The sequence below is a fragment of the Zerene cesonia genome, chromosome 11, assembly GCF_012273895.1.
Source record: "Zerene cesonia ecotype Mississippi chromosome 11, Zerene_cesonia_1.1, whole genome shotgun sequence".
Classification (NCBI taxonomy): domain Eukaryota; kingdom Metazoa; phylum Arthropoda; class Insecta; order Lepidoptera; family Pieridae; genus Zerene; species Zerene cesonia.
The window spans coordinates 10,173,915-10,246,003 of NC_052112.1; the positions used below are offsets into that span (position 1 = coordinate 10,173,915).

At 34.2% G+C, this 72,089-nt stretch overlaps 1 protein-coding gene across 2 annotated transcripts; it reads right to left on the reverse strand.

Annotated features, from left to right (window-relative positions):
• Positions 1 to 23,420: 23,420 nt before the first annotated feature.
• LOC119830466 lies at positions 23,421 to 49,049 on the reverse strand. 2 transcript variants are annotated; one of them, XM_038353496.1, is made up of 12 exons: positions 48,500 to 49,049; positions 45,833 to 46,024; positions 41,108 to 41,254; positions 38,532 to 38,720; positions 37,471 to 37,621; positions 36,961 to 37,092; positions 34,797 to 34,964; positions 33,149 to 33,338; positions 28,435 to 28,586; positions 27,412 to 27,527; positions 26,336 to 26,491; positions 23,421 to 25,992 (listed from the first exon to the last, which is right to left on the reverse strand). In XM_038353496.1, exons 1-12 carry the CDS (start codon positions 48,771 to 48,773, stop codon positions 23,666 to 23,668), a joined length of 4,194 nt encoding a protein of 1,397 aa, XP_038209424.1. In that variant the 5' UTR covers positions 48,774 to 49,049; the 3' UTR covers positions 23,421 to 23,665. The 2 variants fall into 2 exon arrangements, with proteins under 2 accessions (XP_038209424.1, XP_038209426.1); XM_038353498.1 differs by having other exon boundaries at positions 45,833 to 46,020; positions 48,500 to 48,631.
• Between the last annotated feature and the right edge of the window lie 23,040 nt (positions 49,050 to 72,089).

A 72,089-nucleotide genomic window follows, 5' to 3' on the forward strand; every position in this document is an offset into this window, starting at 1 on the left:
GCATCCTATAACAATGTACGGTGATATGTATTCTAACTTTAAAGTATAATAAATGCGTATTTACATTAAAATCCAACCACATCTGTTCTCTACTCGGACCTCGGCGCTTCTCTGCGGGTTTAAATTGTAGTCCAAAAGGGTTAGTTTGGCAGAATATGTCACCTGACGTATAAACCTTCCAGTTCTTGTACTGGCTACTGTCCTTATTTCCTTCGTAGATCCGAAGAATGGATATGTAGGTACGTGTGAAAGAATTAAATAAAAATGTTGATAGATATCTGACGCTCAATAATTGCATATACTGCTTGTGTTTACAGCTATTGTCTATATAATAAAATGTATCTTTTATATGCCGAGATCGGCGTCCCTTATTGCCTTTTGGTTGATTCGAGAGTCCTATCACATATCCACTGCTTAGATACAACAAATAACGTTTTGCCTCAAACAGAAAGCATATTTTTCATTGATAATCTTTACAGATTAAAATTTTATTAATAACCAAACGGATCACACCTCTGGGGGGCCATTACTTAAGCTTCGGTCACACTTCTAACTTTGACCTGGTGATAAACGAAGTGAAACACGGTCGACACGAGGTACACATTTATTACAATAAAGGTTGGACCCACACAATTACATCAAGATATTTTTAATGTATTTAAATTTATTTCCTAATGGGTGTCTTCCATAGAGGAATTATTCTTGTGTAATAATCAGTTGTGGCTTAGTATTAAGGACCCTGGACTTTAAAGTTGGGGGTGCGAGGCCAGACGAACAAGAAATTTAACTAAATCATCGCTGCTCGTATTGGTGAGGAAATTGTATGGACACATGTATGTAAATAAGGTTTAAAAACTATTTGTATACGTGTTTCTACATATTTGTTCACTCAATGTATAAGAAATACACATAAAGTAATAATCAATACATACGCTTTTATATCATAAACGTTAAGTAAATTTTTATTTTACGTTTTTATCTGCTGTCTACCTTTCTGAATGTTAAAGTTGTTTAAAATATAAATTTCAGGAACATTCGAAAATTATTTCTATGAAACCGTAAATCGGGGAACTATCATCTGAGTATTCGAAATAGAAAACCTATAATAGGTTTATTTATGTTTGGTTACACTCGCCTACTTACTATTTAATTTATTTAAATGACATTTTCATTGCGAATAAGTTTGAAGAATAGGTCTGATTGTGCTTGAAATGAAACGATATTTTCCATTACAAATTCGAATTTGTTTATTTGAATCAAAATATATCTATCTAAATATAATGGATTTACTGTAATCTGGTTATGAATCGACCTATCAAATAAATTTGAATGATAAATTAAATGTTACGTTATATCTAAATGTGTTTAGATATAATGTAACATGAGTCTAATAAGATTTAAGTTGTTAAATAAGTATTGTTTGGAATATTTGGAAAAAATTTAATTCAATTGCTTACCTACTTCAGATTATTCCGTACTTTTTTACGATACTACTACGATCGCTGTAACAACACGTTATACTTCGGAAAAATTAATATTATTAATGAATTTTATGAAGCTGTATAGAAGAGTTGGAGCACGGGAGATCCATTGCTATCCTATCAGATCCTTTTACCCCCAATTCAGTTTAATGATTAATTTATCGTAAGATTCATCTAATATTTAAAACACGTGGGAGAAATTCATAAAGTACTGGTAAACTAAAAAAACTATTTATTTAAAAGTATATCAAAACCTGCGTTGCATTCTTTATATACATACTATATACACAAACATAGTTCTCTGTTCATTATATTTCTAAGATACTTCGTCGTACAATTTTCTATTCACTGCATACGCTATACAATAGCGGTCACTCAACATTTCAAAAAGTACGTCATTATACACACCCATTGTGGTCCGAGAGGTAGCTAGCAAGAGTAATAGGTACACTTATACAAAATACATACTTTGAAAATATTGTCATACGAGTTTTTGAAACTTAATTTTTATTTTATCGAAGAAGAACGATCTAAGGGAAAATAGATCAATCGGTATAAGCATTAACATTGTTTTATGCCTTAATCGGGCGACTGGGCTGGTAGTTAGCCTGATGTTGAGAGATCACCACCGCCCATGAACATTCGCAAAGGTGGTGTCTCAGCGAATGCGCTACTAAAAGGGAAAGGGTATAGAAAAGGTTGACTTCTGTAAATAAGGAATGGATTGAGAAGGGTGAGGAAAAGGAAACAGGCCTATTGAACGTGAAAATTATGCTAATGTAGTGTGTAGTACGTGTGTTTCTTATGTATTTCTGCATTGGACTCGATTAAAGGGGTGGGGTGTCCCTTAGGCACATGAAAGAGTTGAAGAATTTCGATCGCTGAGACGGGTGGCCGAGAGGATAGGCATTGCTATGGTTTGGCAAAATAACACGGGTTCGAATACCGCCTCATTGTCGTTTTTTTTTCAGTTCTTTAAAAATTTCTCATTTATCAAGAATTTCTAGGCTATAAAACTAAAAATAAACAGTTAAGACTAATTTTGAGGCATAAATCTAAATGAAATATCTTTTTCAGATTCATCGGATGAAGACCTGGACTGAGGCAACATATCTTCACTCTCATACATACGGATTATATAAATCACCGTTGCGTGTTTCTTTCGAGTCCATTAATCACTTCAAGATACAGATCATGAAGAAGACAAGCTTTTTGTCGCGAATATAATACTCAGAGACACCGAAATAGTTACGTAACCTCTGTGGATTATCGTGCGAAATTGTGCACCTAAATTTGCTTCAGAGAAACTTTGTTTTTATCTGGTATTCTTGCAAAAACACCCAATTTAAAAGCAAGCCACTCACACGCGTAATTACAAAGCTCTTACTACGTGTAGTATATATTATATGATGTTAGAAGTGTGGAAAAGTCAGAAAACACAAAGAGACCGCATGCACTCAAGCTAAAGTCATAGTGATTTCTCGAAATTTTCAACTCCGCGAGCACAGTCGCGAAAAAAAACAGAACAGGTGCACTTAACGCAACAATGGCGCCGGTTTAAATGACTCGTTGAAATATTTTATTCGGATCGAATAGTAGAGGAATTTTCATGCTGAAAGCCTTTTAGATTTATTGGGAAAATATTTTATCTTGTGGCTTAGTACCTGCGTTTTATTCGCGAGTTCGCTTTAGGCAGAATAATGGAGATGTTTTTCATATGCGTGCATAAATCATTATAATGTTTTATCGTCAAATAATTATGTTATTTTTGTTTTTTAAAATGAAAACGTAGTATTAAAATAATTGAAAATATTTTAGTCAATAATAACGGCTTTACGTTTAATACGCTAGATCACGTCTGTAAACGAAATTTATGAATTGTAATCCATAATATACGGGTGTTCCAGATGTAGTGTCTATGCTTAAATGTCTGACAGGTTTTTGATCCGTTGAGTACGTAAAAAAGCTCATAAAATGCCCAACACATTTTTTATATTATAGATGAATTCTTTAGCCATCAATGTCTCACAGACACCAACGATTAAAAATTATGAATATTTTGGCTCTCGAATTTATTTTCATTGCGCGTTGGTTGGAGGACAACTGGTTGTCTCCAACTAACGCGCAATAATATCATCATTTAGAGTAATTTCAAAGTAAAACAACAAAACAATAAATTAAAAAGATAACCATGTAACCACATAACAGAGGACTCTCAGAACAGATTGCATACCTATGACAAAATTATATAAAACTCGTGCGCAGAAACATTCACAATTTTGCTGGAATAAGTTCTGCTTTAAGACGTTGTTGCAGACCCGATAGGTTACATAGCAAGGTTGAACAGAATATAGGATATTAGAAACTAAAATGTTTGAAGCAATCTAACAAGCATCTTCGTTGTCACGCACTACACAGGATATCCCCACTAAAACTGTAAGTCCTGGAGCTACTCTGAACAACAATAGTATACACAGGGGTTTATACATAGTGTACAATAATTTTTCATAATCTGCCCGTCGCCTTAATGAAGAATGAGTATTAAGCGACAGAGATTCCCGAGTCCTGATTTCCCGGGGGCGCCGCTTGAAAAATTGAAACCGACGTCGGGTTATGAAGCCTTTTTGCGTTTACCGTTAGCCGGGAATGAGATAATCTTTGTAGGAGATAACAAAATGTGACAGTGAGAGCAATGTAGGACACTTAGATCATATGCTATAGAGTGCTGTAACGGTTAATTTCATTGCATTAGCAGTTCAATGATCGATGTAATAAAGCACAAGTAGGTACTTTAATTTCAAAAATTAATATAATTTTTATATCGATAGTTACAGTTAAGTAACAACTTTTAACATAAATTATTCAGAACCATACATTTAAAGGAACTTCACGAGAGCGACCAACTTTAAAATAAATGTTATTGATAAACTGCTCCTTATTTATGGTGATTTAAAATTATTGATAGTTGGGTCGAACATTGAATGAAATACGTACGAATAGGCACAATCCATGCGAATGCGCCCCGTTTCGAAGCAAGGTGATCTTTTATAGGATTCAACGTCTAAACAAGTTTGGACAGGAAAAAGTGACAGCTGTATGACAATAACTCGTCTAAAAATATTAAAACAGAAGTTTCATCTATCAACATGATATTGTAATAAAAATAAAATAATCACACTAATATTACAAATGTGAAAGTTTGTTTGTATGGATGTTTACATGTGAATGACACTGAAACTTCTGAACGGATTTTGATGTAATTTTGTACACAGACAGGGCATGAGCTGACTTGGGTGATAGGATACTTTTTATCCCGATAAAATGATTGGGATAAAACGGGAATCTTAAAATCCGAGCGGAGCCGGGACGAGCGTCTAGTATCGCATATTGTAATCGCAGTCCGACTATTGTTTCATACAACAGTTCTCTCGATAGAAACAAGATTGAATCATTGTAAACTTACAATAAGCACTTCATCCTTCATCTTTCTTCACAGTATAATAGCAATTTCAATTGACGTTGATTGCATCGCAGTTACCTGTTATTGTTACAAGCTCTTGATATACAAATAACATTGATATATTGGAAAATATACCTTGTAGTAAATAAAGGCTTCTTAAATAGTATATGAATAACGTTTGAAACTGAAAAAGGTTACAAGATAAATTAACGATTGAATTACTACCAATCCTACTAATCTTATAAACGCGAAAGTTTGTATGGATGAATGAACGGATGTATGGAGGCTTGTTACTCATTCACACGAAAAGAGCTTGTCGTATCTGGATATAATTTCGTACAGAGATTGATTATAGTCGGGATTAGCACATAGACTGTTCACCCTGGTGTCACGCGAGTAACATCGCGGATTATAGCTTTTTTAATAAAAATAAAGCTGTTAGAACTAGACTTAATCAAAACAGGACCACACAATAGGATAACACTGACTTTTAAATAAAAAAATATATTAAAATCGACTAAGCCAGCCGAACAATCTGAGGTAGCAACACCAAAATATAGAGTTCAATTGATAACCTATTTTTTTTTGAAGTGGGTCGATAAAACCCTTCGGAAATGAACTAAACATCACAAACATTGCAAAGGTATTACTATCAAACTGGCATTGAATAGATAAAATTCGACCACCAAAATTTAATATAGGATCCATCGCGTCTTTGCGTTCACGTATTTGCTCCGAAACTGTCAAAAAAACTACGCATCCGGTTGGGTGAAGTAATAAGATCTATTTGTTATCCTGGGTATCTTTGATAGGACGGCTGGGACATACCGGTTGTTAATGCAGCGAGCTTCATCATCTTTGGATTGAGTATTTAATGTGTTTAACACGTGGTGTCTGTTTAGCGCTTCAATAGATACGCATTGACGAGTTGATTTTTCAATCGACTTCGAAAAGGGGATGTGGTCAAGTCGACTGCATTTTTAGGGTTCGTTATCTCATACTTTTACCAAAGCAAAGAATAATTAGAATGGATTTGATAGCCTCCTCTTTTCTAAGCAGAGTGAAAAAGGAAATTACTCCTTATTGCTGCTTTAGTCAAAGAATTTCCAGAAATAAAATAAAAATAATAAAAAAAATTAAAAACCCCCGACACAAGAACTTAATTTCAATTTAAAGAGTAAAAAGCAATTAAATAAATAAATCTTAAAGTACCTTAGAATGTATTAACAATTCTTAAAAAAATACGCCGCGTTGGGGGACCGATCCTAATTATTTCTAACTTATCTACAATTTTTTTCATAATTGTCACATGCCTACCTATTTAGTTTACCCAAGACTTATATCTCTTTATGAATGACACTTTATTGTACACACCAAAAGGAAATATTACAAAGTACAGAATAAAAACACAAATTGCACAATAGGCGACCTTATGCCTCTTTATGCGTGAAGGTTTAGAAAAAAATCAAACTAAAACCAAAATTTGACGTTCGAGGCTACGTAACTCCGTATGTTCCCACCCAAACAAACAGTATAGAGTGTGCTAGATAAATTTCGTACCAAATTCATGTTCACTTTCATAGAACCCAAATATATCAGACAATGGATTCTCAAGCGGTACATTATTGGAGCCACGTGTAATTTTTTACGGTTCGTTATGGTTTAAGGGCACGGTATGATATTTATTTTTTGCTAAATTATTCTTTAAGCAACATTGTAATATGATAATGATTTTTGTAGTATCAATAGATTTTTTGGAAATGGCGTTTCTATTTCTATATATTCTGTATTATTCTCATGTTATTGAGTATACATATCTAAATCCATTTGCATATTTCGCTTCGCTTAACTACTAACTAAGAAACTACGTTCAACACAGTCAACTTGTAAAATATTTGACCTAAACTATTTCCCTGTCCTACCATCGAAAATGCCAATATGCAACCTTCTTAAATAATATTTTAAGAAGGTGGGACTAGGACTATTACTGGACATGACTATGGACTTAGCCACACACCTCTATTAAATTTTATTATTATGCCTTTAACAGGCTGATAGTGCAATATTATTACCATATGCGTACGGAGACAAACTTTCATGTAGTCAAATTTAAGGATCGATAATGTGATTTGCTAAATAAATCTCATTAGATGTTAGAGAAATTCAAATTAACATTTAACACGTAACTATGTCTGTATGTCTCTTCCTCATGCCTAAATAACTAAACCGATTTAGTTGTAATTTGGTATAATTATAGTTTGTGACTCAAGAATGCATTCTTGAGTCATCTTAAGATAGTTTTATCCTGGAAATTACACGGGAACGGGAACTATGCGGACAAAACCCGGACTATCCGCGTATAAACTACGTTTCGTTATTGCCTTATTTTTACTTACCCACCAGTCTTATGTTTATTTTCCTGTATTGTTAGGGTTGTCTGGTAGAGATCGCTACTTTGCCATAACCGCCTTTAGCTAATTATTTAATTTTTTTTCGCCTGTATTTTATTTGTTTTTGTATACAAAAAACAATTTTCATTCATTTCATTCATTCAGACTATCTTTTTCCTTGACTACATGGACAAACCTATGGGTGGAAAGCTAGTTAGGAATAATACGTAATTTTTTTGCTATGTCAGCATAAATGAAAATCATTTATTTCAGCAATATATAACCAAATCACCAAACCCAAGTTAATGGACATCCTGTATAATCAGGTTATATAATTAAGTGGCGTGTATGACCCTTGTCACTTTGGTGGTCCTTCGTGTTCTGTGGCACTTGATAGATCGATGGGTTTAACGTCAAAACGTCAATGCTAATTGTGTTAAAATGGGACTGAAATATTGGCTAGAAGTTTGGCGTACGTGGGTATCTTGCCAGGCACTATGTTATAGTCCCTACCATGAGATTTCTAACAAGCTGGCTGATGAACATAACTATTTAATGTATAGCGACACGTTTTGAATCGCGCAAGTGAAATGTTTTCGCCACAGAGAAGATTCCATCCCAAACAATCAACAATCCTAAACCAATCTACATGACTGAAGTACTATCATCCATGAAAGTTTTACTAACGTTAAAAAAAGCATATATTTCGACTTGTTCTGTTTAACATTGAGGAGAAATTATAACAAGGACAACTGTATTATAATTATTTGATTTGTTTGTAAAATATTGAGATTTTAGCGAAGTAATCAATAACTATTAGGAAGACTTCGAAAATTCCTTCACAAGCAGATACGTATATCATTCCGGATCACAGACCGCATCTAGTACTCGCAACTAGTTTTCATTCCAATAACCTAGAACTGTTCACACAAACAAATGATGAAACCCATCACCTAGTACTAACCTTAAATCTGAGCGCATGCTTGATCCCACACCCAAATGGGGAAGACATGTCGATTAAATCCGACGTATAATCAAATGTTCCAGCCCAATTGCGTTGCTTTCGACATTGGTGAAACATAACTGTGGCTTAAAGCGTTTTGGATGCATCAATTTGAATATTTAGGAGTAAACGCAGCATATGCGATTGTGTTTCAGAAGACGTTCTGACTATTATTGAAATGAAATAGGGAATTTGCTTTTAATTAGAATAGACGCGATGAATTTGAGTTCTGTTGGTTGGAAAGAAATGGCATGATGGGCAGCTATCTGGTTCCACTTTAATATAAGACCACTCAGGAAATAAAACATTTTAAATCTATCTGTGAATTACCCACATCGTCATTGCTTAAAACGGTGAAGGAAAATATCGTGAGGAAACCGGGAGGTCTAGAATCAAAAGGTGGACGACATGTGACATCTGTCAACCCGTACTTGGCCAACGTGGTGGATAATGGCCTGAACCCTCAAAGGAAGCCTATATCCTAGCAGTGGGAACAAATATAAACTGAAGTTGGTGTAGATAAATAATAAAATATGTATCTTATTGTCTGTAAGTATAAAGAGAAAAAATAACATTTGTAATTGGCACTGAAATAAATAGCATAACCTGTTACAACAACCGGAAGGAGAATAAAACTCGGGAAAAGTTTGCGACAAATGAAACAAACTTTACAATTATTACAATAGCAAATAAATTGTATCCCTTGAAAGATCTTTTCGAGAATGCTGACTTTTCAAAATACATTTTCTTCAAAGATTTGGCGCAACGTTCATTTTAATGCATACCGTTTGTAACAATGATAGCTAGTTAAATTTAATGACATAGGGTATAAAAGTTACTGATTGTCCATCTGATTCTTTATGACTGAAATTTGTAAAGTAATAGAGGGATAAGCTTAACGAAACATATTCAGAAGTCATGTTTGTATTTAAAGAATAATTATCGAACGTTCGACTCAATCAAAATATCGTTTTCTGGAACTGAATTAACTGGTATGCTATTTAGAGAAAGGAACACAAATATGAAATTAATTCCGTATGTCTGTGTCTTCTTCACGTCTAAAACACTGAACCGATTTGGATGAAATTTAGTATGGTTAAACCCGAATGGGAACGGAAACTATCTTTTTCTTTGACTACGCCCGAAACTCTCAAATACCAGGACTGTAAAAACAAACCAAATAATAGTGTTTTCTTGTGTTTGGTTTTACGAGAGTATTATACATTTAGAATTTAAAGACTTTTAAACGGATTTTAAACGCGATTTATTCATCATATTATTAACCCGGCGTTTCAAACACCTTACAAAACGTCGAAACGTCGGATTAGTACTACATATCTTATACCTTTAAACGAGCAATTATTGTATATATATATATATATATATATATATATATATAAATATATATATATAATTGGAATCTCGGAATCGGCTCCAACGATTTTCATGAAATTTAGTATACAGGGGGTTTCGGGGGCGATAAATCGATCTAGCTAGGAATTTTTTTTAGAAAATGTCATATTCGTGTTTTATTTGTGTTTTTTTTCCTGACATCTATTGGTGAATAATAATACTATTTTGCTTCGTAGATAGCTGGACAACTGAAATAACACATAGGCACTTTTTATACCGATATTCCTACGGGATACGGTTACGCAGCACGCTTACGCGGTTTCAACCGCGGGTCACAGCTAGTATTGAATAAATCGCGTTTAAAAGTCTTTAATTTCTAAAAAAACCCAAGGCCTTTCCCAATGATATATATTTTCAGACAATTTCCCAAAGGGTTGGCATTACTATTGAAAATCTATACAATTTCGTACATCAACAGTTTTATATCAAATTGAAATAAAATAACAACCGTCAACATTCTGTCTGATTCGTTACGATCGCAAGTGAAAGCTGCTATTGGTGAAATAGCAAAAAAAATAAATAATATTCAAAGCTGCGAATAAAATTGCCGCGTCGAAACGTCGGGATTTTCTGAACGAAATTACCAAACTTTTTTTCCCAATACAGCTCAGTAACTTTCGATGAATTTAGTTGCGAGTGTTATTTTTTACGTTTCCGTTAATTGAAATGCAAATGGTTTTTTGCATATGACATATGAACAGACTTTTTGTTTTGTGTGAGTGCAGCACGATTCGGCACGAATTGGGCCAGTTCGCACTGGGGAAGTCCACTCTCCTCCTCGCACCATACTCCCATAGAACGGCGTGAAATAGGATCATGCTTCCTGCATCAGCCCTTAAAAGTGGATAGCGCATTTGCAGAGGCACTACCTCTGCGAATGTTCATGGGTGGTGGTGATCGCATCAGGCGAACCCCCAGCTCAGTTGCCTGCTATGACATAAAAAAAAGAAATACTTCATTCAAAAGCGAGGCAGCCCTTAAAAGAGCGAGCGTGAAATAGCATTCTGCTGTGTTTCGTTCGGTTAGTGGGGGAGCCGGAGGCCCATATCCTTTTCCTTACCCTTCCCGGTCCTTTCCTTTATTCATATCGCCAATCCTTTCTTAAACCTTCCCAAAAAGTCGGCAATCTATTTGTAGATGCGCAAGGTCTCCAATGGACCTTATGCCTTTCCAAATGTTCATGGGCGGTGGAAGCGCTTACCATCAAGCGTCCCACCAGCTCCATTGCCGACTATAACATAAAAAAAAAATAAACCTTAAATCAATGACAAAACCCTGTACACAATGTATTAGATAAGGACTTAAACTACTCTTTAGGCCCATAAATAAAGTCATAATGTTAATATCATTAACAATCATAGCAGCATGCGTACTGACATTTTGGCAAAACATATTTCAATAATTGCCCATAAAAGTTCATAAGAAAAGTCGTTTAGAACAGAATTGAGCTGTAAGCTATCTTATAAGGAATTAAGGAGTTTTAATGTTACGTAATTGCTGTTATAATTTTAGCTGAGAGTCATCTATGTCGGCGAAGTTTTTACTTTATATTTTTCGGCTTGAAGGGCGAAAGGTCACGCTCCAGTTTATAATTATTTTGGGGGAGTTAAGGCCACTTTATTTCCTAATTACGCATGTTTATATACTCCGTGGTGACCTTTCACAAATAACGTACCTATTTAAAAATTCTGTAGGGATTTAGAATGGACACTAAAATGAATAGATTTGGACTATATTTATGTTTTTGAGTATTGCAATTATGATAAAAATAGAAAAGCAAGTTAAATATAAAATATTAATTTGAGTAATTTAGTCCAACATTTCTATTGATCTGATTTATGAGTGGCAGCAATTTAGTATGATAAATTCCAATTGGATTATTCCGGGCTGGTTGCATGCTACTTGAATAAATGGAGAAAGCGCTATTTCAGCATCCAGAGTACAGAGTAATATTTTTTAAGCCCTATTTATTTCAGACATCAATTCTTTTCAAATCCCTTACTCCTAAAAAGCGAGCAAAGCATTTATAGAGGCACTATCTCTGGGCATATTCTTGGGCGGCGGTGATCGCTACCATCAGGTGAACCCACCACCTCGCTCGCCCCCTCAGTCATAAAAAAATCCTACTAATATTATAAATGCGATAGTTTGTAAATATGTATGGATGTACGTTTGTTACTCTTTCACGCAAAAACTGCTGAACCGATTGCAATGAAATTTGATATGTAGATAGCTGGACAACTGGAATAACACGTAGGCAACTTTTTATCCCGATATTCCTACGGAATACAGACTATACGAGAGAAACCGTGGGGCGCAGCTAGTCTCAATATAAATTGATAACTAAACTGAATTGGGAGTAAAAGGATCTTATAGGATCGCAATGGTTCTCCCGTGCTCCAACTCTCCTATACAGTTTCATAAAATCCATACACCAACAAACCGCGGGGCACAGCTAGTAATACAAAGAAATAAATTCAGTGCAATAAGATGGGAAAAGTATATTATTGTCAATATGAAACTTCTAAAGTAAACGCTAGACCCGATATAGTTCCGAAAGCGAATAGCCGCGTTTAATATTAAAATTCTCATGTACAAGTCGGCCAATAACATAGGTTGATGTGTTAACCACAAAATGGCGACACATAAATTCTCTCACCGAACGTAGCCGTTGGAATTGACTAGGTGTGCCTTGAACGCATTCGTTGTGTAGATAACGAATGCTTTTATAGCAGACGATGTTTTATTATGTTTATGAATTATTATTATTATCATCAGCCTATATAATATGTTCCCACTGCTGGGATACAGGCCTCCTAATGAGGGTTTAGGCCATAATCCACCACGCTGGCCATGTGCGGGTTGGCAGATGTCACATGTCGTCGAACTTTTGATTCTTGGACATGCCGGTTTCCTCACGATGTTTTCCTTCACCGTTTTAAGCAGTGGTGATGGATAACCACATGTGCAGATAAATTGAAAAATCAATTTATTTCCTGCACGCTCGCCCGGTCTCGAACCCCGACTTATCGATTTTGAAGTCCGAGGTTCTCACCACTGAGCCACCACTGCTTGTTATGAATAAACAATAATAATGTTTATGAATACATTTGCGAATATGAATAGATGTTTATTATGTATGTCTTTATTTACAATTACTACTAGGCTTGTTTTAACAGGTAAGAGGACTAAACGTTTCATATTATATAGAGTTGTTTTTTTATGCCACTAGAGGGCATCTGAGTTCGTCCGCCTGATGTTAAGCGTTCACCACCGCCCATGAAGAACTTAACTTTTATGTTTTTACTTTTATAAATCCTTTATTATATAATTTAACAATCCTCAAATTAATATACATAGTTTATGGATTAGGATATTCGCAAAAAGCTTTGTGTTTTTTTCTTGAAACTACATCACATTTATTACCTTATGGAAGTGATGATAACTAAACTAATATAAGAGATATTAAGCCTACGAAACACACTCAGATAAACCTAAATAATAATATGCTTTTATACGAATTGTTTTATATGTTATATTTTAACAACTACCCGACAACATTAAACTCAAATATTTATTTATTCAAATAATTTTTATCCGCTCTATTATTGTATTTATCAGTTGAGTTATAATGCCATCCGTTTACCACACTAATGAAAATAAATAACATGTCTAACGACATATCGTACGATGTAAACGGCCCCACGATATGAATTTCCTGACGACATTAGTTCAAATCAGAGATCTCAGGGGGCGTGCAGATAATATACCGTGGAAATATAATATGAAGAAGCTGATATTCCCTGTATTTAAGATAAAATATACGTTATGCGTTATTTACTATATCGTAAGCGATTTATATGAAGATATAGCGGATATAATGGGCCCTGTTTGTAAGATAATTTACATTTGTTATCGTTATATTTCTATATCATTCACATATAAACTGCTGAACTGATTTGGTTGAAATTTTTGGTGCAGGTAGGTTAAGGATTAGAATAATATACAGCGTATATCTATCTCTGTTTCGAAGCAGAAACTAGATAAAACTAGATAAAAAGTAAAACTTATAATTGGAATAATTGTGTCATATTAATTATCAATAATATAATCATTTACAAAAAAGATTTCCGATGTTCCTGGGGGTTCCTCAAGTTGTTCCTGTTCCTCAACATTCTAAAATGGGAACAAATTACAATAATTTCCTATCAGCACACAAAGATAAACCCGCAATCTGTTGAAAATCCAAAGAATTACATGGCAACAAAACCAAAAAAAAAAACATACCCAATTCAACCTCCTCCGATTTTGGAGAAGTCGACTAAAAAGTCTCTATTGTAAAATATTTCTACCACAAGTAAAAAACAGAACTTCAACTCTGAATCATTCCACAAAGAAACAACATACATTTTACTCCATACATCATAGAGAACCTAGGTCATATAGAAAATTAATTTAAAACGCTAAAGTATAAATTACGCAGTAAAAAGCAAAGGCACGTACACGGCACTACGTGTTAATCATTTGATAGAAAAGAAAAAATAAATCGCTTCAAGCGAAGCTCTATAATTTCATCGTGGAGAATTTCGTTTGGAAATGGAACGTTCTGGAAATATTAACGGAATATTTAAAAAGGGGATTCACAGAAATAATATGGAATTGCTTAAATGTATTACAGTTATAGTTGTCATTTGGGGTTAGTAGAAAATCAGCGTCGGTGTCCCGTAAAACTGACTTAAATGAATCAAGACCTTTTCTAGGAACATAGTACACATTTCCTTTTGTATTCAATATGTTTTTGTCTCTTTGTGTATTATATAATTACTTTTTGTTGTTCTATTGTATTTTGTGTTTGTATTATCCATATTATAATACATTTAAATAGTAAACTACAACCCTGATTTAGTTAATCGTGTATTTCTGAATATTTATTATGTTGGAAATATTTCAGTTCGTCTATTATTCGTTTTCACAAATAACGATCTAGGCCTCTAACTTCTAAACAATGCAGACGATAAATATAGTAGAAACTCAAACTGAAACATTTATTTATTAAATTAGACTACTTATAGAAGCACTTTTGAATCCTTATATAATAGTTTTAACATTTACCACCAGTTCACAAAGCAGTTTCTACAGAGAAGAACCTCTGTAGTTGTAGTAAATACACTAATACAGCTTAAGAACTCCAAATTGAAATCAACAAACGGATCAATAACAATCCCACAGGCAATCCCATAGTCACAGATAAACAAAACAGACCCGTCAACGCAGTTCAAACATTATTCACCCGGCGTTCTCTATTCGCTATTCATAAACCACCGTCGAACGAAAGCGGTGCGTAAGGTTGATTCATCTCTGTCTTAGATGCAATTACTTGGGGGCAAAGATTAATCGCTGTTTGTTCAGATGCGGATTCAAAGATGGAAGTATTAACGTGTTGCGAAAATTATTTCGAACGTTTTGTTTGATTTTGGATTTTACAATCCATATTGTTGGTTTCTGCGTTTTGTTTTTAGTTCGTATTCATAACTTTTAGCACTGCTATGTTCGCATAATATTTTATGTTAATAATGTTGTATATCCTATCCTACTATCCTACTTCCTACTAATATTATAAATGTGTCTTTGTTAGTCATTCACGCAAAAACTACTCAACCGATTGCAATGAAATTTACGTACGTAGATAGCTGGATAACTGGAATAACATATAAGCAATGGATATTTTTATCCCGATATTTTTACGGGATACGGACATACGCGGGTGAAACCGCGGGGCGCAGCTAGTTTCTAATAATACCAGCTGAGACGCGCAGTCTCGCCCGAAAACGAATCCGAGCAAGTATTTCTAAAGTTCACGAGTTATTCTGGTACATAAGCTTCATAACTACAAAATATCGTTAAAATCCGTGGAGTAGTTTCCACGTAAAAGAGTAACAAAGATACACATCACTATCACGACGCGGTTTTGAACATCTATTCTACAAAATTACCTTCCAAAAACAACTCAAAATTAGTCTCTACCAATATCTCATCAATCCTCTTAAGCTAATGGATATCACACAATCTCAAATTGACAATACTCCAATAGATAATTCATCTAGATTAATCAATACAAATAGCTAATCGAAAGTAGAACGTAACGTAGCACGGAAGTTTTCGAGTTGTTGATAGTATCGGTAGCATTAATCAGGATAAGTGTCAATTACGGAGAAATACGAGGGATTCGGTGTTATACTTGTTTGAACTGACCTGTAGTTAATTGAGGCGGGTAATTGCACATTGTGATGTTGCTATGTTGTAACATTGCAATGTATAAATGTATAATAAAAAAATGGTTGCCTGTAAAGTCGGTTTTACGGGCGAAGATTTTACGTGACAACGTCTTTTCGTTTAACGTTTCCAACGCCAAGAACGCTCGAGAAAGACAGAGACAGAGACACAAGCACGCGGCGATTCAATGCGCCTAATTCTCTAGTGCTGCGCGCGCGGCGGACCGATCATAGTTCGGTGACTCATCGTAACGTTACCGGGCGTTACACTTTTTCATAAGTGACTCCGAGCCGCAACCTAATTTAAGACGTTGTCACGTCAAAAATAAATTCTATATTTGAGCAATAATGACCCAATATCAAATAGACAATTTTATATGAAAGTAATTCACATATATTATGTGACAGAAATTAAAAATTAAAATGATTATCTTTTAATATATAAAATTTTCGTGTCACAGTTTTCGTTGCCCTACTCCTCCGAAACGGCTTGACCGATTTTGATGAATTTTTTTGTGCTTATTCGGTATCTATGAGAATCGTCCAACGTCTATTTTTCATCCCCCTAAAAGATCAGAGTAAGGCAGAACAGCGTTTGCCGGGTGCAGCTAGTTATAATATAATAATTTGACTATTGTACATTTTATCATTTATGTTTCATCATCATCACCAGCCTATATGTTTCTACTGCAGGGATACGAGCCTCTTACAGAATATCTAATTTAAAAGAGAAACAAAAATAGACGATGATTAAAATTATTTTTGTTTTTAAAGCATACATACAATCTCTACATACATTATAAATGTGAAAGTAGCTCTGTCTGTCTGTCTTCTGTTCTCTTCACGCCTAATTCACTGAACCGATTTGGAAGACATAGATATGGTACGAAGATAGTTCAAGGGTTCAAACAAAAGGATTTTCGAAGTAAAAATTATATTTGCAGTTAAAATATTTCAGTAGAAAATGGATAATAGCATGTTTAATGTGGCAAAAGATACATAAAAATAATTTCCTATTGATAATCTCACTATACATATGTGAAATTTATTTATTAGTTTGTTTACCAGTAAATGTTACACGGATAACAAAACAAGTATACATCACATCAAACTTAATGATAAATATACAATTTTTTGTAGTTAAACGCCACATGCAACAAAAACAAATGAAAATTACATTATAATGTTATGTTTAAGATTTGAAAATTAAAATAAAAGAAAATACAAATTTCATAAATTTGATCAAAAATATTCCCATTTCAGAATTATAATTAGAAACTAGGTCTGACACTTCATTTAGGTCTGACTATGTAGCTCCTACATAACACCTGCGCCGAAAGTTCCTCGTGCAAGCATTTGGACAAAACTTTCAACTATTCGAATTCCGCTCATTTGATGACAGAGTTAATTATTTTTGTTCATATATTCTTTGTGAAAAAACTGTTTGAATTCTCCAGTATTTTCCAGATGAGAAACGACTGCTTTATATGCACTTATTAAAACTTTTCTTCAAAAAGTTGAAGATGTTTTCAACATTAACAGAAACAGTAATAACATATTCATTACAGCAAGTTGAAGTCGGTGATTGCTGTTTAATGTTATAAATATTTTATACAATACGATGATTAATATTCGAAATAGTATGTTTAAAATATCTATCAAAATTTCGTATTTACGAAACGGTAGTGAAAAAAGTCATAGATACGTATAATGTGATATCCGAATACATTTATGTTACAGAAAAAAGCATACAAACGCTTTAAATATAAAAAAATAAATACTCCTCTCGCGAAGCTTGTACAGGACTTAAATATTTGATTACTTCATTCCATTACCCTTTATTTCAGCTCAAGACAATAGATACTCCAAGATCTTGAATCTAAAAAAGCAATTACCGTTCGCGCAATTTAGTTTGAGAATATTCGAGAATGTTCGAGATGCCCTCGACCATTTATTTCGTTTATCGATAATTGTTCTTTTGCATAATTGTTCATCCTCATTCATTAATGTTAAGTACATTGTACTCAATAAATAAGTGGTTATTGAAATTTGATGTTTCTTCTTAATTAGAATTTGAGTTCGATTAAATGTTTTATTGACTGGTTGGATGCCAATAAAAGTTGACCATGTGTTGAGTTTTTATAAGTATGAAATAAATGTTTTAGCGATACGCCGATATAGAATATAACACATAAAATAATACTAAGCTAAGCGATTAATAAATTCCAGATAAGGTAATAGTTTCATATACAATCATGCATTATAATAAATACTGGTATACGATTATCCAGAACTAAACAGTTTCCACTTGCTTGCACAATAAAATTCGATTAAAACAAAACAATTCTTTAGTGCAAATAGTTCACCAAAGTTCTCGTGACGTCCTGGGGGAAATAGGACAAAATGGATACTTTTCGGCAATCCATTTGAGGAGGCGTAAGGTCAAATGACCGAAGTCTAAACGACCTAACACCTCTGCAAATGGTTATGGATGGTGGAAGCCCATACCATCAGAGGACCCACCGGCTTACCTGAAGATGATGTAACATTAGATAATGAATAACCCACATTTATAATACAGTTTTTCTCTAAGAAAGCTCATTCATTTCAGTCAATGCGAAATTCGAAGTATGTTCACCCATAATAGAATTTCCTAGAGGCTACAACTATCTTTGAAATACTGTGAAGCATGACGAGCAACTATTCCCCGGGATAAACTATCTATCGACGGACATTGACGTATGACGCCCAAGAATTCATTCAACGAACCCATCTTTCTATATAGGATATTTCGTTGCCTATTTCTTTTCACATTTGATAGCTGGCTTCGCATAAGAGCGGTGGTAGACGAACGTCTAAAAATATATATTGGTTTTTCGATTTTCAAGCAAAAAGGTTGAACATTATTTTTAACAAAATTAGGTCGTATAATTTTGTGTAATTAAAAAGACTGCGCGTGAATTATCAGAACTATACGAAATTTAAATAGAAACACGGGGAAGGCATCTTTCAAATAAAAAGTAAAAAAATCATCAAATCGTCAGAGGTATCGTCAAGCAGAGGTAACAAACCTAAAAAGTTGAATTGAGAACCTCCTCCTTTTTTAAATTCGGTACAAAAATAAGACTACAATTTAACGAATGTCATATTGTATACCAAATTGTATAATTTTTTTTTATATTTTATATAATACAAATCCAATATTACAAACAAAATATAAAATTATTCTCTCTTTAAAAATTCTAGACAAACAACGAGGTCTTGGTACGATTTGTGACACAGCTGAGCTAGTGTATCTATGTGCAGCTGAGGTAGCACTAAATGATCTAGACTGCTGTGTAGGTAAAGGAAATGCTTTAGAAATCTATAGAGTTTTACCATTTATTGTATCTTTTGAAATATTTGCTTTTGTACTATCTAAATAAAATACAAAATAGACTGCATTAGATGGGTTGTATTCAATTTCATATTTAAATGTTCGAAAGAAAAAAAAAGCGACGCCCATCCTATTTATGACCGTACCAACCGTTGCTTAACATAAACACACCATCAATGATGATTTAAACCATCTAGCTATCGCGGTTCGTGAGGTACAGCCTGGTGACAGATGGACGGTTGGACAGACAGATCCCGACTGCCGTTACCTAAACCCTTTGGGTACGGAAGTTGGAAACCTAAAAATCTCTTATATATAAAAATCAATTGCTGTTCGTTAGTCTCGCTGAAACTCGAGAACGGCTGAACGGATTTAACTTATTTTGGTCTTGATATGTCCGTGAAGGTATAGGAAAGGTTTAAAAGGTGAGAACGATAAGGAAAATATGTCGAAACAATATTCTATGGCGTTTCGAAGTTCGCCGGGACAGCTATTTATTGATAATCGGCTCTATTTAGTAATAAAGTGTAACGTTACGAATGAAAGAAATAAGAATACTATTTTAAATCAATTTAGAAAACGAACTTCAAGACAGAAAAAGAGGCAAAAATACTTAACTTAAAAAGAAAACTTAACTTAAAAACTTCTATATCATAAATTCCCTTTAATTAATGGCAGTTGAATAACACAAAGCCATTAGCAAATTTGTTTACCAACGAACGTCATTGAAACACCAAATTGGTCCAAGATGCAAGGAATTCTCGACACAACGGTTAATCCATAAATGTATACCACCAAAGCTTAATATCCGAAGCTATATGTTTTAATTTAGCATGCGCACCTGTTAATTAAGTTTAGCGTCAGCTTTATTATACCATAGTTTATAAAGAGGAAATATGAGCAGACTTGTGAAGGAAATTTCTTTATAACGTGATGTAGTATTTATTGGAACAAATGTATTGTCTATGAATGGTCATTTCTAACAAAAACATCAACTTTGAAGGTGTCAAATTGTCAGTATTAGACGAAATATAATTGGGACCATATAGAAAAAATAGATATTATACTTTTTCATTCATTATATATTTTCAACTAGCTCTTCACCTGTGTTATATACAAATCCAACAGTAATATGATTTGAAATCGATGTTGTTGTTCTTGAGATACAATGTCACAAACTCAAAAATGCACATACATTACCTCTTTGTTATTTAAATGCTAGCCAGAAGTTCCGACACATTAATTTTTTGTGTATATTATGAATAGCGAAATTAAATTATTACCGAAAGAAGTTATTCAAATACAATCACTAAATAAAGAGAAGATTCTTAACTAAATAATAATACAACTTGTCAGAATATTAGCTACAATAATTTTTATCCTTATCAAACTGTACGTCGGCAATTCTCCACAAGCAGCTTAATACGAAATTACTCAGATTTAGCTCACCCCATTAACTTTAATTCAAAGTAATCAAAAAGTTAACAGGACAAGATAGCATAATTTCATCTTCTACCAGCACTATGTAACATACGAAAAAATATACAATTGTACAAATATACACTCTAGTCGGTTATGTCAAAGCTCAAATTCCTCTATTCATCAAAGCATGAATTGCTACTTTACAAATTCGCTTTTATGCCTTTAAAAATAAGGCCCATTCCATTAATTGCAAACGACACGTAGTTACTTGGTTCGTTAATAAATTTCATACAACTTTTAATGGTGGGCTGAAGCTTTTTATAATTTTCATCGGGAACTTTTTCCGGGAGCGTATTCGAAGTAATAATTTGGTTCTTATTCGTTGCGAAGTTTAATTTGTAAATGAAGCGTCTTTGGGGGATTTTCAAAGACTTTTGTTCGCTGTGTATGGCCTATTTAGCAATTCTTTTATCGGAACATCGAACAATAACTTCTTGTTCTTTGAGTACTTCGCAAAAAGTCCAAATTCATGAAGGTAGTGTATTTTTTAATATGAATAGGCATTACGTACAGTCATTATTATTAACAATGTGGATATTATACACTTAAAAAGTATTATATATTATTCAATAATTTAATAATGTAATTTAATACTCTTTTTATTAGCTTCACCTTTGTGTAAAACTCTTCAAATAAGATGTTGACCCGTTTTAAATAGACCAATTAAATTCGATCTTTGTTCACTTATCAAGAATCAGTGACAATACAATAATTTTTATGACTGAACGGATTTAATATTTTTATTAATATACGCGTCTCATTTTGAATGTTATAACTTATTTCGTTCTTGAAATGTTTTCAAATGAGAACAATAATTACATTCCAATATAATACTGTATTAACTATATTCCCATGTAGTTAACTCGACTACAAATTTAATGAGAACCACACTCACATCGGCGGTCTCGTTATGTGCCGTTGATTCGTCACATATCGCTCGCGCTGTAATTATCGTAACAGTATTGCATTTACTGATTTGAGTTTAGTTAACCAAAATTAGGCAACTGATTCTATGATTTGTGGACGTAAAATGCTTGAATTTTGAATGGAAGAGAGTTAAGTTCTCATGGTCATTAATAAGACAATAATAGTTATTGTCGGAACTAAAGTTTAAATAGGAAATAACGATAGGAGAATAGAATCTTTAGTATATAATATATATAAAGGCAAGGAAATTGAATTAACGTAGAAGTTGGAATAAGAATAGGTACTTGTAATGATACCTTTTTTTTAATATCATGTCTAGTTTGCAACTCCATTAAAAATTCCACACAAATATTTCTTTCCTGCATTCTTATTTCTACACTCGAGAACGCAAGACACTTTTCGTTGCTGCCTTTTTTCGTCTTTCCGTCGCGCATCAGACTGAATAAATAACAGATCGTCCGCGGTATCTAACCATAAAAATCTCGCTCCGCATACAAAGCGATAACTCTAAAAGCTTCACAACTCTTACTCAACATTGGAATCCTTTCAACGTTCATAGATAATCTCAACATCTATCAAACTCGCTAACTCCTCTCAAGACAGAATTGCGGTTTGATAATTTCAACGAAACTTCCGCGAACAGTATTTACTCCGCAATTTAGGCGGGTTGTATGCGATCGTGATAACAATGTAAACTAATATAAATAAAGAGGTAATATTTTGAATTTCATTTGTATTTTTGTAATGTTGGAAACATTACAAAAATACGAATCTAAGACGGGAGGTTGGTTATTCTTTACATTTGTTATGCATTATAACTTCATAATATACTAGTACATATATTATTACAATGACTGAGAATGTATTTGACAGGATAACTCTTCCAAGTTTTATGAATTACCAACCACTTACCTTTGAAAAGATATCAGGTAACAAAAGGTCAAATAAAAAATAATTATACTGACCGAATTCCTAACTCATTTGAGTTATACTCACTTAGTATTACACACAGCTCTCCAAAAACAATCTGAACCCAACGCGAACTGTCCAGACATATTCCTCCCCTTTCCTTGCCTTCCTTTTTGCTTCCACAAATGTATACTTAAAAACTCTAGTTAGCAAATAAACAAAACACTGCTCCTTCATAAGCAGCCTTACGAAACTTGAAACTTGAAACGTATTTATAGCACACTTATTGAGCCATAGAGAGAAATTGCCCAAGTTTCAGATAATTATTGTACACTGGTAATTGGCATGAGTTGTCGCTATTCGGCTACTTTCAACCCTTGATAAGAGTTTGGCAGCTTCGGGCTATTTAATTCATCCCTTTGGGAACTTGGGAACTATAGAACAGTGCGTATTTGAGTATTTTAGAGGGAAGATTAAGTAACATAAATGTTATTTAATAAACATTTATGGACTAGTATAATACAGTAATCTATGCTGTGTTTTATTTGAGTTTATTTCATTTAGATTTACTTTTAATATGACGAATTTCCTTTCAGGATACTTAAATGTAAATGAATTAAAAGTTGCGTATATAAACATAACATGCAGTTGTACGTGAAATGTACATAATTTTAAATAAAACACGTCAATATAAACACGGTTTATTATCGAAATGCGTGTAAAATAAAGGCACTTTAGTATACATTTAGTCTTTTATAAACTCGCCGTTACGTAAATACATTTGTTAAAACTAACTTTGATTTGTTTCATAGTTCTTTGGATTAATTGCATATAAATATTAATTTTACCCACTTCATACCTACTGCTTTAAGACAAAAATCTTGGAATAGTAGTTAATAGCATGCTCGTATGCAATCTACAACTATTATTTACATTACACCTAACACTAGTGCTATTTTTCGACTTTTCTCACAGTTCCCGTACTAGCCTCAGTATCATTGGATGACCCTGACGTAGAATGTTCTAATTTACTATCACTATTCCCGCTACCACTACTCTTAACTCTACTTAAAATCGCTCCAGGCTTTCGTCTCTTCTGTTTCACTTTGACCGCCTTCTCCGGAGGTCGGTTGATACTTTCACTTCTATTCTTCAATTTATTCAAACTGAAGTTTGGTTTGATTTGCGCAGTCTGTTCGAGATTGCTTGCATCTGGTAGCAGCAAGTCTGTGACACACACGTAATCGCTACTCCTCTGTGTCTGCACTGTGTTCAGCTTAACCGGAACGATTTCTACTTTCCTCAATATCGTATCTGGTCCTTTCGAATCCAACACATCCTCCGTCGGTGATTCGACGCCACCAACGAGTTCTTGTAATAGCTTATCTTCGAAATCGTCGATGTCATCTATTTCATCGTCATCATCATCCGAATAATATGAAGAGAATGATGTAACGGAACCGGAATGGAAATCGTCGGGCAATCGAACTCTTGGCGCATTCGTTGGGATTTCTACTTGACTCAAAGAGGGCTGTATGATAATCTTCGGCTCAGATGTACTTGAAGCAATTATTACCCTCGGATATTCCCTTTGTGTGGACGGAGTAGGATCTACCGGTCGGTTTTGTTTTAAATCAATTTTACTCTCAATAGATCTCGACTTATTCAATTCGGAATGCGTAGTCAAATTATCAATATTTTCGTAGTTGGAGTTCTCTGATATCTTTCTGGGTGTGTCAAAAGACGAAAGTAATTTCGTGTTCTTGTAGGCGAGACGCCGCTCTAAAGTTGTCGTTCTGGGCGGCGGTTGGGGCGGAACTTTCGGCTTGTCAATTTGACTATCAATATAACCGCGGAAAGTTTGCAAAGTCGGTTGTAAGGACAGCCTCTTCTGTGACTTGGGCAAGTCTGGAAGTACTTTTGGAAAGTTTCTTCGTTTAATAGTTAATAACGCCTCTTCCGGCGACAAAGGCTGAGTTTGTGTGTCGTCGCGCGACGTAACGTTTACCTCGTTTCTGAACGTGACCGGCGGAAGGATGTGCATCGCTTCGCGTTGCATTTGTTTCATTAATTGTTCATAATTTACGTCCGTCACAGGATCGGATGTGGAATGTTTGTGTGATATTTTTAAGGGAGCCCTATTTTGTAATGAAAGCGTCACTTCATTTGTAAAGGTTTGATGTTCGCGCTGCGTTTGTGTACTCTCTGTTGTTTTCGGTTTGACAACTTTCGAATATGTATCGTCACCAACAGTTTTGGATCTTTGCAATTTGTTCGAAACCTGCACTCCTTTTTCTATACAATCAAATGACTTAGACAGCTCTATCGGCTCTTGTTTCAATATGGAATTAGTTCTAGCCGCGGGCGTCGCATCGATAGCTACTGAAACTTTCTTGGATTTCGCACTATCTTTGCTCTTAACGGATTCATTTGATTTACTAATTTTGTCCGCCGAATGTTTGCTAACAATCGACGAATGCGAATCCAACGCGGACGTTGAAGTGGTCTTCTCAGACGTTTTATTCTTAAAATTCTTCGCGAGTAAATTGGACGGTGGAACATCAATTTTCTCACTTTTATTTTTCTTCTCCGTCAACAACTCCTCCGATCTGGTGAATTGTTTATTTTTCTCGCTCTCGGAATGCGATTTTCTTAAAATGCTCGGCGAGCATCTGTGCATCACTTCGTTCGTGATCCAATCTCTGACTTTCGTATGAGCGTCCAAAGTGCTCGTGGACAAATGTCGCCTCAGCTGGAAGCGTTCCCGAAACCCGCCGGAGTCGTCCGACTTGGGCGTCTTGCATTCCTTGTTAATTTTCTTTTTCTGTATTTTCATCGACTTAATAACGCTGCAGCCGTTCTTCAGCTTGCGCAGAGCACTTTCGGAGCTTTTCTGTCCGATTACATCCACTTCACCCATTTCCGAAGGACGCTCGAGGGCTCGGAGTCGTAATCTCCGCTTTTTGAAATACAATACCGCGCATATACTTATGTTAACCGCTAAGAATAGGACTGTGAGTGAAATAATGAGGGTGAGGGTCGTACTGGAGGTTTTGGCTATGGTCAATGTCGGTTTTTCTGTACTGGTCTGAGGTTGTGGGGTCCTTAAACTGGGTGGGAGTGGTCTAGATGGGGTTTTTATGGCCTGAATCTCTCGGTAAATTGCGTCTGTGTCCGGTCTGTACTGTGGCGGTGGGTTCGGTCGCAGCTTACCGTATAACGGCATAGTGTAGTCGGTGCGGTGGACTACGGGCGGGTAGATAGATTTTTTTATTGTTTCTGCAGGAAAATAGATAAATTTTATGTAATAAAAAGAAAATATAGCTCACTGCTTAGTTATATTTTTAAGGTAATAATAATGTTTATCATGTTTTTTCTGGCAAATAAAAGTTTTATTTATTTTAAATAGTTGATGTTAATGATTTTTTTGAATATAGTGAGAATTTTTTTATTACACAATATTGAAGTTTACATTATAATATAATCTCCATAAAATTACAACATCGAAACAAATGTTTAATTATATTTAGCATTAATATATTTCTTATGGTAGTTATTCATTGTATATTCAGATTAACCGTTTTAAATAGATGTTTTATTATAATGTTTTGTAGATACTAACCTACAGGTCTATGAGTCGCTCGAATCCTCTGAGTGGTGGGCGGTGTGAAGGCTTGGAGCGGATCGACGACGTAGCGACTCAGCTTGTTGGGCAGCGAGTCGAGCCAGAACGAGGTGTAGTTCGATCTGTACAAACTGTTTATGGATGGCGGTATGTCTGTAAATAATTTTAGTGTTCTAGAAAGAGGGCAATTGAATATTATACAATTACTTTGTGAAAAAATTGTACAAATCGTTCCTTATATGGAAAATTGAATTATCTGTTTTCTGATATTAAAAATTAAAAATTTTGCGTTGTTAATACAGTAAAGGGACATTGAATATAATTTTTTTTTGAAACAATGAAACGAATCGATAAGACTGCTTTTTATTCAATGAATTTCAAATTAATGTACATAAAAAAAAAGTTTGTCTTCATGAATACAGGAAAAAATGCAAGTCATTATTCAGCACAGTAAATGCAGCTTATTGTTGCGCTTAAGGTAATCTAAAGTAATATTACGGTCAGGGAACATGTGTGTTTTTGTTTGTATGTAATGTTTTCACACAAAACTTATTCGTTCGATTTAAAAAAATCCACCTTATTAATTACACATTTTGTATGTATTATATCGATTGATTATCATCATCAGCCCATATATGTTCCCACTGCTGGGACACAGGCCTCCTATGAGGGTTCAGGCCATAATCCACCACGCTGGCCAAGTGCGGGTTGGCAGATGTCACATGCCGTCGAACTTTTAATTCTTGGACATGCCGGTTTCCTCACGATGTTTTCCTTCACCGTTTAAGCAGTGGTAATGTTATCCACATGCGCAGATAAATTGAAAAATCAATTTATTTCCTGCACGCTCGCCCGGTTTCGAACCCCGACTTATCGATTTTGAAGTCCGAGGTTCTCACCACTGAGCCACCACTGCTTTTTTATTGCGATTGATTAGCTTCCAATTAATTATCTATAAATAGATTGACACTCTATGTGAAATTCTAGAAGCATTCAATAAGGTCTAGGTTACAAAAAAATTATATAAATTGGCTTATATTCAAGAAAGGATATACAGTTTATAAGAAACTTACCCAGTCGTAAATAAGGTTGATGGGCGACATTGTACTCCGGCCATTCCACGTTGTACTGATTCCAGACTTTCCTATCCAATGTGTGATATTCGTTCACGCTCTGCGTGTTGGGAGATCTGAAAACGGCATATTTCTAGATGATTTTTTTTTATATTCTGAACTAGCTGTGATCCGCGGCGTCACTCGCGTGGTACTCGCGTAAAAAGTAGCCTATGTCCTAATCTAGACTACAATCTATCTCTGTACCAAATCCCATTATGATTTTTCAGGATAAGTTCGTGAAAGAGTATCCAACATTCTTGCAAACTTTCACGTTTATAATTTAAGAATGATATTTTCAAAGGAAAATCATAATTTTTAAAAAGTAGCTTTTTTTCATAATAAGTAGGAAAAGAAAAACCGCAACGCGAGGACAGCTACGGTCCTTTGGTGGAATTTTCTTCGATCAAATTATATAACATTTTGAGCCGATTTCAAAGAAAGGGGGAGTTTCTTAATTCGACTATTGTTGTTTTGTATTTGCTATCTCGTAACTTTCACTGGGTGACCCGATTTTCATGATTCTTTTTAGATTTGAATGTGGTCCCATTTAAATTTGGTCTAGTTCTGACAGTTTCAAGGTAGTTTAGATTTCTGTTAGAAATTATTATGACCATCTATAGTTATTTTAGAAAACTGAAAAGGTTGTTTCAACGTGTTAACTTAAGGAACTGCGGGTCTGATATGAAAAATTAGGTATATCAGTGTTAGATAACCCATTAATTATTGAGGAAGACTATGGGGCTACATATGTACTACGGGCGAAGCCGGGGCGGATCGCTAGTTAGCCCGATTCAGTATGACTATTTTTATTTATTAACTAGGCATATTCATGGAGCATTCCTCGACCAATCTACACGACTCCCTGACTGGAGCGGCCCGAAAGGCGACGTTGGAACATTGTATATATACTCAGCGAAAAAACATTTCGCTAGCGCGATTCAGACTCGCGCGTGTCGCCACTCGCCACGCACACACACTCACCCGTTCTTCACGAAGTTGGTCCACAGGCGCATGACGACCTCGCTGAGCAGCTTCTCGCGCGGCGTGTACTCGGCGCGCAGGTGCGTGGCGGCGCCGCCCAGCGGCACCCCCAGCACGTACGGCATCTCCTCGCCGTGCACGCTCTTGTTCAGCTACGTAATACGTAATACGTCAATAATCTAATATTATAAAGCTGAAGAATTCGTTTGTGTGTTTGAACGCACTAATCTCAGGAACTAATGGTCCGATTTGAAAATTTCTTTGAGTGTTAGATAGCCCATTTATAGAGGCTTTAGGCTATATTTGTACCACGAGTGAAGCCGGGGCGGACCGTTAGTAATGAATAAATAATAAATTAGTAATAATTTCTATGTTCGGGCAACTGAGCTGGTGGTTTGGTTGATGGTAAGCGATCACCTCTGACCATGAATATGGCATAGGCACTACCTCTTCCTCACCCTTCCCAAGCCAATCCTTTATTCCCATCGGCAATTCTTTGCTTATGTTTTACCCCTCCAAGCCGGGAACGTATTTACAACGGTCCTACCTCTACAAAATTTCATGGGCGATGGTGATCGCTTACCATCAGGCGAACCACCAGCTCAGTTGCACGAACATAAAAAAAGATTACTAATATATTATTTATTTATTATTATGGATCTCTGTTTCCCACTATTACAAATAAATTGTTATCACTCTAAGGGGAGATCACATGTTGATGCAAATAACGCTTATAAATATATCCGAAAAATGCTAACATAAAAAATTAAACTCGTCAAATCTCCTACTCTCATAGTACTCTGTAAGTATGGGCACTGTAAATATTAAAAATACTAGCTGCGCCCCGCGTTTCACCCACGTAAGTCCGTATCCCGTAGGAATATCGGGATAAAATTTGCCTATATGTTTTTCCAGTTGTCCAGCTGTCTACGTGACAAATTTCATTGCAATCGGTTCAGTGGTTTTTGCGTGAAAGAGCAACAAACACACACATCCTTACAAACTTTCGCATTTATAATATTAGTAGGATAAATAATTTCACTATCTTCACACCAAATACCACATATTAAGCTTAAATAACCGCACCATTCTTTAATACAAAAAAATATACAGTTATCACTTAAAAATAATTAAAGCTTTAACATAAATTGTTTCATAATATTATAATTTCCATCAGTATTAATTAACTGCAACTCGATTCCAGTAAGTCGCTGTTAATAATTTTCAAGTGACATTTAAATATATTCATACCATAACGTTGAATATTAGCGGCTCGCCCCGGTTTTACATGGACTTGACTAAGTAGAGTCATTATGTATTACGCAAAACGTTATATAGAAAAGGTCCTAATGGCTAATACGTATTATAATTTAAGTTTTATCATTTACTAGCGATCTGCCCTGGCTTCGCACGGGTGCAATAATGCTATACATATAAACCCTCCCCTGGACTCACGCTATTTATAAAAAAAACATCAAAAACTGTTGCATAATTTAAAGATCTAAGCATACAGATACACAGACGGCGTAAAGCGACTTTGTTTTATACTATGTAATGAAGAAATAAGCGTAATTTTTAATTTTGTAATTTGAAGTTTTGTCATCCATATAATGTTGTCATTGAATTCAATAAGAGTTTATTATTATTACATTACAATGTCAATAGCAATGTAGGTATTTTTAATACCTTGATATATTTGACTAGCGCCCCGCAATTTCACCCGCGCAACTCTGTTTCCCGTGGGAATTACGGGATAAAAAGTTGCATATATGTTATTCCAGTTGTCCAGCTATCTACATACCAATTTTCATTGCAATCGGTTCAGTAGTCTTTGCGTGAAAAAGCAACAAACACACACACATATCCTTACAAACTTTCGCATTTATAATATTAGTAGGAAGGATATTATGGATATCATATTTCAATAGGTGAGTTCGAGTTAGAGGTTGAAAAAATTACATATTTTAGCATTACATCCTAATTTTAATGTTTCATAATATTTTTAGTCAAATAAATTATTACTAATTGTTATTGTTAACCGTCCCCTACCTCAACGGAAATTGTTTTAAAGTTAAATTATGATACCATATATAAAATGGACTCATTTCCACATTTTAATTATTAAAACGGAAACGGGATGCTAGTTTCAACTTTTACCCTCGCGAAAAGCTTTATCATTCGAATTGTGAAAATCATTTAACGTTCGCAATTTATCATAATAACGAGGCTTTATAATTTAACTAGCAGTGCGTACATATATGTCACTCAGCGAAGTTGCAGCTTCCTAATGGCGAAAGAATTTTTAAAATAAGTCCAGTTGTTTTTGAGTTTATCCATTACTAACAAACAAAAATACAAATTCTTCCTCTTTATAATATTAGTGCAGGTGAAATAAATCATTTTTAGTCGAATTTAAAAGTACATACGTTGTTAAAAATACCAAAACATCTTAATATATATAAATTAGTAAAATTACTCTACCAACTTTAACCAATCTACACACTGCAGTTTAATCCAGCTTGAAAATAGGATAGTTATTATTTCACTTTCCGGACGGAGCCGGGCGTGAAGCTAGTATTATTTTAATTATTATTTGTTTCTTCTTGTTTCTACAGGTTAACCACTTAAACGTCTACACCGATTAAGATAGGAATCTCCTCAAACTGACGCAATGACGAATTTTTTAGAAGTTTACTAGGTAATACAACACAATACAATACAATAAATTTGAACATATACAATTGAACACATATAAATGAGGAAGATTAACAAACGAAGAAGAAGAAAACAAGAAACGAAAGAAACATTTAAAGGTTAAATAGGCGGCCTTATCGCTTTTAAGCGATCTCTGCCAGGCAACCTTTGCACAGGATATTATACTTTGACATTATAGTAGGTGGAGTTTCAAAGAAGGGAAAACAATCAAACGAAACGATTGAATCATATCAGGTTAGCCAAAAAAGCTTAAATAACGCAGACAAACCCACGGGCATCAGCTAGTCGCGGACAAAGCAAATACTTAACTCGAGCAAATCCGATAAATATGAGCTGAAAGTAATACGGCTGCAAGCTGCAGTAAACATTTACTTTGGATATTGGCTCCGGAGTGAAAACGGTAAATGTTTTGGAAATTAAATCGCTCCTGATATATATGAAGCATTGGATATGGAAAGAAAACAAACGTGGGGTTGGATATGACGATTTTACAGTGCACTAGCTTTTGCTTATGGCTTCGCACGCGTTAATTTGGAGTAGTTTAATGGATGTTATGATACTTTTATACGTATCATTATTATGATATTTAGAGCAAGTTTCACCAAACGATATAAATTCTGATGTTATATAAATTAACACTTTTTTATCAATTTTAATTGATACAAGCTTTACAGATCGTATCGAAAAGTTATAAAACGGGCTACAAAATCCCGATATTATGGAAATGATTGCAAAAATCAAGACATCACTACATAGTATAAAACAAAGTCGCTTTCTCTGCCACTATGTCCCTTTGTATGCTTAAATCTTAAAAACTACCCAACGGATTTTGATGGTTTTTTTAATAGATAGAGTGATTCAGGAGGAAGGTTTATACCTTCCTCTTGAATTTCATTTTAGGCACGTACCACGCGAGTGAAGGCGCGGGCTCCAGCTAGTTTACCATAAACCATTTAAAATCTTGTTCGTAACAATGATCAAATATGTATAATTGTATACAAGAAAATGGTAGAACATATATAAACGCTCCGATAATGAAAACACATTAACCGAATCCGCAACAATCGATCTGGCCGTTTTTAAAATAATCATATTCGCTCATCAACCCACATTGTGTTTTTAGGACGGCCATTCCTGTTCTCAACACCTGTTGGATTTTAAGTTGAAATTTCAACTGTTGCAGAACTCTCTTCATTCTGAATATTTAACGATGATAATGGATTTTGTATTTCGGCAAAAATCGTCGGCGAAGTTTTGTCACCGGGCTGGGCGGTTCGTGGAATTATCGCTGATGTGTTTACACGCAAGAGGAGTAACCGAAACGGCGATCGTGTTTCGTGTGTTTTTGCGTTCATATTTATTAGTTTTATTCTCGGAATTTTAACGATGAAACAAACTTTTTATAATGAACAGGTGTTACTTGTAAGCCTATCTTTGTAACCTTTAATGTTGGTGAGTATTAAATACTTCATAAAGTAGAAGGTTTTTTACAAAATAACGATACAAAAAATAGACTTAAAAATGAATAGGAAATTAATAGGGAGGTGTTATAGTAATTTTTATAAATTAAACCAATTATGATTCATCCGCTGTGTTTTGTATCCATTTTGTAGTTTTCCCTGAACAAATCTATACAAATAATATAAAGAAGAGTTTGTTTGATTGCGCAATACCCAGAAACTACAGGACTGATATCAAAAATTATTTAATAACTGAATAGGTGTATGATCCTCTAGTGCTATATATATATAAGTACCACGGGCAAAGTTGGACGGACCGCTAGAACACGATACAACGTCAACTCTTAACTTATCACATTATTGAACACATCACAAAAACCATCATCCTTATCACTATTAAAATACATTTTTATGCCATAAACGGGCGACTGAGCTGGTGGTTCGTCTGATGGTAAACGATCACTTCTGCGAATGAGCTGCTTGAGAGGAAAAGGATAAGGAAAGGATTGGTGCGGGTTATAACATGGGAAAATACTCACAGGCGCATAGTCCGTGCTCACGGAATTGTGTCCAAACACATAGAAGTACGACTGTCTGTTCGCTTTCGACTGATAGTTCGCGAGGTGTATCATCGGAGCCAATGTTCTGGCGTCACTGAACATGTTCAGTGTGACGTCACGGTTGGTTTCCACCGGCCAGCGCTGAGGGTCCAGCTTTGAGGGGGAGTACCTGAAAATAATAATGTGTAATTCGAAGTGTTTATTGGGAAACGGAAAACCTTACTACTATAAATATAAATAGGAATTAGAGTAATTTGAAGTGTTCTTTTTTTATACCATCGTCGGCAATGGAACTGGTGGGTCGCCTGATGATAAGCGCTACCACCGCCCATGAACATTTGGACAGGTGCAAGGTCGATTGCAGATCTGACGCCTCTACAAATGGATTGCCGACTTTAAATTGGGAAGGGATGAAGACGCCATTATATGTATCCAGTGTTCAAAGGAAAGTTTACGTGAAATGACCTAACTAATAACACTAACTGAAGTGTTCTCTATTACACCACGCAATATAACACATACATATATCAATAAATAAATTTGAAAAGTTTGTTGGTTTGAATACGCTAATCTCAAAAACAACTGAACCGACTTAAAAAACTCTTTCACGATACGATAAGTACGTGATCCCTGAATACTCGCGTGTCACAATACCCCATAATATAATAGCCAAAACTCTGTAATGATTATGATAATAAAATAAATAAATACTATAGGCTTTATATCAACCACGAGCGAAGCCGGAATGTACCGCTAGCCTATCGGATGTTGCCAAATATTTCCATCCAATAAATCGCACACGAAATCATCATTCAAATGGCATTTAAGATATTTAACCATTCGATAGTACCTAGTTAGATCATTTGAAATTCTATGTCCGTCCACAATCTAATTAGGCGCTTCGCCGCGTATTCAATTTGCGAGCATGTAACATTCTATCATGCTTTATGGAGCTGCCGAGCGAATTACGTATGTTTTTATTGTGTTGGTTAAATGCTTATTGCTAAAGGTTTTTGTTTGTATACGTTCGTTTAATTCATTCCGGGTGTCCCGCCGTTGGTGTACTATACTCAGCGAAATTATAGTTTTAAATGCGCTAAATTTGCAAAAAAATACTTATAAAATCCCTCTTTTCTATTAGATGACGATATCTAACTGGCTCACTCCATCACTGAACCGATTTTGATGAAACTTGGTATGAAGATGGAGCTAAACGTGGGAAAGAACAATAAAACAGAAACAATACTTTTTAATGCGAAGAAAATACTCCTTACCAAGTCGCGCGATATAAGCGAATTCCACGCGGGCGAAGCCGCGGGCGAAAAGCTAATTATGTTAATAAATATTTACCGCTATTGTATGTATTAGCTTAGTGTACTATCCTGTTGAAAGAAGTTGAGATATCTATACTCGATCCTAATTGTAAGCAGGATTATTTCAGGGCTTTTTCAAGCATTATTTAGCAGTTTTCCCATCACAGCCAATTTTAAATTATTGATTTTAGATAAGTAATCTTAAATTTTATTTTATCATAAGGAATTTGTTAATTTACAACAACGATTGGCTGAAATAAAAAATTCTAAATAAGATACTTTATCAATTGAAAATCTAATAAATACCAACTCACTGTTTCAATATCTCCTTCAAAGCGACATCTTCCGCCCCCTCGTAGACAATCTTCGCATATTTCTTTATGAATTCATCTCTCTGGTTCTCCAAAACGCCATGATCGAGCTCAATTACTCCGAAATCGTGATAGCTTTCCCATTCCGTTACACCACTTAGCAATTGGTATCTGGAATAGATCATACATTGGAGAGTTGAGTGAAAGTCTAAAAGTACCCGAAATAACATATGTGATATGAGTACGTTTCGGCACGAATTGGGCTAGCTCGCACCGGGAAGTACATGTGGGGGTGCGCCCACACAAGACCGGTGTGAAACAGTAGCATGCTACTGTGATTGGTACGGTGGGATCCGGAGCCCGTGTCCTTCTCCTCATCCTGCCCAGTCCATTCCTTCTTTTCAGTCGTCAATCCTTTACTTATCCGTTTCTCCTTTAAAGTGGGTAGTATGTTCACAGAGGCAATACCTCTGTTCTGTTCATGGGCGGTAGTGATCAGTTACCATCAAAGGAACCACCGGCTCAATTGCCCACTTATGGCATACAAAAAATAAATAAAGAAAGACTGTATAGTACTTTAATCATCGATTTTAAGCAAGTGTGTGTGTGTGTCTTGCCTTGTCTTGTGACCAAGACAATATTTTGTGACTCCCCTCCGGGAATCGAACACGGGACCTTTCAATTCGACGCTAACGCTTATATACTGGAGCAAAGAGGCGGGCAATTAAGCGAGAATACACTTAGAAAGTATATTTTGAAAAACAATATTTTGAATAAATTGTATGGAAAATGTGTGAGAATCTTTAATTTTGTAAAGGAATTGTATTAATAACATTATTATTCAATTACATAAACTGTTTATTGTAAGCGAAAAATTTACAAAAGCTTAAAAAGCGCTTTTGAATCTGCACAATAATCCTACTATCCTACTAATCCTACTCCTACTAATATTATAAATTCGAAAGTTTGTAAGGATGTGTGTGCGTTTGTTGCTCTTTCACGTAAAATTTACTGAACCGATTGCAATGAAATTTGGCACGTAGTTAGCTGGACAATTGGAATAACATATAGACAACTTTTTATCCCGATATTCCTACGGGATACGGACTTACGCGGGTGAAACCGCGGGGTGCAGCTAGTGTTATATAAATTAACGCTACCACTCGTATGTATTTCATTTTGTGTTTATTAATAAAAATGTGTTTATTTTTCATTCCTTGATGTTCATTTAATTTTGCTCCATACTTACATTAAATTAATATGCTCTTAAATCTGTAAGTATGTTATCTAGAACTTAGTATAGATATATCCTACTTCCCAATAATTTTCACTTTGTATTTGAACATTCCTATATAAAATTTCATTTGAATCTATCTAGCCATTCACGTGTTAAAACGTAACATACATACAGTATATAGATTACAGATTATTAATATCTCTATTCATAAATCAGAAACAGATATTTCACGCACGAGATATAATAATACAGAATTGTTGTTGATTAATCTTAATTAGCCCGACTTACCCAATTATAGGGTAACTTAATTACATAATTTTAACTTAATAATGTTGTATGTGTTAATGAACTTATGTTCTGGACATAATCGAGACATCAGCTAGTGCAATTTTAAAACGGATTGGTCTATTTGATTTATTAACTATAATTTACATTCTAGCTTCACTCGGGTCGATTCCAAACTCACATAGGTCCGTTTCCATTCCCTCACCCTTCCCAGTTCATTCTTTCCTTCCCTTTGTCAATCCTTTCCTTATCCCTTTCCCCTTACAAGCGGACAGCATATTCGCAGAGGCATTAAACTCTGCACTGTTCATGGGCGGTGGTGATCACTTACCATCAGGGATACCACCAGCTCAGTTGCCCGACATGAAATAAAGTGAATCAGCCTGAAGATTGATCGGGCGATCAAGTGATCAAGCACAATTGACAAGTAGGTACTTGTCAAAAAACAGATGTAAAGTGCATTTGCTCCATATTCCGGGTTGTCTGAGAGAGATCACTTATAGTGATAAGACCGCCCTCTGTACATTTTAAGTGAGCTTATGTCTCTTGAAATTGTAAAATAAATTATTTTTCAATACATTTAATATAATGCTAGACGAAGTTATACAGGACTTCTCTTTTTTTCGTCAATCCAAAGATACTCACTTGCTTAGCAGGTTTGGAAAGGATGCCATCGTTTGTGTAGGTTCACTCGGTATGAATGACCCGGCCACCACCGGGCCCAATGGAGTCTCGAATTCTCGCGACAATATTTGGACTTTTTTGATTTCTGATAACCTGAAAAATATTGTAATAGTTCATATTATCGTTTAATTATACTATACGTAATGTTTGCAATATAAGTCATTAATTTAGATTTAGACAATAAATAACAACCGATAATAAGTATAGTTATTAATTAACTTTAATTTATATAATAAGCTTACTATTATCACAATGAGAAAGTGTGTTTTTTATTAGTTCATTTTACAATTCAATCAATTATAAGCGGCGGTATCAAATCATAAGTTATTAAGATTTTTTTACACAGAAATAATAAGGAGTCTAGAGCACGGGCGAAACCGCAGCAGAACTTTTAAAGGTCAAAATCCAAAGACTTGGTTCCACACAGACTTATATCCAGACTATAAAGCGAGTTATAAAACTAAAACTCACGGCTTCTTCTGGAGGCAGCTCATCATGTCCCTAGAGCTGGGGTTGCAGCCCAGACTCTGGGCGACCTGCAGCGTGTACTGCGCCGGGTCGCGGGTCATCGCGGAGTCGGATAGGGCGGAGCCCGACATTAGTATCGCGCGGTGGAACAGACCTTTTATGATAGATTTAAATTGTCTCATTTGCACACAGATTTTTTTTATGTCATCGTCGGCAATGGAGCTGGTGGGGCAGCTGATGGCAAGCTACCACCGCCCAAGAACATTTATAGATGCGCAAGGTCGATTGCAGACCTTACGCCTCTACAAATGGAATGCCGACTTAAAGTTGGAAAGGGATTAAGAAAGGATTGACAAGAGGTATACAGGAAAGGACTGGGAGGGGTAATGATATAAGCCTCCGGAGAGCACTAACTGTAATCCGCAGTATCACTCGTGTTACCCGAGTAGTAAATAGTAACCTCCTCCTTCTTGGAAATCGGTTGAAAATTATGTGAAAATGAAATTGTTTTCATTCCAATTTCAATGCTCGATATGACGACAAAATCCACAAAAATAGATTTAGAAAATAAATGAAATCCCGACGCAAGAAGACCAAGTTCTCAGCATTCAGCAGTGATTAATGAATGGGTACGATGTAAACACGATTCGAAGAATAATTAATATTCAAATCTATTTTGGGAATGTCGCTTTGGTTCGTCGTATTTATTATCTTTTTAAGAATAAATGGAACAGTGTGATAAAGTATGCTGTATCTGTACTTAATAAATACAAAAGTATATTAGTTTATTTGTTTGTCTTTCTTTCATGTTGCGACGGATTAATGATATTGCATTATTGTGATTGAGTGTCTGTTACTTTGGATAACAATTGGTTGATGATAAATTAAAAAAATATAAGTGACCTTTTGTCATTTAATTGCAATTTCTAATTTATACAATCGAATTGTTAATTCTTACAATAAATGTTTTAAAACCAGTTTGAAACAATTTTCTATATTTTTATACCGTTTCTATATATTCTATATAGAGCAGATGTGATGAGATACGATAATCCACCACTTACCATTTGAAATAGGGGAAAACATCAAAAAGTTCACACACGCCGCCCCAGTGCCGTGCCCCATTAGGGTCACAGACTTGGGATCCCCATTCAGGTCTTCAATGTTATCCTTTATCCATTGCAAAGCGGCTAATTGGTCCAGAAGACCGTTGTTACCGTAAACATGTTCTGTTAGACTTGGTTTCATAAATCCTGAAATAAACATTATAATTTTTTCATTCACTTGTTCATTTCTTTTCTCAGAACTGTAAAAAAGTAATATCATGCAGTAGATGGAACCAGTCGCTTTCTTTAGATGGTAACCTCATAAAAATTAGCTTATGTTCGAACGTGAAATGTTAATGAAACATATCGGAAAAGGACACATTGAGAAGTAAAATAGAATAAAATAATGATAATTAGATATTGCGGAAAGCAATAAGAAACTTAAAGTTAGCGTTAAGAAATAAACAGCAACTCCGTCTTAAGTAAACATGGGCATGTAAGTCCACTCGTTTTCAGGAAACCCTATTGACACACGTTTTACTTCCTGCTTGCATTTTTTTTCCTTTTTCAGGAAGAATAACATTGGTTATTTCACCACTAACTCTTCAACTATTTTTTGTAAACTACGATTATATTTGTTTTAAGTAACATTCCTAATACTATTAAAAAAGGAAATATATACAATTTTTTTTTTAACATACTTATATTAGCTTCACAGCAGTTTGTATGTAATCGACCTTAAGATCCAATACTGACTTACTTTATAGGAACAGATTTAATTCAAACTTTGTGCACTTCTCAAGGACCGGCGATTTATTAGAATCGTCAGGAATAAAAAAAAAAATATATACTCTGTATAAGAGCAAAGCTTTTTTCAAGTTATTTAATCTCCATTTTACAATTTACTTTACCATTTCATTTCTATATTGAATAATTATAGATAAATTAACAGGGCCTTACCCTGATTATTTTCCTAATTGTTTCTTGGAATAATTCAACTTAAGTATAAGGTAATTATAAAATGATGATGCTAAAACTCAAAATTCCCATAATGACTTAACGATATTAAGAGCTGTGAATACCGAATACTAATTAGTTAATTAGTAGGTTTTACTTATATAAAAGCGAGCTTTTGCCATAATTTATCATTCGATAACAAGTACTGAGTGAGTAAACGATCCACAACAAAAAGATGAAGTGCATAATTTTGCTTGCTTTTGTTATTTTAATCGAAGCAAAAGCCAAACCGTTCTTTGAGGGAGAGAGTCTAAGTGCTGGAATGGGTAGGAGAGGAAGAATGGGACTCGGTGCTGGAAGGGGAGGCAGAAACGGCTTCAGAAGAGGATTGGACCAATCTGGAATAGTATATGGAACTCCCGAAGAATCTGGTTTCGTTCCTGGAAATTTCGAAAATGGAATGGGTCCGGAATCTGGCATGAGTTTCGAAAATGGAATGGGACCAGAGGGCATCGTTTTCGACGACGGAATGGGACCGCAGAATGGAATGGATTACGAGTCTGGCATGGGACCTATGAACCTTGGAAGAGGCTACGGACGGCAATTCGCTAATGGACAAGAGTATGGTGGCCAAGAATTTGATAACGGAGCTAGTGGTTTTGGTAATCAAGCCATAAGGAACGCTGGTGGTAAACACTACCATAACATTGGCGCTAGTCATAGAAAAATCTCGACAATCAACCAGGAGGAAAGTGATGAAAGACATAATATTGGCGGTGATTCTAGTTTCAATACGGCAGCGCAATCTAATGGAGGATTTAGGAACTATAAACACGGGGCTTCGCGTTACGGTAATCAGTACGGGCAGGGTTCCGAAGGCATTGTGTTCTAAGTTAAACCAGTATTTTTGTTTACTGTAATAATTTAATAAATTATTTTTCCAATTGATACTTTTTATTTATTACTAAATCCATATACATATTTGAATCGTTAGTTACAAATGAATTAGTCGAATATAGTATTAAAAAACCAATTTAAAAACGTCTTCCAATAGCCCATCCTTTCACAATTTACAGGTAGCATTTTAATTAAAAATAAAATAAATAATACTTGTGTAATACTCATGTAAAACTTTATTGGACGGGTAAATTAAATCGTCCCAAAATCCGTCATACATTAATAAAGTTCTATATTGATACATCACAAACAACTGCGATGAAATCCTATCGATTGAAACTTAAGCTTGAAATGAGTTATTTGATGTACGTACAAAACTTAACCAACGATAAAAAAAACGAATAATATTATATCGTCATAAAAGACTGAGAAAAAATTTACATAAGTACATATCTATATCTATTAACAATAAAATGCATAATATATGAATATGATTGAAATGTGTTCGTTTAAAGTGGGTCATAATCGAGTCTAAAAAAATTGGTTACATACAAACATACAGGTGAGATTCACTTGTATGGCTCGTGCTTCTATGTTCAGAAACATCGGAAACGCTGTTATTCAGTGCCCCCATAACATAATTACGACACACACGAATACGCAATTTCGTGGCTTTTAACGAATTAATAATAAGAAATCATTCATAAACATGAATATATTATAACCTAAAAATATCTCACCTAATATCCCAAGACGATAGTTGACTGTAATAACCATGACGTTCCCATACGATGCTAAGATTCTCCCATCGTAAGGATTCCCAGAACTCCACTCAAAGGAGTCACCGTGAATGAACACGAGTACGGGAAACTTCTTTGTTTTTTGCTCTGAAAACAAAAAAAATATACAAATAACTTTACGCGGCAAAACTTTTCTAATAACAGTATTGTAACCTCAATTTTTTCAATTTGATTAAACAATAGAAAAATAAATGCAAAACACACCTATAAATACAAATTTCTATCTAACTGTTTAATTTAATTTTACATTTATACAGGTACTGAATTAGTTAATTGATGAGTATTGCAAATTAAAAAAAAAAAATTGAAACTAACTGTCAAATTAAAAAAAAAGAACAGTCTTTTTTATTTACATTAAGTAGGTACTTTAGCTACCAGCACTGCCATTAATTTTTAAACGTGAGTATTTCCATGAATTGTCTATTTTAATGATATGTTTGCATTTATAATATTTTTAGCTATCATAATTTTTTATGGTGAACATATTAACTCATATTACAAAATCAATTTAAAAGCAATTTAGTAATTTTTATTTTAGCGCCCTCTATGTACCTATGTTCAAAACGATAAAAATGTATAAAGTTAACAGTTGTAATAGTCCTTTCGACTTAGTAAAGATTTCTTTTGCCAATTTATAGATGGCGCTATTATTAAAAATTCATATTATGAACACTGAAAGTAATGATTACCTACTAATTATAAAGATCACTTAATAATTACTACGAAACCAATTATTACGTTATAGCATCTTCATAACATAGTTCGCATAAAGATAAAAGTGATAAGTATAAAAATGTTTGAATTATAGGAATTATAATATGTTTAAATCACATTTAAATCAAAACTTTTTTTTCGAGGACGAAAAGATGACAAAAGCTGAGATCTATTTAAGTAAATAGATCTTAGCTTCTATATTTTTTAAACTTATTAAATTTTACTAAAATATAATAAAACATAACGTTATTCATTAACATAAATTTAACCATACACAAAGACTTATTAGACTCGTATCGCGCTGTGATGCTTCAATTTCGGTTGTTCGCTCATTATAAAATTCGTTGACATGTTTATTCGCTTTTAATGGTATTTTGTGAGTGGCTTCTTACTCCATTATTGTAAAACACAAAGCCGGGTAATGAGTACGCTGCTACTTACTTACGTAGCAATATAAATGTACTTTATACAATAATATTTCGAAATTTTTATTGTTTTTTCATTTGGGTGTCTAAGCTAACATTAGTGTTATTGTATTGTGGTTTTGTACGTATGTTTGTAATAATTTTAAACAAAAACTACTGGATCGATTTAAAAAATTATTTTACAATTTGAAAGCTGCATCTTCATTGAGTACAAAGGTAATATAATAAACGTAACACCAGTTTATTATAAGACGCCTAGGTGAAACACGGTACTAAATAAGATGCGAAATTACTTATCCGATTCTGCTTACGTATAAATAAATCTCAGGCGGATCCAGGGCAGGGCGGACTTGTATTAAATTACGTTTTGCTAAAAAGTACATAATAAGTAATGAATTGTTTAATTTTTATGCATTAGAAGCGTTGAATTCCCCATAGTAAACTGGCGTAAAACCAAACACAATCCAGTGTTTTCTTACACCAGTTTCATTCATTAAATGTGTTGGCGCCACACTATTTTTAGCCATCCGCTTTGAAGATATCGAAATTGTTAAGTAGCACAGAAATAGACACAGAACAGATATACATAATGGTGATAATTGCTTGCATGTGTTGAATGATTTTTTACAGAACAGGAAATAGTATTCGACCATAGATGGATACAGAGAAAATAAGGCTTAGAATCAAATGTTTGAGCTAAAAACGAGTTTAAATTTATAGTGACCGAAGGCCTTTTAGCTTATTGCAATTGCAACAGAAGCAGGGCTATTATTTTCTACGGTATATTCGACTTTATTCCCGTGAGAATAAGGGTCATGCTTTGATTAATTTTATCTGCTTATATTCCTCTGGCAAGGTCTGTATCGTAAATTGTTTGAAAGATTTTGCAAAAGGATGCGTCATTTATAGATTCGTCGAACAGAGAGAATATAAAATATGTAACATGAAATGACAACAAATAATAAAATTGAGTTAATTAATTTTGAAAAAACCAAACCCCTACTATCATCTAAAAACATGATCACATCATAAAATGTTATTAAACATTTCTGTCTTCGAACGTGTATTAATTAAAGATAATTAAGCCCTTCGTTAAATATCATTATTAGACTTCAATGGACCTATTTATTGAGGCTGTTACGTCATCGGCACTCTGCCAAAATTACCTGAGCCAGTGGATTTTAGAACATTAAATGTTAAAATATTTTCTAGGCGATAATTAAACACAGTTTCAACTAACTTCCTAAACGTATTCCATGACGTGTTGTACATTTTCCCCTAAAGCTTTTTCGTAATAATAAAAGGAATACAATAATAAATAAGATATTTTACATGTCAATCATGGAGAAATGAAAATTGGATATCAAATTAACTCGTGAATTCCGCCGACTCACTTTGACTCGTTTTCCAAGCCAGTGGCTGCTGGGAAATGTTAGCAAAATGGCTTGATTGAAGTATAATACTTCTTGAGATGAGATATAAAGGCTTTATTAGCTTCTTTTGGCTTAGATAAATGGTTTTTATGGTTACGCAGCGAAAGAAATCTTTTAGGGAGATATACGTTGATGTAACTGATAAAGAGTGATGATGTAGTTTTGGTCAATATATTTCAAACAGGCACACAAAATCATTCCTCTTTTTAATGCATTTGTAGGTTCAATTGATCGAGTTTTGAATTCGACGGCGCTAGAAAAGGGTATGCGTAGCTTTTGGACCCTAGGTGCCGCTACGCCCTTGGCTTCAGAAATCTTCTCATTGTCGTAAGTAACATTGGGCTATAACAAAATGATATATACAAACGAATAGCGATGTAAATAAAGATTTTATATGTAATCAAATAAGAAACATTGTACGTCGTTTTGTTTTTTAACAAACAAACAACAACAAACAAAAACACTTTATTGTGCACCAAATGATTATAAAAAGTAACAAAAAATATATATACATTAAAACATAAACATTCACGAGCACAACAGGCTTTTTATGTATTTTTTCCCAAATCAGCGTATGCAAACCTATGAATAAAATTGAGCATAGTGCACCATTGGTGGGACATCCTGAATAGTAAACTAGCTTTCCGCCCGCGGCTTTGCCCCCGTCATCGCAGGAAAGATAGACTCGGGGTTTTTTCGCACGTTCCCCTGGGATCAAGGAAAAATGTCCTTTCCTATGATCATCTCCTGGTTCTTAGATATAGTGAAGTCCCGTGTCCCCTAGTGGGGTATGGGGCAGATGATGTACATCCGTTTCACTGATCGATTTTCTTTAGGGACAAGTAGGTGATCAGCCTTCTGTGTCCTGCCAGACCGAGACATTTTTTTTTTGTGCGTCCCCACCGGGAATTGAACCCAGGACCCCTCGGTTCTACGCTCACGCGTTGCCCACTGTACCAAGGATGGTTCTTAGGTACTTCTGCTTAAATTGTCAGCCACATCAGTTAATCCGTTCTTGAGTCATAAGTAGTGTATCTAACACCACTTTTTATCATATGTACAGATATTGTATATAGCACTCGCATTACTTTGCAACCAGATATGGACATAATTTTACCAAGAACCTTTAAAAATGTACATGTGATATTTAAACGCAAAAACAGCCAATTTAAAACCTTTATTTCAATAAATTTCATTAAAAATCTACACTAATGTACAAACTTCAGGAGCGCAAAACCTATTTCGCGTATAAACAAGCCCCCATCGATCGTGCCTAATACATTCCAAAATCTTAAAATAACTGCACGAAATGCCGAATGCTTTTAACTATGTTAATATTTGTTTTCAAAATATTTGTACGCCTCGTCTTGAATGAGTTCTATCTAAAATGTAAACAGGTATCCATCAGTAATCACTGGTTAGTGCCAGTATTTCTTAATTTTTATTTTGTTAGTGATCGCATCAAACTTTAATTGGAGTTTAGTGCGAGACGGATTCGCCTAACCAAGGGCTCCATAGCGATTAGCTATAGAGCAAGTGCAAAAAAAATTGGTCACCCATCCAATGTCTGACCGCGACAACCGTTACTTAACCTTGATTTTTTTTATTACTTTTTGTTACAACGCCAACAGAAATACATCATCTTTGAAAACTTCAATTGTCTATCAATCACGATTTATGAAAGCCTGGTAAAAGATATACAGATAGTCAGCGAATTTTTATTATTTCTTTATTAGATTAAGGATCACCGCCATGACGTGCATGGTAAACATGGATGGAAAGTTTTATGAAGTGACAAACAAAGACGTTTTATGAAATTACAAAAAAAAGTTGTGCTTTTATAATTATAGACTACTAATAAAAGTAGCATTACACATACTGCAGCTAACAGCTGTTTAAGTTTGAACAAAATAAATGTCTTATTTACATTTTACACAACAAATAAAAACCTTTTGTTTATTGTATTGTGAAGTGATTTTCTTAGTCGTTCAAATTTGTAAAATTAAAAAAAAAAACATTTATCTTATGGATATTAGCATCCCCATATTAAAATTTATACTCATTTTCAACATACGTATAAAAAATGCACTTACCTCTATAGGGTACATAAATATTCAAATACAAGCAGTCCTCAGATTCTTCTTTTAAGAAGGGTCTGAGACGATTCAAATAGTTCTGTCTTCCTAACGATGGCGGATTCCCCTTTTTAATCTGTGGCAGGGCTTGGGGACAAACTGGCGCGAAACGGGTCGCCATCTTCAAACCGGACCACGGTGGGGCGCTGACTGAAAGAATGACTGTGTTAAACCTTGTCATATTGTGTAATGTTATGGAAGTCAAACATGCTTCGGCACGTCTTAGGCAATTTAGCCCTGGGGAAGTACCATACGACCGAGAAACAGCGTGAAATAGTACTGTGTTTCGTTAGGTTGGTTAGGTTGGTCGCCTGATGGTAAGCGCTACCACCGCCCATGAACATTTGAAGAGGAGAATAAGACCTTACGCCTCTATGAACGTATTGCCGACATAAAATTGGGAAGGGATTAAGAAAGGATTGACGAGAGGAATAAAGGAAAGGACTGGGAAGGCAAGGAAAAGCGACCTCCGGCTCCCCCAGTCATCGTACGCAACATAAGAACATATTATTTCACGCGTTTTCTGTAGGGGTGTGGTACCTCCCCGGTGAGCTGTTCTTAGAACTATTAAATTTATGACCAATTTTTAAAGCAATAAATATATGTTTATATACTTGTAGAAATAGCAATTTTAAATAATTTACACTGATGTATATTAAAAACATTTGAATATTCGAGCGAATAAAATAAAATGAAGTCACTGAGGGCAGAGGAAAACATGAAATAATAGAACAAATATCAAATAAATTGGTACAGCCGCTCACTGCTTATAAGTGATTAGTTAGCCCTTAACGAGAATATCTATACGAGTACTAAGTCCGTGCATTACTCAGAAACAATTAATCAGACTGTATTATTATTATCCTTGTCTGATACTATAACTATATAATTGTTTCATCGAATCATAACAATTTCAATCTATTATGAAGAAAATTACCTCTGTGTAAATAATAATCATAATACAATCTACGTACATAAATGACTAGCAGTCTGCCCCGGCTTCGTCCGTGGTACGTACAGTGCAGAGCACTCAGGTATCACGTACATATCCAACGGGAAAATAAGTTTAGAAATCGGTCCAATATTTCAAAAAAATTCTTCAACTTTATAGCTATTATTTACATATACTTATATGTCATATATGTCTCCACTTGACATTTGTTCCATAGACTATACACAAATGTCGCAGCCAATTGATTAAATTATCCGTTTCATTAAAAGCCTAAACGTCATTTAATTAACTCTTCTTAGATACTCCGCTGTATTAAACGAAACGACTGGATATAATTCGGGCAGTTCATTTAAAGGCGCCGTTTAATAATGAGCTGAAGTTATTAACAAGAGACTTAATCAGTTGGCTACATAGACATCGCAAGGCCATCTTCCAATAAAAAAACATTTTTCTCACAACAAAGCCTCCCACTTGAACAATTCCATTGATCAAAATGGCGCACTGAGCAATCAGTTGCTTTTTTGTATGAATCTCCTTGTACCATTGTCCTGTTTAATGAAACACTGAGATGCAACATTTCTCATATTATATCTATTTATGCTATTGAAACGATTTATCTGGGATCGTCGACTATGCAGATTTTCTCGTCCCATTTATCAAGTATGACACTGCGTTTATTATTGTTGATTTGTAAGAAAATAGCTTTAAGGGTGTTGCTATGAGCTTTTATATTCATTGAGTTTGCTTTTATAATACTCATTTGGTGTTGCTGTATTTCTTAAATCAGATGAATAATTTAAATTATTGAAGGACAAGTCGTGATAAAGGTTTTTGATGGACTGAAGTATACATTTTTCGTTCTCTTATGTTTGATAGAGTCCGGGAGGTGGTTTGATAATACGTAGATTTTAGTAAAGAGAGCATGATGAATAAGCCTTATATATTTTACTATTAACAGTATTTTTTTTTTTTTACAAAAAAGAATAAAAAACTTAAAACCAGAGCAAATTTAAATATCACGGAAATTATACAAAAGATATTTTTATTCTATAATATTAAGCAGTATATCGTATTATGAGTAAATTGTTTATTATTACTACCAGAATACTTACAAAATATAATAAATAATACAATCTAAATAATTTGAGAAAGTAGTCTATTATATTCTTTTATTTATTATTTATTTATTAGCAAGTACAAATATTACATTCACAATGATGCTCTGCCTTCTGAACTAGGTTATTACCTGTATCTCAGAAGACAGTGACTTCCCTTAATTTCAAATACATAATATTTGTAATTTCATATTACAATTTATGATTAAAAGTTACGTAAAATAAGATAATAATAATAATCAGCAGAAATAAGAAAAAAAAAACATTTACAATTTAGGCCGATGAAAGATATGGTTTAGTTTAAATTTAAATTTAAACTTAAATTTGAATTTAATTATAAAAAGCTGAATTTTCGAAATAGTACAAATACATGACCTGATTCTTCTAGTGGTTAATGACCCTGTTTACTTTGCCAATGTTCATATAATAGATCAGTTTTGATAACTTATTCACGTTGTATTAGCTATTTCCTAGATTGTAGAATTACAAGAAACCATCAGCGATATTAAATATTGAAATTTTCATTAATTAATACCCTACAAAGTCTCAAAATATTACCTGGAGGCATAAAACGTAAGCTGCCCACAGGCGGTGCAGCATACGGTATGCCCAAGAATATTTCCACTGGCTGCAGATCATACTGCCTCCCTGGCTTCACAATCAGACCCCTCAACGCGCCCTGCCTCAAATGGTATTCCCGGGTTAACCGCTTCTCATCGCTCGGGAAACTCCGTGCCCCTTCGTACACCTTCGCCTCGTCCACCATCGGTAAGAGCGAGATAACGATACAAATAAACAAACACTGATTTATAAGCGCGTGCTGCACAGCCATTTTATGTCCACCGTTTTGCTTTCATTGCTCTCAAAATACCTTCCTATGGTTGTGAGTCATTCCAATTCCGTGGATTGTCTTCAAATTTGCCACTGAGTATTTCTTTCATTTCGATATCACTTTGTGTTTATCGAATCACAAGGAGCTTGTTTATTAAATTTACAATTCTTATGAGCACTTTCACCAAACACAAAAACCAATCGCGTGAACAATGCGCGTTTATTCCCTGAACTAATCTCACTATTGCCACACAGAGTTTCACGAACAACGCTACGGTGCGCGCGCGCAACTGGATTCATTCCAAACTGTCCCTGCGCGATTCTAATACCGAAATACATAGGAATGCGCCACAGATGGTCTAAATATACCCGGATTGAGTGTGTGGATATCTTGAGATAATTTAAATCCTTATGTCGTCTACTTAAGTGATATTGAACTTTTTAAATTCATTCGATAATATCTCATTCATATTAAATATTATTAATTGCATTTTTTAAATAACGATTGACTAAGCGTTTTAACGATTAATAAAAGTACAGTGAAAAACAAATAATGAATTAATAAAATTAAATACATAAACCAATAAAAAATAATTGAGGGTCTCGTATTTATAGTTGTAATCTCTATTGTACCCAAACTAAATTGTGATAAATAATTACCGTCTTAATAGAATAAATAAACATAAATTTTATACCAGAATATTCATACACTCTGGTGACGTAAAATATCTAATACATTCATGATTTTTTCAACCAAAATAAATGACAAACGTTTATGACAGTGGCTAAGACTTGATCGTTGAACCTAGTGATACTGGATTTGCTTGCGGACTTGAAAAAATCTTAATTTGTCTCACAGGACAAGAGCTTTTACCGTAGGTTACATCGCTATACGATCAAGAACTAATTGGAAGAAGAAACAATTAAATTCTGTACGTGAAATCTTTGAATGTGTGAAATATAGTCAAACATTTTTTATTAACTTGCATGTCCTTATTGTACACTATTATAAGCATACACGAGGACATTGTTTCATATCTATCCCTGGCCGATATTCAACATTAAAGTACTGGGATTATGAACTTGAATATTTTCATCCTTCATAGAATTGCAAGTAAATTAAAGTGTTCAAGTGAACAGTTCAAAAGGAATTTACGAGTATGTCATTCGGCACATACGGAGAAACAAGTGTCAATCTGTCTTCAAGCGTAGAGTAAACACCTACTTAGGTAAGTGTGCTGCATGTTGAACTACATCTTCGCTTACCAGCCGAGATCCTAGTCAAGCGCTTTCCTATTCATAAAAAATAGCAGAACGGAAAGGCGCCTGCAAAAAAGCGTCCTAATTATACAGTGCTTGAAGAAAGATTAACGAAAAAATAACGAGATTATCTCCGCACCTATTCCCAGTAAATTCCCCCGTGTGTACTGCGCAAGCGCATCATTATAGCGGGGGTATTTTTGGCCACTGGTTACCACGTGCTCGTGGTAAACATCCGGACAGTAGCGGGTTAAGGGAAATAATGATCACTTTAATTTTATAGCGCGTTTTAAATGGGTTTAAACCTGTAAAAACTCACATAAAGGACTAAATATTTAAATACAATATCCAATAAGCTTTGAATACATAATGTATTATTTATTGTCTTGATTTTTTTTTTAATTAATGTAACAAATAACTAAAATCCATTTGTAAGAGTAAGTAAGTAGTAAATGAAGTTGCTAAATTTTCGGCCGTAGCTTCGAGTAGTTAAAGAGAAACGTGCATGGTTCTTAGTTCTCAAGTTATCATGCCACCAAATTTCATCAAAATCGCTTCAGCATTTTAGCTTTGGTAAAGAAGCGACAGGCACAGGCGACAGGACAGACAGAGTTACTTTTACATTAATGCATACAATCCGAAATTACTAATCAATTTTGAATTGCATGCTAAGTTTTAAACGGTGACTCAACTCACAACATGCAAAGTTTTTCAGTTTTTCAAAATTCTATAGTATCTAACACATTATCGCAAATCTATATATTACATAATTTACTACGTAAATCTATACTACTGTTCTACTAATGTAAAGCTGAAGAGTTCGTCTGATTGAACGCTCTAATAACAGGAATCAGTAACCACAGGTCCAAGGTGAAAAACATATTTCTATGTTGAATAGTTCATTTATTCAGAAAGTCAATAATACCATGTGCGACGTGACTGAAACCGCGGTACACAGCTAGTGAAATAATACGCTAGACTATATAAATCCGCAAACGTGCCAGTAAATTATTCCTTCGATGAAATTCTAGAAATACTATTCATAGCTGAACTTTGCTTGAACTAAGTACTCTCGAAATATCCACAAAACAACGACTATCAAACGCAGCTGCTCCGTTCCCGAGATATCTATGGCAAAAAGGGCAAACAGATACTGCTGTGCTAAATTGGAGCTTATTTTATAGTTCGAGTATTAAGTAATATGTTTGTATTATATATTTATATATGCAGAATATCTAAAATTTTTTGAACTGTAGTTTCCGTGCACATTTAAAACAAAGTCGCTTTCTCGTCCCTATATATATATTTATATCTTTAAAACTACGCAACGGATTTTGATGGGGTTTTCTAATTGATAGACTGATGCAAGAGGAAGGAAGTCGCGGGCAAAAAGTAGTTTAGATAATAAATGCATTTACAAATTAATGAATATAAACCACAACCAAAATGTACCAGTTGCAATTAACGGAAACTACACTTAAATTACGACAAGTTTTACTAATTAAAACTCCGAAACCTTTTGAACTACAGTATAAATTTTAAACCAACGTAAATTTAGAATTGCACAATCAAATTCTAATAAAAGTTAATAGACTCTTATAAAATGACAATTTTATATCAATTAAACGTAGCAAGTACACCACGGAATAAATGAAATACAAGTTTCTATGTGAAGCATAATTTTTGCTTTTTCTCGCATCTAAAAACTGGTAAACCAAATTTGGATGATATTGGATTACATAATTGTATTAATACATAAGGTAAAATTAACCCTATTTAACCTGGTTATATTCGTTAAAAGATGCCACAAGAAATTGTATACTTATTCTAACTATATGCTCATTTTTACTCTCTTTATAAATAGGCAATAAGAATTCAGACATTGGCCTCATACAATTAGGTTTAACAAAAGCATTTACAGCATCTAATACAGCAACTGTCTGAGCTTTAATCCCGGGTGGAACAATAACTATTTCGTGTAAACAGACCCTTAATACGGACATATTTGTGGCTGTGAAAAAAGCGATCGTACTGAATGATTATCATTTTATGAGGATCATTTTCATACAAGTATTTGTTTACCAATATCAATGAAAGTAAAGAAATTAAACATTACATTTAGGTTGGTACTTTTTGAGTGTTATAGCGGACTGAACTGACGGTTCGCGTTAGGGCAAGCGATCATCACCGCCAATCACCCATGACATTCGCAATGATTATGCCTATGCCGTTGTGTTGCCTGCTTTAAAGATATGGGGAAAGGAAAGGATTGGTGACAGGAAAGAAAAGGAGGAATTGAACTAGGAAAAATGAGGAAAAGGGAGCGGATCTCCGCCTCCCTCACTCGCCGTACAAAAGACTTAGTTGTTTATTTCACGGCAGAATTTTTTGGGAGTATGTTAACTTAAATATCGAGCGGATTCTATCACCCCACACTGTAATTCCCTTGTTGTTATCTTTCTTCGCGTCCCGCGTGCGCTTTCTATATCTTACACTCGAATAACTGATACTTGATTTTATTGTTATCATATTAATTGTGCAAAGAAATCGTCCCGAAGAAATACGCTCTATTGAAGTACTGATAATCTTGACAGCTAGGATCCTTATATGTAAGTATGCTTAATATACTTAGATTTTTATAACGCTAGTTTAGTAGCTACAACGGAAGTAAAACATAAGCACATAGATAATAGAACAGATGGGTCTCAGTTCTGATCTTATTTTAGTTGTTGACAAACATCGATGACGGATTTAAACCTCGCTTTAAAACATGACTAAAGAAAACAAACGAAACTAGCCGCTTCTATAACTTGTGGATGCTATGCTATGTTATTTATTATAAGTGAAACGAAAAATTGTAATTTTATTATTATTTCGGTAAAAAAATACCGTAGGTCTTGAAATATTGATGAATTCTTGGGTCTCAAACTATCTATGTACCAAATTTCATCCGAATCAGATCAATGTTGAAAGCGTGAAAAAGAGACAGACAGATTTCGCATTTCCAATATAAGATCGGATTACGTCATAATACAAATTTAAATTACATTATATACATAAAACGTTCCTTCTAACACAATCTTCTATAATCTCACCATCATTTTACATCGTAAAGTATATTTATCTACATTTTTATTTAACCTACGTCCGAGCTTCATAATGTGCCCATAAAAAGCGAATTAATTTGAATGACAAATATACTCTAATACAACATTTGAATTTTCCTCGCCATTACAGAATGTTAATATTTCACTGCATATTATTATTTCTGAATATTTGAATAAGAAAGCTAAGATTTGGGAGGAATAATAAGTATGGATATAAGTGTGTTATAAATTTTATGCTCGACTTTTTCAATCGAAAAATTCGTTTCGCCTCCGTTCCACAACTATTTAATTAAACACTAGATTGCTGATGGTCGTAATCTCTTTAAACTGCGAACCATGTTATTGATAATTTAGTGAAGATTCATTCTCTCGTTGGTAAACATTGTTTTAAGATAATAGAACTCGAAAAAACAATACAAATAGAAAATATCCCGTCAATCAACACTATTTTCCGTTTGAAACACGATAACTTAAGTAACAATAAATTTATTTAATCTAGCTTTTTTATTTACTTTATACTTCAACTATACGGAGATTGGTTTTGAAAATAGTTGTCCTATTTAGCCTCGTTTAATAGTTATTAACTAACTTAAAACTTAAATTGACAAAAATTCTTCGAAAATTATGAGTTCACTTTTAGATTTTCTAATTTATTTAATTATTTATTGCTAAATATATTTCATTAAACCTGGCAGGTACGCTTCGGTTTTATATAATTATAATGGTGTATTGTATAAAAAAAATCTTATAAAGGTAAATATGCATGGGAATGTATATTATACATTACTATAATAATGTTATTGTACTTGTACGTTGTACGAGTCAGGACAATTGTACTGTAAAATACACGATATACTCGTCCTTCATTAGTTATCTGTGCCAATCAAAAAAGTCGTTCATTAATTTCCCGCCTTTTAACGTTCCGCTCATTCAAAATTCAAATCCCAACGTTGACCTCTAGAAAATTCCACAAAAGAGATCTCATTCGATTTCATTAAGCAAATTCATAAAAGTCGATTGAAATCAGTGATTTCTCCCAGGGCACGTAGGGCTCTGAAATTTTTACGGATTTCGCACGCGAGATGGCCTTTACAGCCATTATGAGTAAACAGTCTGCGTATAAAATTAACTAGGTACGCGTTGTGTAGACTCAATGAACTCGGTCTTAGGCATAAGCTCGTGCGATGACCGTGTACTTCTGAGATCAGCGTAATGAATTCGTTGCTATATTCGATTATAAATTTGAAAATCCCAAGATAGATTTAAATCATCATCATCAGCCCATATATGTTCCTACTGCTGGGACATAGGCTTCTTATGAGGGTTCAGGCCATAATCCATCACGCTGGCCAAGTGCGGGTTGGCAACTGTCACATGTCGTCGAACTTTTTTTTGATTCTCGGACATGCCGGTTTCCTCACGATGTTTTCCTTTACCGTTTTAAGCAGTGGTGATGTTATCTACATGCGCAGATAAATTGAAAAATCAATTTATTTCCTGCACGCTCGCCCGATCTCGAACCCCGACTTATCGATTTTGAAGTCCTAGGTTCTCACCACTGAGCCACCACTGCTTTTTTTATATACAAGATAGATTTATATACTAGATAATATATACTCGCAATTTCAGAGTCAAAGTATCTTCGTTCTGGCACAGTTTAAGGTTAAATATCTATAAGCATTATTATGCTTTTGTATTCAAAACTATGTGGAATAACATAGTATGCATTATATGTTAAGAATTCCATAATTTAAGGGCTTTGCTGACATTTAATTTTGTTTGGAAGATTTAGGATATATGATATACTAGCTGCGCCTCGCGGTTTCACCCGCGTAAACCCGTATCCCGTAGGAATATCGGGATAAATAGTTGCCTATATGTTATTCCAGTTGTCCAGCTGTCTACGTACCAAATTTCATTCCAATCGGTTCAGTACTTCTTGCGTGAAAGAGCAACACACACACACACACATCCTTACAAACTTTCGCATTAATATTAGTAGGATAGGATTCCTAAAATATGGTGTCTATTCCAAAATTATATTTATCCTATTACAGTTTTTTTCTCGCTGTACGCTTGTATTTTAGTCCCTAATAGGGAGAAACAAGAGCGAACATAGCTTGCACATGAAGGGTTCCATAATATTAACATGCAACAATTATTGTGTTTGTGTATCGATGTGAGTGTTAAAGAAGATATTAAGTGATTAGACCTTAAAGCGTTGTCCTTAGTAAAATTTCCAAATATATAATAATATGATCTAAGCTAAAGTCAAACAAAAATAAAGTCAAACTCAAAATAAAGCCTCAAACTGACATTAATAAATATTTAAATTTCAATACATTTTCGTTAAAATGGAGTATGAAAATGTTAATCAGCTTATGCAATGAGATCACGAATGGTTGAAAGTAATTGTTCATTACGTCTGAATGACAAAATATATTCAAGTACGCGATTTTAACGAAATAAGCATGCTGTGAATTACACTAGATTCTTTTTCATTGAATATTCGCTACAATACCAATAATATGGTTTTTTATTTTTTTTAATGAAGTCTTTGTTAAGGACGCCCAGTATTTTGAAAGCTAGAGAAGATTTACTTTTCAAATGATCGCAAAGCTGAACACCGTCAGAAATATTGACACCAAGAAATGCGATGCTTGTAGGGGAGTATACATAAAGAGACGCTGATTCAAATGGCTTCATTTTGGGCGTGAATGCACGTAGTCGTGTCTTAGCGGGGTTAAATTCTACGAGGATTTAACGGCTCTACCCTGAAGCTTCTTTCAAAGGAATTTTAAACTTCAATAACACATACGGACCTTCCTTCTTGCATAATCTTGCAAAAGAGTGTTATTTATTTCTTGGAGTATGGGCATTGATTGTAGCAGTGTGTTCCACGGAACCCTAGAAATAAAATAACACTGTCGAATCTTCATTAAGCTAAATTGTTTGCCAAGAATCGTGTAAACACAGCTTTGGTGCACAATTTACAAGGTCTGGTCATTTATTGAGTTAAAATGTTTTTGCGGTCAATTCTATATTTTCTTGTAGATGCTAAATGTGGATGTTCACGAAAATAGTCTTTATGCCATATACAATATGAGTCAGTTTCGCTGAGGTAGGTATTTAATATCAGGAGAATTATGAATGAGAGGATATATTAAATGCTTTGATTGGATAAATTGTGAATTGCGGATTGATGTATTTACACTTGTCTCTATCCAGGCTAAAAGTTATTTTGTATTTAATGTTTAGGTTACACGCTCTTATCAGCTTTACATCCATGATTTTATGTCACAGCCTTGTTTTGACTAGCTTTTGATATAATTTAAACTGTCAGATTTAATTTAAACTTTGCAGCCTTATCAAGGATATAAGGTTTATTCTATTGTTTAATTGTATTTTTTTGTTTTTAAAATCTGATGCATAATTTCAAGCGACTTCAAAAAAAGAGGTTATTAATTCGACTGTATTTTTTCTCATTTAAATTTGGTCTCGTTTTGAATATTTGTTAAAAAAAATATTTAACAAGCGATCAGTTAACAGAATAGCACTTGAGTGCGTTAGCACCTTTTGATTATATTGTTTTTTATTTTTTTAAGTGACTCTATGAAAGCGCTCAAAAACGTTGAGGGAAGAGAGAACTGGTAAGAAGGAACGGGCTGGAGAGGGTGAGAAAAAAAAACGGGCCTGTGGCTCCCCACTCACCGTACGAAATACAGCATGCTACTATTTCACGCCTGTCTTCTGGGAGGGTGTGGTATTAAAGCGATTGCCGACTGACAACAGCCGACCAATGCGCGATTAAAAACATACTTTTCTATCCATGCACAACTGGCATCTGGCACTAATTTCTCGTCCAATGTTACAATGCGGCTATGATCTAAACATCTTTATGGATGTCGCATATTCCAAAGCAGCATTATACTCGTTATGTCTCTGGAGATATTGGTGCATCGTCTACTTTACAGCTTCCTCTGTATTTAAAAAGAAATTGTCTCCACATTATGAGTACCGCACTACTTTTCTAGTATCTAGATATTCACAATCAATATCTACATCGTAACAAGCGTAGAAATGGTTGTTCATAAAAAGAACAACTTCCACAGCAGCTTTTGTAATCGAGTTTTCGTTAAACCAGCTAGAACAAAACAGTTCTATACAAAGCAATGCAGGTTTTTTGTAAGCCAGTTCCGAATGTTTTGTTAGATGTACAGTACACTCAATATCAGCCGACCCTCATCACAATGGCTACAAAGCATTTTTTCCACGTCGTCCAATACTTTGAGACATTTAGGTAGGGCTAACTGTTGCAATATGTTTATTTTAATTTAGTTGTCTATTCTTCTGGGCATATATTTTTGCCGTACTGTTTACATGTACATGGCAATGTAATGTTTCAGGTACAGTACTGATGGATAGCTAGTGTATCCTGCTGAGCGCCTAGTCGCGCTCATAAATTCTACAGTCGCTAGCCCCGAAAATTATCAATACATTGCTATCGGTTACCAACCGTTGTGAAAGAACCATCTCTCATCCTATAGCAACATGATTTTCTTAAGGGAAAGTCTTAATCTAGTGCAGGATTAACATTTTAGTTCTATCTCAGAACGTTTGGTTCTGAGATAGAACTAAAATGTTCAAACGGGAGATCCTGGGTCGTAATAAAACAAAAATTAAAGTCCAGAACTATTTTTAAATTTAGGAGCTCATGAATTGTTGTTGCTGTTGTACAACTAAGTTAAGCCAGAGAAAATGAAATATATTATACTGACACAGGGTTAAATAGTACTAAATCTCGCAAGAATGTAATGTAAATATCATGTCCCGGCTCCAATTCCAAGAAATAACAATGTGACTTCTAACGAGCATAACTGAGCCAAACTGTACCAAAATTCAGATTAAATTGTTAGGAAATTTAACCAAAATCGACGACAAATCCGAATATCATTTTGACCATCGAAATTCTACGGCAATCCGCAAAGTTTGTTTCTTGCTGAAGATTGAAAATTGATAAAACAATGACTTCATCAGAACCATTGTGTAACTTTGTTGCAGGAAATGTCCGCAGGCTTATCTTGAATAAGTTAATTTAGAGTATGAGAAATGTACTAAATAATGTTGATTTTATCCTATTTTTAGTGTCATTCATTAAAAACAACCAATAAAATATAGTTTCCAAAATTTATCAGTTTTATAATGTAGACCAGTTATCAGTATGTTATCTATTATAATTAATTAGATGAGATTTATTTCCTATGCATTTATTGACGATAGATCTATATCTAACAATGTGGATATACACATTGTTAAATTTTAGTTATGGACAAAGGCTGTACCAATTTCTCAATTTAAAGCTGCATAAATACAAACTCAACCAGCATTTTAATTAAAAGACAAATATTTTAATTTAATTATTCACATCTATTATTTGTATTTTTTGATATGTTAATATATTTATACTTTCAATTTTTCACACAAAAATAACTATTCTCCAAATAAAATTCGCGCAATTTAACCAATTAATGCTTGTTTAAATTCTCTTGTACAGCATAAACTATTTATACTAATAGATATTTTTTGTTCGTTTAAAATACTGTACGTATTGGCAAAGGCAATATAATTACTCTTCAAAAAACGCAAACATCATAGCTGACGTTCCATTTGAAATTATAATGGCGTTAGAAAAACAGGATACTGAAAAAATATATAAATATTCTTATTATTATTATTATTACTTTATTCTTATTTCTATTCTTCTAAATTTAAATTGAAATTTAAACTTAAATTTGTATTTAAACTAAACCATATGTTTCATCGGCATAAAATGTAAATGTTTTTTTTTCTTATTTCTGTTGATTGTTATTATTATTTTATTTTACGTTACTTTTAATCATAAATTGTAAAATGAAATTACAAATATTATGTATTTGAAATTAAGGGAAGTCACTGTCTTCTGAGATACAGGTAAAAACCTAGTTCAAAAGGCAGAGCATCATTGTGAATGTAATATTTGTACTTGCTTATAAATAAATAAATAATAATAAAAAAAAATTCTTCTATGGAACTTGATATCGAATAAAATCTTTAACACATGTAGTATTTAGCTTATTGAGAACAAGTTTTGCCTCGATCACAACAAAAGGTCACCGAGCAAAGCGTAAATTTTTTCAATAATATGTATTTGATATTTTCTAATACCTATAAGAGTAATATTCATATCAATCATTTAAATAATCTATACTAATATTTTAAAGCTAAAGAGTTTGTTCGTTTGTTTGTATAAACGCACTAATTTCAGGAACTACTGGTCCGATTTGAAAAATTCTTTCAGTGTTAAATAGCTCATTTACTGAGGAAGGCTATAGGCTATATATGTACCGGGCGAAGCCAAGGCGGACCGCTAGTAGATTATATAGTGTTAAGTCACGTTATGTATAAAACAAAAAGGCGTCTTATTCACATTAGCATAGCCACCTAATTTTGACAGCTAACCTTTCCTACCACAGATAAATTTATGGATAATTTTATGCCAATATGTATTGAACTAAAAAGAGCCTTATCCACATTAACCTATCTTGCAATAACCATCAGTCGGCATCGACAGAAATCCATCGCATGTATCGGATACCACACACGAACATTCGTTATTGCAATTCTATTCAAGAATCTATCATTCTAGTGTTGCTTTTAAACCATTTTAATATTCCATTGAGGGTTAAAGTTTACAGAAATTAACAAAGCAGTAATTTGGTGATTTGTTTAAATTCTTTATTTAGCTGCTACTGTCAGAAATATCAAATTAAGATGATGAACCACTTGACCCATTACACGCTGTATTTTAGATAAAAGAATTAAACAATCACAGTAAATTAATTTTGTATGTCTTTCATATACGCGAATTATCTCAAGAAGACTAGGGCTTGACAAAACATACGTCATAGCGTAATAACTTAAGAATTATCTCTCATAAGTACGACAGTAGCAAGGTAAGGGCGACTTCCTAAAAGCAGGAACTAATTCTCCAGAGGGCTGTCATGTTGTCCACAACTTTGGAAGGATTACAAGCGGCGGATGTGTAATCGCGTGACATATTTCAAACCGGTTAATCCGGCTAATTCTTTTTTGTGGGTCCTTTTCGCAGACTTCTATGGTTGAGGGCCGTTAATGTGTGGAAAAGAGCCGAGTAAATGCGCCATTTCATAGCTGAGTACTAGTTTATGTTCGCATCAAATTAATTAAAGATAAGGACCCTTTTTTCAAGCGGGTTGATAATATTTTTAATGTATTGGTAATGTCTAAATCTTGTTATTTTAACTTGGATAAGAGATACCGTCTTTTTTAGAAAGCAGCCATGTTTTCAAGCGAATTCAAAAAAGAAGGAAGTTTTGAAAACGACTGTATTTTATATTCAGACTGGAAGAACCCATTTTGATAATTCTTTTTTATTTGAAAGCTGTTACCACCTCTCTCTCGTTTAACAATTTGAAAGTGGTCTAGATTTATAAATAGTTATTTTACATTTGGTCTTTGATTCTACTAACCTGCGAACAAAACAATGTTATGTTTTAAAGTAAGTTAAGTTAAGCCCGTTTCCTTTTCCTCCCGTCCAGTCCCAATCCAGTCCATTCCTTCTTTCCAGTCGTTAGTCCTTTCCTTTTCCCTTACCTTATAAGCTTTTATAAAGCAGGCAGCGCATTCGCAGAGGCGATTGTTCATGGGCGGTGGTGATCGTTAACCATGAGGCGAACCACCAGCTCAGTTGATGGCTGTGACATAAAAATGGTTTATTATAAATGATACCCAGGATCGTAGTTATTATATATTATTATTATTTATATTATAAACCATTTCTGAACTTTTTACTGTGTTGTTTTTACATTACAACCATAATCAAATGTGTGGACGTTGTTAGAAATTTTGTATGTATTATATTATGTGCGAGTTATATCCGCATATTTCTTAAAGTTGTTTGCTGCCACGCTCGCTTAAAGAGTTCGAGATGTCGCGTAGAAACAAATAAAATCTGTATATACAAATATGTACTAATACTATAAGCCTGAAGATTTTGTTTGTTTGGTTGAACGCGCTAATCTCAGGAACTACTGGTCCGATTTTAAATATATATGTGCGGTCTATAATACAGTTAGCTACAAAGCTACAAATAAATAATATACATTAAACGTTTCTTGAAAATTATTTTTCTGTAACAGTAATTAAATAGAAACTTCAATCTACAAACGTATTGAAAGAAACGTACTGGGAATTATCTTCAAAAATTGGCGCAAGTGTTAAAACTCTGGCTCAAGGTGTAAGCGATTTAAAGTTGATTTTTAACAAGTTTGTTTCAGTTTATTAAATTATACAATGATATTTTAACAAAAACCTCATCTTCAATAATGTAATGAATACTGAAAAGTTATATTTTTTGTTTGTCTATAAAACATGTAACACAAAAAACATGAGGCATGTAAATTTAATCATCAGTTAGAAGTATATTATAATGTTCCAGGGAGACGGCCACAGCATATTTCTGGACCAAGGCTATTATATTAATAAGCTAGCAATTTAATCCGACCGAATTCGAACTAGTGACTGTTTTCTCTGCACTGCTGGGTCAGATGCCTCCCATGAGGGTTCAGGGCATAAGCCACGCTGGCAAAGTGCGGGTTGGCAGATAGCACGTGTCGTTGAATTTTTAAGTCTCGAATATGCCGGTTTTCTCGCGATGTTTTCAATTTACCTTCACTATAACGATGTTTTGTATCCACACACCTAGGTAAATGGAAAAACAAATTTATTTCCTGCACGCCCGCCTAGTCTCAAACCCCCGACTCATCGAAGGCTTAAATCTTTAAAGTCCGAGGTCGTCACCACTGACCCACAACTGCTTCACGATCATGATGACATGGTAGATATTAATGGAAAATATGAGTATGCCATTTCACCAATAAATTTATAAGTATAAGCCTCCTCCAATTGTACCATTTGTCTCCGTCTTTTGCGTGTTGAAACCACAGGCCAAAACAAAGTACCCAGAACAACCATATCCAGTATACCAAAAAGCTTATAACTCACGCCAATATACTCCCAAGTCACTTCACCCCGAAGTTTGCTGGATTAAGATAATTAAAATACTTATCGCCGAGTTCGCGGTTAGGAATTTAAAAGTGCGTTGATTTTTTTCTATTAGCCTCGGATCTCTTAATTACTTCGGGATAACGTTAATTGATAAGCAATTAATTGAGATAGAGTGCATTTGGAGATCGCTTTGTGATGCGATGTTTTGTCAATAAGTCTTGTTTAGTTTAGGAGTTTAAGCAGAAAATGTATTTTTAAAGAATTTGAGGTTATAAAATAACGATGGATTTAAATGGTTGAATTATAATTATTGACAATTTTTTTGTTATCTATAAAACTAAGATAATATGATTACATATTGATATAAAATTTATATTTATTATTATTAATATTATAAATATGAAGAGTTTTTTTGTTTCAACGCACTAATCGTTAGCACCACTGGGCTGATAGCAAAAATTACTTCACCGTTACATATGTACGCGATCCTTGCATGTTATAAGCTATATATGAACCACGGTTGAAGCTGGTGCGAAATATTAGTTATATATACTCATATTATAAACTAACAACACTTCAATACCCACTAGACTGTCTATAAATCACTACATAGTATAAACAAAGTCGCTTTCTCTGTCCCTATGTCCCTATGTGTGCTTAAATCTTTTAAACTACGCAACGTATATCGATGGAGTTTCTTTTAATAGATAGAGTAATTCAAGAGGAAGGTTTATATGTATAATAACATGTATTAAACTACTCCGAATTAACGGGCTCGAAGCCGTGGACAAAAGCAAGTAGGTATATAATATATTGAAGCTTACCGGGTCATCCAGTAAACAAACAGACATGCCTGTCCAAACTGATTTGAATCAACGTGCTTCTGTCAGAGTTTCATGCAAGTTTGCAAGCAATCTCCCGCGACAACGCTCAGTTTAGATAAGGAATTGTAGACTGCTTGATTAAATAAGTTGCTGATGATATATATTTAAATGGAACGTAGATATCTACATGTTTGCTAAGGAAATTGAAGATTATTATGGGAGTTCATATGGTATTTATCCCTTGTGTTATTTATTACATGTTTTGAAAACAGACAGACCGACCGACAGACAGACAGAGTTCCTTTTGCATTTATAATTTTAGGTATTAAGGAAACTTGTTCCCTTGCACCTGTTAAAAATAATAAACAACACACAACAAAATTCACATAAAAGGAATTTCTTCTGTCACAAATACTGTGTAATATCACAGGTAACATAATACAGGTATGGTGCTTGTATGCTTGTATGTGTGTGTATAACCGACTCCATTAGACTCGATTTAGACACACTAAATAAACACACAATGATAATACCAATAATTTCTCTAGTATATGATTAAGATTGACAGGGTGAAATATTATTATAATTTTTTTCAACTCTATTCATTATTTCATTATAAGTATTAAGTATATATACATTTTAGTTTTATAGAATTGAAATGCTTTATAAATGAAAAAAAAATAGATCATGAAGAGGAATTCGAAGGCGCATCTTTTCGTCAAACATTAGAAACACCTAGCCTCGGCTGCCCGTGATCCCAATCATCTCAATAGATGGCGTGGGGTGCCCCTTAGGCACATTAAACCGAAAGAGTAGAAGAAATTCGATTACTGTGGCGATATCGACATATAGTTCAGATATTCAGTAAGCGTGTATATGTAAAAATATCGTAAAATTAGCGTGAAGCTTATAAACATGTCTAAAGAGGTTAGTTTATTTGTGCATTGCAAGCAAGCTATGGGAACAAGCGATATGTTATGTTATTTATATATGTTGTTAAGGTCAGAATAGAATAAATTAGTAAAGTAAACGAGTCCAGTCTTTACCGCTTGAAGTGACGGGAAGACTTAATTTTTAGTCAGTCAGTTTACACTCAGTAGGAGACTCAGTTATAGTAACTAAAAGCACATTTAATATTACTTAAAAATATACTCAGTTAAACACAAAACACATTTTATAATACAAAAAAAATAATGACTTATTTCAATCGAATTATTAAACTTGTTTTAGGAATATCAATATTGGGAGACCTAAGAGATTTATGTTAAAATAATCGTAAAAATGTAAAAGGCCTCAAATAAATATAATGCGTCATTGTTTTTTTTTAATGCCGATACGTAAATTCTCAGGCATATCCATCAAACCTTTGCAACCGCTACAGACCAAGCCAATACCACATTTAAAAAAAACCTAATACTCTTTCGCGCAGTCGGTTACAACGCCGCTTCCACCTTTCACCCCAATATAAATAAAACGTTGCGGTTATACTCTACCGTGTGCATATTACATTCGCTAATTTATTACGTTCGCGCGCGAGTTATAGATGTCGGCCATGTTTGTTATTAATTTGTGCAATTAGGGACAATATATTAGAACTAATTGCAAATAATATGAACGTGTTAAGGGATACAGGCTTTCCGTCGCCTTCGCTCGCGTGCGCTTCGCGTCGCTCGATAGCTAACAAAACTTTTTAGAGGCTATAATTATCTTATAGTTTTACGAAGTAACCGGAGTCCTTCTTAAAGGTATAATATGTATACTAAAAATTATCAAAATTGCTTAAGCCATCTAAGTGGGTGTGATGTACATATATATATACACTTTCGTATTGTGAATATTACGTACTGAGCATGTATCGCGTTTTATAAAATAAACGGTCTATAGTTTCAAAATGTTTTCGTAAAATCAAATACAAGGATCACATTATGTAAATTAGCATTAATGCATACATAAAATAACAAAGAGAAAACTCCCTAAGTCCAAGTAAATATAAAGTGAGGTATCCACTATGAGTTGAACGAACACGGGCATAAAACAAGATTTATTCTAAAAATTACCAACTTCGTTAATATTTTGAAATTTTTTTTTGTTAAATTCATTGAAAAATTGAAAGAGAGAAAGCATTTCCTATTATATACTCCAATAATCCTTGAATAATTTTCTTTCCTCCAAATTTTTTTCCCTTTTTATATCATAGCGGGCAACAGCTAGTAAGTGTATTTTTTATATCATTTCTATCGTACAAGTAATAAGAGGGGATCTGTATGTATAGATATTTGTGTTCCCTTTCACGCAAAAAGCTGACTGCAGCAGAAACGCGGTTTTCGAATTTCATTATATAATCGAAACATACCGTTGCAATTCAATATTTTAATGAATAGCTCTTGTAATATAAAACTACAGAGAGCAAAATCTCTTAACTACAAAGAACAATTGAACAAACTGTAACTAATCGTCGATTACTACAAAAATTTGTAACCCAATTAAGTAGGAAAAATAAATAAAGGAAGCATCGCATCCAACGGACATCAAACTTAACAGGTACTTTAAAATTACGCGGTCCAACAATCTTAATTACATTTACACTAGCCAGTAATTAATTCGCGATATAATCTCGGCCCGCTTGCTTCCAAGATTCACGAATTTACATTTCAAATATAATTTCTGAAGTTTAACTAGATCTGTAAATTTTAATGAAAAATCACGGTCCTTTTCACGAAACGCCTTTTGCCGTACCATATTCATATTTAATCGTGTCGTATCGAATTTGGAGAAAAGGATGCTTGTATATATTTGTGTCTATATTGAATGTCTGTACGAGTATTTATATTTTATACTAGTGGTCTGTTTCGGCCCCGTCCGCGGTACGTTTTTTCTCTCCATAAGAACGTTCCTTGTGCCATAATAAAGTCAATAAAAAAATATTTGTCTCGCGTTTTACGCTTTGCAACAAATTTAGACAGTTTTAGTACCTTGAGTAAATGAATGTGGGAGTCAAGCGCGCTTCAGCACGAATTGGGCCAGCTCGCATCGGACTAAGTACAACACGCCGATCTTATGGGCCACATTAGATCGGCGTGAAATAGCGACTACTGTGCTACTGTGTTTTGTTCAGTGAGTGGTAGAGCCAGAGGCCCGTAGTCTTTTGCCCATCCTTTCCCAGTCTTTTCTCTTATTCCCTTGTCAATTTTCTTTATATCATTTTATAATCGGCAATCCATTTATAGAAATGTATTATCTGCAAACGACCTGACGTGACTCTGCATATGTTCATGAGTTCATGACACATAAAAGGCTAGATAAGCTTATTTTTAGAGGTTTCTTTGATAGATGAACGTTGGCTGTATAAAAAAAAATATATCAGCTCTTTTATTAATTTATTATAATATTCTATATTCTGTTGGATGAAAAATTGTCATTAAAGATACAGATGTCGCTTTTAATAACTTGTCAAAACTCGTTTAGCTATCGAATCCTATATTAAATCGAATCACTTACAAACGGCGCGCCTTCGTACGGTTTGTGCCTCAATGTTCATACGTTGATTATTCAACGTTTAGCCCAAATACCCTTACTTTGTTAATAGTTTTTGTGACTGGCTGCCATTTTTTATCACCTAATTTCTTCAATTAGGCATTTGTGTAAAATTACAGTACACTTCTATAGCGATCAATCTGATATTCAACACACCCCCTTTTTGTTTCTTACATGTATAATCTGTTATTTAGCAGTCCAAAAAACTAGATAGATACTAGTCTTCAAAAATTACCACTTAGTATTATTTCAATTAACATTTATTTCCCTCCATTAAACATCTCCGTTGTCGTAAGCATTATCCAATTCAATTCCCACGCTATCCACATGAACTCGCTCCATGTCACGGACCAATGCAATCAAAAAGAAAACAGATCTAGCTCTAAGCCAATATAAGTTACAACCTAGTGCATCGATCCAGCGACCCAGTGGAAATCCAGATAAGTGCTTATTGAATCTTAGCTTAACCGTTTCGGGAACAGAATAACAATGGTCGTTATTGAGAGGTTTTCAGACATTTATTTGCTTGAAAAGGACTGTCTATTATAGGATAAAGACATAGAGTTTCAAGCGATTTGCCGAAAGAAATAACACTGCTGCATTTTGTCTGCATACACCTATTGAAAGTGATAAATATTCTTAAGGGAGAAAAGCTTAAGAACTGAAGAATGTAGGTGTTGTCTGTACTGTTGTTAATTTATTTTGGTTGTGCAATCGATCAACCGATTTTTATGATTCTTTTTATACAAGTGAAGTCCCGTGTCCCCTAGTAAGGGCGGATGATATACATCTGTTTCACTGATCGATTTTCTTTATGGACAAGCGGGTGATTAGCGTTCTGTGTCCTGCCAGACCGAGACATTTTTTTGTGAGTACCACCGGGAGTCGAACCCAGAACGCCTCGGTTCTACGCTCACGCGTTAACCACTGTAACAAGGAGGCGGTCATGATTATTTTTATGATGTGTGCAATTTGATGGCGGTGTTTTTTTAAACAGTAACCAAATCTATTTGGTAGTATTTGAATTTCTTATTCAGTAACTCAATTATTACAGAAGCGCCATCTACACTTTCAACGTGAGGCCAGCCGCAAAAAACAGCAATGCCTTTCTGAATTCAGCTGATTTCGCGAAATATATAGAGAGATGTGAGTTCTGAATTTGTAATCTTAATTAAATTGAACGCACGTCAGACACATTTGTCGGTTCAACCTGAAAATTTTATAATCTGAAATAATAAGAATGTAAATGCAGTGAAAAACCTTAAAAAAATATTCATTTTGAGAACAGACAAAGTTTAATGGGTAATCCCTTAATAAAATCAGTCGCTAACAAAAATAATAAAATTAAATAGTATTCTATTATCTACAAATAGTCCTTTTACAAGAATGTAAAACAAACGCAATATTACTTTTGAATGGCTTTGCTGCGGCGTCGTTTGCTATGTTCACATCTTAACCGACTTGCACGGTTAAATGCCGTGAGTTCAATTGAATAAAATATGTGTACACTTCAACTGATAAAAAAAATAAAAATAAACTCTGTATTGTATAATTAACTATCTGCTCGCCCCGGTTTCGCACAGGTAGATAGATTTTACTTATTATAATTAGATCCAAGTGTTGACTACTTCATCAATGTTCTTGAGCTTTAATTACATAATAAGTAGATACCTACTAATATAAATATGCCTTTTGTCTACATATATCCCTTTTTTCTATAATAATAATTGCATTGTTAATTATTTGTGTATAAATACTTAAATAAATAAATAGTGCTTAGTTTTAATTTATTAAGACAATGTTATGCATTTTCATCGTTTTCTGAGAAAATCATTTGATATTATTAATAATAAATAAGAAAATAAAACAATTTTATAAAATGTGTAATTTTTTATAATAAAATAAATCTATTTGAACGTAATTGATTACACAGTCATCAATAAAAGGACGGTATGGAAGCTTATCCCTCACAATGAGACAGTTTATGATGGATTAAAATGTAGGTAAATTAATTATTTAATCAAATCAAACGAGACTTGAAAGCGGAGTTACCGAGTTATCACGTGATTTGCAAAGGATATTAATGAATGAATGAATGAATAAAATTATTGATTATTGTCTTATCATGTAAAAAAATACACATGAACCGTAAAATTTCCGAAATCATCAACTGCAGTGTAAATGAAATTAATTTAATTGAAAAACTGTTATTAAAAGATGTTTATAACTAAAGGCAATATACTAAGAACTTTACTTAACAGTATAACTGCAAAGAAATATTATTTTATTGTGGATTACTATGGAAACTGGAATTCTAAAGAAACTGACTGAAACAGAAAGGAATTGAATATTATAAAATTCGGGAAATCGTACGCATTTCACAGATAGAACAAGTCACTTTGTCTACAATCAAATTTGACCTGAATGTTCCTTAATTAAATTAAGGTCCATTAAACAAACAATCTAAAACCCTTAAAGTTAGCCGATGTTTCTAGCATCGCCATTACCAGTCTATATGTTATATTCCCACATGGGTCCAAGCTCTACGAGGTTTCAGGCTATTATTGGCCCGGCCTTGGACATGGTGGCCAAGTTCGGATTGGCAGATGTCACATGTGCTCGAACTTTTCGTTTTTGTACATGCTCGTCACAACTTTTTTAGTGATGTAGATAATGTACGGTTAAATTGTAAATTCGTTTTATTTCTTGTACGCTGAACTGGTCTCGAACCCACAAGTTATCGATTGAAATCTGAGATCCTAACCACGGAGCCACCTCTGCTTGCAGATCTATACTTATATATTATACAGAACATGCGTTCTAGAACCTTCTAGAACCTGAAACGTCAAAAAGACCAAACTCGTTAACCTTGAACCGTGGAACAATATAAGACGAAATGTATGCAAAGACACGGAGGAATTAAATACAGAACCTTTGTTCTGAACTAGACAAAAATCAACACACATTTTTCAGTATAATACAAGTTTCCATTGTTTGAGCGAGACAATTCAGTTGAAGGTGAAGCGTTTAGGCTTGAATAGGTTATGTCCGTAAATTCCAGGGGGATATCGAAGTGATGAAATACTTTGATGTAATACCGTTACATGTGCGAATAATCCATCTATTTATCTTCTCAATACATTATAGGAATAGAAAAGTCAACTCTTTATAAAAGGAGGTAGAGAAAATGCTACTGATAATGGAACTGGAAGTATAGTTTTGACCCAATATACTTGCTTCAATTGGACCTGAATTACACAATAATAGTGTTTTTGCTTCGCTTTTACTCTTACAATACAGTTATATCCTTAGCCCTAGCCTTCACCTTTATGCAGCATTTCGTAAAATTTAAGAATCAAAATACTCACAAAGAAAACATATGTAATGTATATGGCTTATGGACAATTATAGCTTTATTATGGATTCAAGAGCAATTTTAAAAGTGTAACTGTGTGTTTTTTGTATCGGCACGTCTTTACCTACCAGTGAGTAAATAAAGCAATATCACACCGTGTAGTGTGTAAAACCGCAAACGCAGACAGGGCAGCCCCCAGAGAAATAACTCTGAGTGGAGAGTGCCCGTCAAGCGTGAAGACGTATAATGATATCCGTCAACATTGCCGCTAAAATCTCGCACGTGTATGCTTTGTTGATTAAAAATGTACGTTTAGTGGTTTGTTGTGGGCAGTATGATGATTCTAACTATTTGTCTGTGATAATTAATACATATTTCGAGAAAAGGATACGGTACAATGGTACGCAAGGGGCACTGCCGTACCCCCAGATACAATATGCCGTCTCTCCGCTCTGCGTGAGCTGACCTAGTGATATGTCATGGAACAAAAACATATGAACTATTTCAACTGGTAAATAAATTGCACAGTCATACTGTCTTTTCATAATTGTACAATAAAATTGAAGAAAGACAATGTGTGTAGTATGGAAGTATAGATTATTTGTTCATTACACAGAGGAATAGCTTGTGAGGTGTGTGTGTGATAATTTCTGAATTCTCTTCGGAAGAACTGAATTATTACAACAATAGAAAGCTACGTTATTCCTGATTGACAAAAACTATTTAGCTAAGATTTTTATGAGAATTAATTCCAGTGAACTCGAGAGAAACCAAATGGGCGATTAGGGTGTTAAACCGAACAAGAAATGGTTAAATGTAAAATTTATTGTGTGTGCGGTGCTAAATAAACAACATTCCATGCCATAAATTAAGATATACAATATATGCAGTATAGTCAAAAACGTACAAAATAGAAAACACAAACCAAATTCAATTCCAGACGCTGAAATGTGACCAATCAGTTAAACGGACGAGAATATTCTCGAAAATCCAGATCCTTACAACCACTTAGACCAATTTGCATTGTATTCATTTGGTAGGTACAGAGCTTAGTCCAGTTGCCTCTAACATCAACTACGAATGCAAATTGTATGCAAGCAGCGTCTGAAGGTGTAATAACAAGAACAGTTATAAGAACTTGGTCAGATGGACGGGGTAGTTAGGAACTCTGTTAGCGTACTAATGGTTTGCGAATTGTTTTCGAAATGTATTGAATAATGCACGTAGTTCATGTTGACCTATATTATTTTGAGATGGTATAGATTGATTGCTTGGGAAGCGAGTTTATATTGGTTGTAGGAATTATAGCCGAGGTCTACCTGATACGTTTGTCAGTCTGTCCATCAGTCTGTAAGTCTTCTCATGAACCGTGATATTTCGACAGTTGAATTTGTGATGTTTTTCTCTTACACAAAAAATAATTAATAATCGAGGTTAAGCAACGCTTGGCACAGTCCTAATTGGGTAGGGGATATTTTTATATTGTACTCGCTCTTAAGCTTCTTAAGCTTAACTGAACTCTTCTTATCGCAAGCCCCATTTTGTTTTCACCACCTTTTTTTTCATGTTACTGAAATGTCTATGACATGGAATCGATGCATCCATTTTGGTGAAACCCATACACATACATACACTATTTAGTATAACACCACAATCGAGTAAGCCATCAGTAGGGGAGCCTTGAAGTTCTTATCTCGAAGCGTGTAGAAACTCTCTCAAAGTTGCTTCAACGTTGCTCTTTTAGGGGCTCCCGTATAAGTTTTATACATATTATCTTACAGTACTAATTTATCGCTAATATATTGAATTTGATACTCATCATAATGGATATTTGGCCTGTACTGAGTATCAATTAATAATTTTAACTGATGAGATGATAATTAATTAATTAACTCTTAGTGTTAATGATAATCAGTGCAATCATTGCACTTTTCTATTTAAAATATCACCTACATTTCTGAAGAGGGAACTCCAGATTCTGAAATTAAACCAAATGAGACGAAATTAAAACAATTTTTTATAAAACACAAACAGAATAACGTCAATCGATTGAAAATTCACGGAATTATGGCAGGTTTCGTTTATTTTTAAAAGACAATAAATTTCTTTATTTCGTTTCTTCATTTTTGGGAACGTCAGTTAAAAATAATGCT

What these genes read in the sequence shown, in the direction of transcription:
- LOC119830466 (XM_038353496.1), bottom strand. Translation starts at nt 48,773, where the DNA reads ATGGCTGTGCAGCACGCGCTTATAAATCAGTGTTTGTTTATTTGTATC. An exon ending in CTTACGTTTTATGCCTCCAG is followed by an intron (nt 46,025 to 48,499) that starts GTAATATTTTGA and finishes TCATTCTTTCAG; the next exon opens with TCAGCGCCCCACCGTGGTCC. An exon ending in TTTCCAAACCTGCTAAGCAA is followed by an intron (nt 34,965 to 36,960) that starts GTGAGTATCTTT and finishes GATCTATTCCAG; the next exon opens with ATACCAATTGCTAAGTGGTG.